This window comes from Budorcas taxicolor, chromosome 3 (genome assembly GCF_023091745.1).
Source record: "Budorcas taxicolor isolate Tak-1 chromosome 3, Takin1.1, whole genome shotgun sequence".
Classification (NCBI taxonomy): domain Eukaryota; kingdom Metazoa; phylum Chordata; class Mammalia; order Artiodactyla; family Bovidae; genus Budorcas; species Budorcas taxicolor.
Genome location: NC_068912.1, coordinates 119,713,224 through 119,773,850, shown reverse-complemented (window position 1 = coordinate 119,773,850; position 60,627 = coordinate 119,713,224). Strand labels below are relative to the sequence as shown.

The following is a 60,627-nucleotide window of genomic DNA, read 5'->3' as shown; positions in this document are numbered from 1 at the left end:
GCAGCTGATACTATCAGGAACTGACCCAGTGACGGTTCCGACTCCAGGGCAGTCCGGTCCGGGAGCAGATCGGGGACCCGCCCTCACCAGGCTGAAGCGGAGCTATGTCTGTCTCTCCTGCAGAGCCTGAAACCTATCTCAGCATCTTCGCCTCTGATAAGACCGTGATGGCAACCAACAGCAGACTTCTCCACATCCTTGAGAATCTAAGTGTTCTTTCTTGCACAGCCCAGATGTTAGGCAGCTCATGGGCAGGGGAGAGCCCAGCTGCATGGTCTGAGAACAGCAGGACAGGGGCTGTGCCACATGCAGGACATGGCATTTCTTCCCCCGTCATTACTTCCATGCCTCTGGCTCCTCTGCACACCCCGTAGGGTGATTGCTTGGAGCAGTGGCAGCCACCAACACGGTCACATCTGCTCAATGACTGGGCCCTCCTTCTGGGTGCCGCTTCCTGTCCCTGTCACAGCCCAGACCCCCCTTGTCTGCCTTGAGCAGGGCTGCCCACCACACTTTCATCGGACATGGGGACCAGCTGTGTGATGGCCACAAGGGTGGTTGAGGGGAATCCTGCCCAAAGATGGAGGAATGAAAAAGAAAGTTGGATGCTGAGCCATCATGCTTCCTTGGAAGGCAAGCAGATTATTCAGTGGGTGGAAGTCTATTTCAGAGTGGACCACACATTTTGTAGAGGTCAGATCTGCAGTATCATGGAGCTGGCTCTCTTTGGAGGGAGTGAGTTCCCTGGGAGTGGGGGTATGCAGACAGAGGTTGGGTGATCAGTGGTATCTGTGGAGGAGAGATTACCCCAAGCTCCCCTAAGCAGGGGAGGTAATCTCTTAGAAGGTAGTCTGAGAGAGTCCATACTTCCCCAAAAAAGGACAGGTTGATTACAGTATGGGCTGTGCAGTTTCCCTCTCCTGGGGGACTTGACTCCAACCGCCACATGAAAGCAGAGAGGACAGTGTGACCTGGGATGTCCTAGCGGGTTCACTGTAATATTGGTTTGGAGCCGGTGCTAAAAGTGAGGTTGGTCGCTGCTGTACACTCCGTGGCTGCCCACCCCTGTGCTACCAGCCCTGATCTGAGCACACACTCACATTCACCAAGGCCAAGGTTTTTCTTCTGTCTCTGCCTGCCCCCTGCTTATACGTACAGCAGAGCCACTGTGACCAGACTGACTGTCTTCTCCCCACCACCCCAGGCTGGCTGTCTTGCTCCTGTGTCCACTAGTTTTCCCAGCTTCCTGTTTCTGTTCTGTTTCCCAAGACCATTCATCCACCTCAGTGGCCCTAGGTCATCAAAACAGTGACCCTTAGGATGCCTAGGGAAGCACAAGAGCAGAGATCAACATCTTCATCTGGGAAGTCAAGCTCTTGGTTTTTTTTTAAAAAAATAAACTCACACATTCCTTTGGTTGTTGAGAAAACTCAGCGTGACTGTATTGCTGGCCCCAGTAAACCTGCCTGTGAGTTGAGGCTGATACATGCCTTAATGGGGGAAGCAGAAGAATCCAGTGTTGTCTACAAGCCTCTGTTTTTAAAGACTGTGTTCTGCATCTATTCCTTGTAAACCGTAGCTTATCAAGTGTGGTCTGAGGTCTGATAGCAAGAGCATTACCTAAAACTGGCCAGAAATGCAAGATCTCAGGCCACTGAATTTAAACCTATGGTGATACAAGACCCCTTAATTATTTCTACTGTCGTTAAAGTCCAGAACTTCGGCCTTGACTGGCCCTGCCCAGTCCATGGGGCTATAGGTGGTGATGTGTCCAGGTCCAGGCTCCCAGGACTCACCTGTCAGTGATGCTGACCACAATCTGTTGAGTGATGATCACACTGCTCCTGTGATGTCAGGAGGGGCATGACCCACCCAGGACCCTGTGCTCCTGGGGAGGACTCCTGACCCAGGTCTGTGCTGATGGTAGTGACGTGGTGCTGAGCACCCTCCTCCACCCTGTTCAGCTCTGGCCTCCTGTGCAGGGAAGTGAGAGTGGGGAGGGCGCAGAGGAGAGTGACAGGCAGGCCATGTGCTCCCAGTGCCTGCCGCAGGAAGTGCTTGGCCCTTGGCACCAGCGGAAGACTGGCTCAGCTCACCTGTTGCTCTGTCTTGCCCCCTCAGCTGGGTAGTATTCATGGCACTTGCGTCTTTTGGTCCCTCTGCTGGGGGAGATGCTATCCACTGGGCACAGCTGGGACTCTCATCCTCAATTGGCCAATTAGGTGAGACGGCCTGGGAATGCACTGGGACTCCCAATTCCCTGGATCCCAGAAGATGCAGTCCTGTGGCCAAACTTCCTCTGATACATCTCTGTCCAAACCAGGAAGGCCAGGAAGCCGGAAAACTCTGTGGGAGCACTGTGGTCCACTGGACAAGAAGCAAGTCATTTTAGAAGGACCAGTGGCCATCTGGGAAAGGTTTCCTCAGGACTGCAGGTGTGACCTCCTGGCCTGCAGCCCTCCCTCCTCTGCTTCATCCTTGTATGTTGGTGTGATAAAGAGCGATGGGCAGGACTCCATGTCTGCAGAAGCTGCAAAACACTTTCTCATTTATAATGTGGCCCTTCCCTCAATGCAGGTTGAGTAAGTATATCTATTAAAACAAAATATTTTAATCCTGGACAGAAACCCCAAAACAAAGTATAAAGGTGATGTATGATTAATATTAAAATATAGGAAGTGTGAAAGTAAAAAGTTGAAAACTGTAGTATCATAAATATCCTGAAAAAGCCAAGGCTGCTATATTTCAATAATTATTAGAAAAAGTGGATTTCAGGAGAAAATTTTGCTCATAAAAGGACATTTTAAAATCCGTTAAACATTTTTAATTTATTCTTAATTGAAGATAATTGCTTTACAATATTGTGTTGGTTTCTGCCATACATCAACATGAGCCTGCTATAGGTACACACATGTCCCCTTCTTCTCGAAACTCCCTCCTATCTCCCACTCCATTCCACCCCTCTGGGTTGTCATAGAGTCCTGGTTTGAGTTCCCTGAGTCACGGGGCAACTTCCCACTAGTTGTCTATTTTACACATGGTAGTGAATATGTTTCCATGCTACTATCTCCCTTTGTCCTGCCCTCTCCTTCCCCCACCCCATGTCCATAAGATTGTTCTCCTCATCTGCGTTTTCATTGCTGCACTGCAAATACATTCATCAGTGCCATCTTCATAGATTATATATATATGGACTAATATATGATCCTTGGTTTTCTCTGACTGACTGACTTCACTCTGCATAATAGGCTCTAGGTTCATCCATCTCATTATCCCTGACTCAGATGCATTCCTTTTTATGACTGAATAATTTTCCATTGTATATATGTACCATAGCTTCTTTCTCCATTCATCTGTCAATGGACATCTAGATTACATCCATGTCCTCAGTTCAGTTCAGTCGCTCAGTCGTGTCCAACTCTTTGCGACCCCATGAACCACAGCATGCCAGGCCTCCCTGTCCACCACCAACTCCCAGAGCTCACTCAGACTCACATCCATTGAGTCGGTGATGCCATCCAGCCATCTCATCCTCTGTCGTCCCTTTCTCCTCCTGCCCCCAATCCCTCCCAGTATCAGAGTCTTTTCCACTGAGTCAACTCTTCGCATGAGGTGGCCAAAGTACTGGAGCTTCAGCTTTAGCATCATTCCTTCCAAAGAAATCCCAGGGCTGATCTCCTTCAGAATGGACTGGTTGGATCTCCTTGCAGTCCGAGGGACTCTCAAGAGTCTTCTCCAACACCACAGTTCAAAAGCATCAATTCTTCGGCGCTCAGCCTTCTTCACAGTCCAACTCTCACATCCATACTTGACTACTGGAAAAACCATAGCCTTGACTAGACAGACCTTTGTTGGCAAAGTAATGTCTCTGCTTTTGAATATGCTATCTAGGTTGGTCATAACTTTTCTTCCAAGGAGTAAGCGTCTTTTAATTTCCTGGCTGCAATCACCATCTGCAGTGGTTTTGGAGCCCCCCAAAATGTCCTAGTTGTTGTAAATAATGCTGTGATGAACATTGGGGTACATGTGCCTTTTTCATTAAAAGGACATATCATAATGAAATCGGAGAAGGAAATGGCAACCTACTCCACCATTCTTGCCTGGAAAATTCCATGGACAGAGGAGCTTGTCAGGCTACAGTCCACAGAGTCACAAAGAGTTGTATGTGACTGAGTGACTAACACTGACTGACTCATAATGAAATATTCAATTTTCAATACTCAATATTCAAGTGGATGATGTGAAAATTTTAAATTTGTATGAAACTGAAAAAGATTAAGTATATAAAGAAAAATCTGACAGAATTAAAAAGAAATGCAAACATCCAAATCGTGGTTTATCATACTGTCTCAGTAACTGATAAGCAAACAGAAAAATTGTAGTCATATGTTAGATTTGATTCAATATGTTACCTAAATGAGATTATTGGATATAGATAGAACACTCTACTCAGAAATTGTAGAGTGTAAATTCCCCTGAAGCATAGAGAACATCACTATGATAAGGTGAATAGTGTCTCCCTCCAAAAAAACGTCCACCCTCCAAATCAGAAATTGATCTTATTTGAAAATAGGGTCTTTCAAAATGAATATGTTATGATGAAGTCATGCTGGATTAGGTGGACTGTAAATCCAGTGATGGATTTCCTTATAAGAGGAGGAAAGGACTCAGAGACATAAAGACACAGAGACATAAAGACAAAGGGCGTGTAAAGACTGAGCAGAGGTTAGAGCAATACAGCAATAGGGGAAGGAGTGCCAAGGATACCCGGAGTCTCCAGAACCTAGGAAAAGGCAGGGAAGAATTTTTTTAAAGAAATTTAAAAGGCAGCAGGAACTGCTGAAAATTTGATTTTGGATACCTATCCTCCTGACCCGCGAGAGAGTAGGTTCCTATCGCTCTAAGTTGCCAACTTTGTGTTAATTAGTTGCGGTGGCCCTGATGACTGACACAAGAGAGAAGTGAGGGAGTTTGCTTTTACCTGGAAAGGTCAGCAATACACTTTCACTCTCCTATCTCAGGGGTGTATCACCTCTCCAGATCTATGTCAAAATGCACTCTGCAGGGACCTTGATCACCTTTCCCAATCTTTCTATATTCTAGTTCACTTATTTCAATTGCTTTAAACATGAAAACATACCCTAATTACTTGCAGAATCTTCTTTTTAAAAATTATTTATTTATTTTTTATTTTGCTTTACAATACTGTGTTGGTTTTGCCATACATTGACATGAATCCACCATGGGTGTACATGAGTTCTCAATCCTGAACCACCCCCCCCCCCACCTCTCTTCTCATATCATCTCTCTGGGTCATCCCAGAGCACCAGTCCCAAGCATCCTGTATCCTGGATCAAACCTAGACTGGCGATTCATTTCTTACATGATAGCATACATGTTTCAGTCCCAAGTCATCCCTCCCTCTCCCTCTCCCACAGAGTCCAAAAGTCTGTTCTATACACCTGTGTCTCTTTTGCTGTCTTGCATACAGGGTTATCAGTACCATCTTTCTAAATTCCATATATATATGTTAGTATACTGTATTGGTGTTTTTCTTTCTGGCTTACTTCACTCTGTATAATCGGCTCCAGTTTCATCCACCTCATTAGAATGGATTCAAATGTATTCTTTTTAATGGCTGAGTAATACTGCATTGTGTATATGTACCACAGCTTTCTTATCCATTCATCTGATGATGGACGTCTAGGTTGCTTCCATGTCCTGGCTATTATAAACAGTGCTGCAATGAACATTGGGGTACATGTGTCTCTTTCAATTCTGGTTTCCTTGGTGTGTATGCCCAGCAGTGGGATTGCTGGGTCATAAAGCAGTTCAAATTCCAGTTTTTTAAGGAATTGCCACACTGTTCTCCATAGTGGTTGTACTAGTTTGTATTCCCACCAACAGTGTAAGAGGGTTCCCTTTTCTCCACACCCTCTCCAGCATTTATTGCTTATAGACTTTTGCATCACGGCCATTTTGACTGGTGTGAAATGGTATCTCATTGTGGTCTTGATTTGCATTTCTCTGACAATGAGTGATGTTGAGCATCTTTTCATGTGTTTGTTAGCCATCTGTATGTCTTCTTTGGAGAAATGTCTGTTTAGTTCTTTGGCCCATTTTTTGATTGGGTCGTTTATTTTTCGGGAATTGAGCTGCATGCACCGCTACTATTCAACATAGTTCTGGAAGTTTTGGTAACAGCAATCAGAGCAGAAAAACAAATAAAAGGAATCCAAACTGGAAAAGAAGAAGTAAAACTCTCACTGTGCAGATGACATGATCCTCTACATAGAAAACGGTAAAGACTCCACCAGAAAATTACTAGAGCTAATCAATGAATATAGTAAAGTTTCAGGATATAAAATCAACACACAGAAATCCCTTGCATTCCTATACACTAATAATGAGAAAGTAGGAAAAGAAATTAAGGAAACAATTCCATTCACCTTTGCAATGAAAAGAATAAAATACTTAGGAATATATCTACCTAAAGAAACTAAAGACCTATATATAGAAAACTATAAAACACTGATGAAAGAAATCAAAGAGGACACTAATAGATGGAGAAATATACCATGTTCATGGATCAGAAGAATCAATATAGTGAAAATGAGTCTACTACCCAAAGCAATCTACAGATTCAATGCAATCCCTATCAAGCTACCAGCAGTATTTTTCACAGAGCTAGAACAAATAATTTCACAATTTGTATGGAAATACAAAAATCCTCAAATAGCCAAAGCAATCTTGAGAAAGAAGAATGGAACTGGAGGAATCAACCTGCCTGACTTCAGGCTCTACTACAAAGCCACAGTCATCAAGACAGTATGGTACTGGCACAAAGACAGAAATCTAGATCAATGGAACAAAATAGAAAGCCCAGAGATAAACCTACATACCTATGGACACCTTATCTTCGACAAAGGAGGCAAGAATATACAATGGATTGAAGACAATCTCTTTAACAAGTGGTGCTGGGAAAACTGGTCAACCACTTGTAAAAGAATGAAACTAGAACACTTTCTAACACCATACACAAAAATAAACTCAAAATGGATTAAAGATCTAAACGTAAGACCAAAACTATAAACTTCCTAGAGGGGAACATAGGCAAAACACTCTCCAACATAAATCACAGCAGGATGCTCTATGATCCACCTCCCAGAATACTGGAAATAAAAGCAAAAATAAACAAATGGGATCTAATTAAAATTAAAACTTCTGCACAACAAAGGAAACTATAAGCAAAGTGAAAAGACAGCTTTCAGAATGGGAGAAAATAATAGCAAATGAAGCAACTGACAAATAACTAATCTCACAAATATACAAGCAGAATCTTCTTTAAAGAGACAATTAGGTTACTTCATTTTTATTTGTTTTTTCAATAGTGCGTATTATGCAATGGACATTTTATTCCCCTCTAAAAGTGTATATCTAGAAAAGGAGTCTTGAGTATAAAGACATATTTTTTCTCAATTTCATTAATTTTCATGTTACTTTTACATTATTGAGACTCCTTTTCTTCTATTCTTATTCATTTTGCCATCCCCTTACTCTACACAACCGAAAGGATGTCTTCCCTTTTAACGGGTCCTTGTTCCATGGGACTGAAGCAGTCTATAAGGTGTTCCATGACCATGGTGTTGTCTAATAAGGTGAGCAGAGAGGTTACCCTTGCCAATCTGTCGTGTCTCTCTAGTTCTCCAGAAATATGGTCTGTCTACCTCCGTAACATCCAAAGCAAAAGGAGGGTGACTTCTTCTTCCTATAAATCATTCTGGCATTTTGCTCTTCTTGGTGAGCAACTGCATCACATAAACTTATTTCTTACATTAACACTTATCTGACCACTTTTCTCTCAAACTGATTGTACCAATGGGCTGCAATCAGCAGTGTGGGAGTCTTTGTTTTCACCATATTCCCTCATTTTCTGGGTGTGTTAAATACATATTGCTTTGTTTTAATTTGAGTTTCCTAAATTCACAATGAATTCTAGTAACTTTCTGAATTATTTTGGCCATTTGAGTTTCCTTTCTTATTGTTATTTTTAGATATTTGACAAAACTAGTTTCAACTGTTTGCACTAAAACATATCTAGCTTTTTTTCAGGAATGTTCCCTCTTGCTTTCTCTTTGTAAAAAGTCCTCTACATATTCTTTGACAAAGAACTATACAAAAAAGATCTTAACAACCCAGATAATCACGATGGTGTGATCACTCACCTAGAGCCAGATATCCTGGAATGTGAAGTCAAGTGGGCCTTAAGAAGTTTCACTATGAACAAAGCTAGTGGAAGTGGTGATGGAATTCCAGTTGAGCTATTTCAAATCCTAAAATATGATGCTGTGAAAGTGCTGCACTCAATATGCCAGCAAATTTGGAAAACTCAGCAGTGGCCACAGGACTGGAAAAGGTCAGTTTTCATTCCAATCCCAAAGAAAGCCAATGCCAAAGAATGCTCAAACTACCACACAATTGCACTCATCTCACACACTAGTAAAGGAATGCTCAAAATTGTCCAAGCCAGGTTTCAGCAATATGTGAACTGTGAACTTTCAGATATTCAAGCTGGTTTTAGAAAAGGCAGAGGAACCAGAGATCAAATTGCCAACATCTGCTGGATCATGGAAAAAGCAAGAGAGTTCCAGAAAAACATCTATTTCTGCTTTATTGACTATGCCAAAGCCTTTGACTATGTGGATCACAATCAACTGTGGAAAATTCTGAAAGAGATGGGAATACCAGACCACCTGATCTGCCTCTTGAGAAATCTGTATGCAGGTCAGGAAGCAACAGTGAGAACTGGACATGGAACAACAGACTGGTTCCAAATAGGAAAAGGATCACGTCAAGGCTGTATATTGTCACCCTGCTTATTTAACTTCTATGCAGAGTACATCACAAGAAACGCTGGGCTGGAAGAAGCACAAGCTGGAATCAAGATTGCTGGGAGAAATATTAATCACCTCAGATATGCAGATGACACTACCCTTATGGCAGAAAGTGAAGAGGAACTAAAGAGTTTCTTGATGAAAGTGGAAGAGAAGAGTGAAAAAGTTGGCTTAAAGCTCAACATTCGGTAAACTGTGATCATGGCATCTGGTCCCATCACTTCATGGGAAATAGATGGTGAAACAGTAGAAACAGTGTCAGACTTTAGTTTTTGAGCTCTAAAATCACTGCAGATGGTGACTGCAGCCATGAAATTAAAAGACACTTTCTCCTTGGAAGGAAAGTTATGACTAACCTAGACAGCATATTAAAAAGCAGAGATATTACTTTGCCGACAAAGGTCCATCTAGTCAAGACTATGGTTTTTCCAGTAGTCATGTATGGATGTGAGAGTTGGACTATAAAGAAAGCTGAGCACCGAAGAACTGATGCTTTTAAATTGTGGTGTTGGAGAAGACTCTTGAGAGTCCCTTGAACTGCAAGGAGATCCAACCAGCCCATCCTAAAAGAGATCAGTCCTGAGTGTTCATTGGAAGGACTGATGTTGAAGCTGAAGCTCCAGTACTTTGGCCACCTGATGCGAAGAGTTGACTCATTGGAAAAGACCCTGATGCTGGGAGGGATTGGGGGCAGGAGGAGAAGGGGATGACAGCGGATGAGGTGGTTTGATGGCATCACTGACTCAACGGACATGAGTTTGTGTAAGTTCCAGGGAGGGCAGGGAGGCCTGGAGTGCTGTGGTCCACGGGGTTGCAAAGAGTTGGACAGACTGAGTGACTGAACTGAACTGATCCTATTTTAGAATCAATTTGTTCTGTGGTATATATTCTACCAAGAATTAATGGCATTGATTTTATAGTCAAGATAGTATTTAACTTTGGAGGACAAGAAATGGGATTTAGAAAAATTTCTTTGTCTGTGTTTGGGTGATGGAAAGTTCCAAAAGTGGATTTTATTTTAGTATTCTATATATTATATGACATTTGTGTTATAACTGTAAGTATTCATAAGTATAAATATAAGTATATCATAAAGTAAGTATAATGTTAGTATAAATATAAATGTTCGTGTCTTCCATTCTGAGACTAGGAAGGCGGATGCTGTGGCCAGAGGTCTGGATCATCATCTCTGGTGACAATGTCACCCATGGCCTTGGTGTGGTGGGGCAGGAACCCTGGAAACATCTGACACAAGAGGAACCACCGCATTCTCATCAGACCACTGACCTGGCTCCTCCACGAGAGACAGTTTTCAGATCTGAGCCACTGATGCCAAACCTATTCTCACTGAAATCAGTCTCTCCAGGTGGAAATTTGTCTGTGTACTTTGATTATTTCTTGAACAATGCTCTTTGATGATGGTAGTGAAGGTGAGTTGACAAGAGGCCAAGTGGAGGCAATGGGCCCCTTCAGTCGATGCTTATCACTGCTTGATGGGAGGTGGCAAAGCCCTGCATCTGCGTGGGCTCAGGATGAATGGTAAAGAGTATGGGGAAGGTATTAGGTTTTTTTTTTTTTTCTGTGTGAACTTTGAATCAAGGTGATACAACAAGATATTTATTCTGTTGCCTATCAAATAACTGTTTTGATGACAACAAACATTAATGTGCATGATACATAAAAATATGGGGGGAGGAAAGAGAAAATAGTATTACTGACTACTATGTAAGTAAATACTATGAAAACTTGTGAGGTTTTGGAAATCAAAGACTGTAACTCAGTACATTAAGAGGGTGTTGGGGGAAAATCCCAAGATCAGCTAATTAATGCAGGTGAATGTTTTAAAAATTCAATTCCCTTTAATTGTATATTAAAAAAGAAATAGAAAATGAAAGAAAAAGTTCAAATAAATGAAATCCACGTGTGAACTCCCACAGCTAACATCAAACTCACTAGTAAAAGCTTTTCTTCTAAGATTAGGAACAAAATAAGAATGCCTGTTGCCACCTCTATTTAACATAGTATTGGAGGTCCTGACTAGAGCAGGTAGGCATGAAAAAGATATAAAAGAGATCCAAGTTGATAAAGAATTTTAAAATATCTATATTTACAGATGACATGATATTATATAGACAAAACCTTAAATATCCATGAAAAATCTGTTAGAAATACAAAACTTAGCAGTGTCAATATATAAAATCAATACATTAAAATGAGAAGCACTAATATATGCTATTAATGAACTACATAAAAAGGAATTAATAAAACCAATCCATTTACAAAAATATCAAAAAGAATAAAATACTAAGGACTAAACTTAGCCAAGGGGACAAAAGACTTAGGGATATAAAACTAGAAATCACAGCTGAAAGAAATTAAAGGTATTCAACATAAATGAAAGATATCCCAAGTGCTTGAGTTGGAAGATGACAATATTACCCAATGTGTTCTGTGATTCAATGAAACCCTTATCAAAATCACAATGTTATTTTTTTCTAGAAAATGAAAATACATTTTAAATTCATATAGAGTCTCAGGGAGGCTATATGACCAAAGGGAAGGAACAGAAAGTTGCTCAGTTGTGCCTGACTCTTTGTGATCCCATGGACTGTAGCCCACCAGGCTTCTCAGTCCATGGGATTTTCCAGGCAAGAGTACTGGAGTGGGTTGCCATTTCCTTCTCCAGGGGATCTTCCCCGACCCAGGGATCAAACCCGGGTCTCTCACATTGTAGGCAGACGCTTTACCCACTGAGCCACCAGGGAAGCCCCAAACCAACTTGAAAATAAATTTGGGGGTCTCAAACTTCTTTATTTCTTAACATAAAAGCTACAGTAATCAAAACAGTATGGTATTGGCACAAAGACAGACTGGTTGAACAATGGGGCAGGATAGAGAGCTCAGAAATAAACCTTCATGGTTTTAGTCAAATGACCTTCAACAAATGTCCCATGGAGAAAACACAGCCTCTTCATCAAATGTCATTGGAAAACTAGCTGTGTATGTACACAAGTATAAAGTTGGTCCCTTACCTTGCATCATGAACAAAAACTACCTTAAAATGGAATAAAAACCTAAATGGATGACCTGAGTCTCTTAAATCCGTGGGAAAAAACATAAGAGAAAAGCTTAATAATCTTAGATTTAGGCATGGTTTCCTGGATATGACGCTAACAGCATATGAGACAAAAGAGAAGATAGACTTGTGGGATGACGTCAGACTTAACAATGTGTGTATTAAAGACTTGAATATTAATAACAGTGTGGAAAGGCAACCTGTGGGGTGGGGAACATGTTTGCAAATGTCCAATAAGAGGATAATATTTGGAATACATGAAAATTACTCCAGTTAAGCCAATAACCTTATTTAAAATTTTCATATTACTTGAAGGCATTTCTCTAAAGATGATCTACAAATTGCCAACAAACATAGAAAAAGATGCTCAAATCACTAATCATTAGTGAAATTAAAACAATGAAGAGATAATACTTTACAATCATTAAATGGCTGACATGAAAGAGAAAAGAACATGTCTTGGCTGTTATGTGGAGAAGTTGCAATGATTTGCACTGTGGATGGGAACAAAAATGGTGCATCTGCTATGAAGAGTAATACAGAGTTTCTCCCCAAACTGAAAAAGAATGACTATATGATGCAATCAAACATCTGAATAGATACTTAAAAAAAAAAGAAAGAAAGAAAAGAGGTAGTCTCTCTAAGAGATATTTCCATGCCCATTTACATAGCAACACTCTTCTGCATGGAAAAGTGGAGGCAACCCAAGTGTTCCTTGGTGGATGAAGAGGTAAACAAAATATGCACATGCGATGGAATACTATTCAGCCTTGAAAAGGATGGAAATACAGTCAGATGCTGCAAAATGGCTAAATCTTGAGGACACTATGCTAAGTGAAACAACCAAACCCCAAAAGACAAATGCTGTAGGTTTTACTCATCTCATGCATCTGAAAAAGTCACATTTGTGGAGACAGAAAGTAGAATGGTAGCTGCCAGTGGGGAAACAGGGAGTTATTGTTTAGGGGCATGGAGTTTCAGGATTGCAAGATCGGAGATCTGAGACACAAAAAGTTCAGAGATCTGATCCACAACAAGATGAATATGCTAAACACTACTGAACTGCACTCTCAAAATTAGTTACAACAAAAAATGCTATTTTTCTACCTTTTTTATAAAAAGGTAGAAACTTATAAAAGTCAGTATAGAATCAATGTCAAAACTACAGTATGGTCTTGAAATGTAATGGGTTTATTTTCCACTTAAAGACAATAAAAATTCTAGAGCAGCATCACGCATATTTTCGGGTTCAATGACTAGTTAACACTGAACTCAAATTGTAATCAGGCAGTAGGTTAGGTGTGAACTAAGAACCGACTGTGTACCAGCAGCTTGCAAAGCATTAACAGGATAAAAGCCCAAATAAACCACTTCTAACACTGTACAGTGATCTTCAGTGTAAAGACCAACCACGGGTAAAGCCAACCTGTAGGGTTCTACTCAATCTAAAATCAGACAAGCTTTCCTGATTTAGTCAAATTTAGAATTAAGGATCTTCTAAGATCCACAGATCCCTTTTTGTTAGTACCATTAAACTGACATAAGGATGAGAAATCTAGAGTCGCATACAACACATTGTGCTTTTTCTTTCATTTACAAATTTAAATGAAGTATTCCATGGAAGGACAAAAATAAAATAGATGAGAGAGAGATAAAGAAGGAAGGAAGAAAGATGAGGAAAAGAGGAGGTGAGTAGAATAAAAGAGATGAAGAAAGAGAGTCAGTTCAGTTCAGTCGCTCAGTCCTGTCCGACTCTTTGCGACCCCATGAATCGCAGCACGCCAGGCCTCCCTGTCCATCACCAACTCCCGGAGTTCACTCAGACTCACGTCCATCGAGTCCGTGATGCCATCCAGCCACCTCATTCTCGGTCGTTCCATTCTCCTCCTGCCCCCAATCCCTCCCAGCATCAGAGTCTTTTCCAATGAGTCAACCCTTTGCATGAGGTGGCCAAAGTACTGGAGTTTCAGCTTTAGCATCATTCCTTCCAAAGAAATCCCAGGGTTGATCTCTTTCAGAATGGACTGGTTGGATCTCCTTGCAGTCCAAGGGATTCTCAAGAGTCTTTTCCAACACCACAGTTCAAACGCATCAATTCTTCGGTGCTCAGCCTTCTTCACAGTCCAACTCTCACATCCATACCTGACTACTGGAAAAACCATAGCCTTGACTAGACGGACCTTAGTCGGCAAAGTAATGTCTCTGCTTTTGAATATGCTATCTAGGTTGCTCATAACTTTTCTTCCAAGGAGTAAGTGTCTTTTAATTTTCTGGCTGTAGTCACCATCTGCAGTGATTTTGGAGCCCCCCAAAATAAAGTCTGACACTGTTTCCACTGTTTCCCCATCTATTTCCCATGAAGTGATGGGACTGGTTGCCATGATCTTCGTTTTCTGAATGTTGAGCTTTAAGCCAACTTTTTCACTCTCCTCTTTCACTTTCATGAAGAGGCTTTTTAGCTCCTCTTCACTTTCTGCCATAAGGGTGGTGTCATCTGCATATCTGACGTCATTGATATTTCTCCCGGCAATCTTGATTCCAGCTTGTGTTTCTTCCAGTCCAGCGTTTCTCATGATGTACTCTGCATAGAAGTTAAATAAGCAGGGTGACAATATACAGCCTTGACATACTCCTTTTCCTATTTGGAACCAGACTGTTGTTCCATGTCCAGTTCTAACTGTTGCTTCCTGACCTGCATACAGATTTCTCAAGAGGTAGGTCAGGTGGTCTGGTATTCCCATCTCTTTCAGAATTTTCCACAGTTGATTGTGATCCACACAGTCAAAGGCTTTGGCATAGTCAATAAAGCAGAAATAGATGTTTTCCTGGAACTCTCTTGCTTTTTCCATGATCCAGCGGATGTTGGTAGTTTGATCTCTGGTTCCTCTGCCTTTTCTAAAACGAGCTTGAACATCAGGAAGTTCACAGTTCATGTATTTCTGAAGCCTGGCGTGGAGAATTTTGAGCATTCCTTTACTAGCGTGTGAGATGAGTGCAATTGTGTGGTAGTTTGAGCATTCTTTGGCATTGCCTTTCTTTGGGATTGGAATGAAAACTGACCTTTTCCAGTCCTGTGGCCACTGCTGAGTTTTCCAAATTTGCTGGCATATTGAGTGCAGCACTTTCACAGCATCCTCTTTCAGGATTTGAAACAGCTCAACTGGGAATTCCATTACCTCCACTAGCTTTGTTCGTAGTGATGCTTTCTAAGGCCCACTTGACTTCACATTCCAGGATGTCTGGCTCTAGATGAGTGATCACACCATCGTGATTATCCGGGCCGTAAAGGTCTTTTTTTGTACAGTTATTCTGTGTATTCTTGCCACGTCTTGTTAATATCTTCTGCTTCTGTTAGGTCCATACCACTTCTGTCCTTTATCGAGCCCATCTTTGCATGGAATGTTCCCTTAGTATCTCTAATTTTCTTGAAGAGATCTCTAGTCTTTCCCATTCTGTTCTTTTCCTCTATTTCTTTGCATTGATCAGTGAAGAAGGCTTTCTTATCTCTTCTTGCTATTCTTTGGAACTCTGCATTCAGATGCTTATATCTTTCCTTTTCTCCTATGCTTTTTGCCTCTCTTCTTTTCACAGCTATTCCCAGACAGCCATTTTGCTTTTTTGCATTTCTTTTCCATGGGGATGGTCTTGATTCCTGTCTCCTGTACAATGTCACGAACCTCATTCCATAATTCATCAGGCACTCTATCTATCAGATCTAGGCCCTTAAAGCTATTTCTCACTTCCACTGTATAATCATAAAGGATTTGATTTAGGTCATACCTGAATGGTCGAGCGGTTTTCCCTACTTTCTTCAATTTAAGTCTGAATTTGGTAATAAGGAGTTCATGATCTGAGCCACAGTCAGCTCTTGGTCTTCTTTTTGTTGACTGTATAGAGCTTCTCCATCTTTGGCTGCAAAGAATATAATCAATCTGATTTCGGTGTTGACCATCTGGTGATGTCCATGTATAGAGTTTTCTCTTGTGTTGTTGGAAGAGGGTGTTTGCTATGACCAGTGCATTTTCTTGGCAAAACTCTAGTAGTCTTTGCCCTGCTTCATTCCACATTCCAAGGCCAAATTTGCCTGTTACTTCAGGTGTTTCTTGACTTCCTACTATTGCATTCCAGTCCCCTATAATGAAAAGGACATCTTTTTTGGGTGTTAGTTCTAAAAGGTCTTGTAGGTCTTCATAGAACCGTTCAACTTCAGCTTCTTCAGCGTTACTGGTTGTGGCATAGTCTTGGATTACTGTGATATTGGATGATTTGCCTTGGAAATGAACAGAGATCATTCTGTCGTTTTTGAGATTGCATCCAAGTACTGCATTTCAGACTCTTTTGTTGACCATGATGGCTACTCCATTTCTTCTAAGGGATTCCTGCCCGCAGTAGTAGATATAATGGTCATCTGAGTGAAATTCACCCATTCCAGTCCATTTTAGTTCGCTGATTCCTAGAATGTCGACGTTCACCCTTGCCATCTCTTGTTTGACCACTTCCAATTTGCCTTGATTCATGGACCTGACATTCCAGGTTCCTATGTAATATTGCTCTTTATAGCATCGGAGCTTGCTTCCATCACCAGTCACATCCACAGCTGGGTATTGTTTTTTCTTTGGCTCCATCCCTTCATTCTTTCTGGAGTTATTTCTCCACTGATCTCTAGTAGCATATTGGGCACCTACTGACCTGGGGAGTTCCTCTTTCAGTATCCTATCATTTTGCCTTTTCATACTGTTCTAGGGGTTCTCAATCAAGAATACTAAAGTGGCTTGCCATTCCCTTCTCCAGTGAACCACACTGTCAGAAGTCTCCACCATGACCGGCCTGTCTTGGATTGCCCTGCGGGCATGGCTTAGTTTCATTGAGTTAGACAACGCTGTGGTCCTAGTGGGATTAAATTGACTAGTTTTCTGCGAGTATGGTTTCAGTGTGTCTGCCCTCTGATGCCCTCTTGCAACACCTCCCATGTTACTTGGGTTTCTCTTACCTTGGGTCTGGGGTATCTCTTCACGGCTGCTCTAGCAAAGCACAGCCGCTGCTCCTTACCTTGGATGAGGGGTATCTCCTCACTGCCTCCCTTCCTGACCTTCAACGTGGGATTGCTCCTCCCGGCTGCTGTCCCTGGCCTCGGGTGTGGGATGGCTCCTCCCAGCCGCCGCCCCTGGCCTAGGACACAGGGTAGCTCAATAACATGAGATGATAAGGAGGCATGTCATTTCAAAATGGAAAATTTAGGCACTCTTCAGAGTGAAGGCATTATGTGAGAGGAATACAGTAATCTATGGAAGACTTACAATTAATTTTGAAGCCCGAAGATGAGACAATGGGATCAAGAATCCAGAGAGACCTTGGATCATCTACCCATTCAGCAATAGTGACCCACAGTCAGATGACTTGGGTGTTCTGGCCCCTCGCCCACAGCTCTGAGCAGGAGGGCAGGGAGATGTAGAACTGTAATCAGAGGCAGGGCACGTCCCGCTGACCATATAGGGTGCAGACCATACCGTGTCCAGGAGACCTCCTTCTGGTAGTGACCATGGGAGTGGGTGACTTAGGGAGATATGACAAGGAGGCCATTGGGCTCTGAGTCCAGGCTGTGTGTTGAGTCCAGGGAGCAGTGAAGATGGAGTTCTGAATAGGCAAGTCAGGACTGAGGGTCCAGGCTACCCTGGGGAGAGTGGGACAGAGGGCAGGGAGCACCTTCCCTCTCTAACTCCTGCCTCTGCAATAGATACCAGGACCTTCCTCGTTACTCAGAGATACCTGTGCTAACAAAGCACCATTTTCTGTGGTCTTAACTAGCCAGGACACTGTCACCTGCCAGGCTGGGTTGTGGAGGTTCAGTAGAACTATGGATGTCGGGCATCCCTGGGGCTCCTGAGGGGAGAAACCCAGGACAGGGAGCACTAGGAGCACCTAAAGCAGGAGCGCAGGTGCTCCCTACTGTCTTGTTGGGTGGTAGAATCAGTGCACAGAAGGGGGAGGTGAGGAACAGCCTGCTTCAGGATTGAGGGGAATTATGGTCTTCCTAATGCCCTGTAACTAACCCACATGTTATCGCTTAGGAAGGGGCAAGGCTGAGCCTACAAATGCCGCCCTTCTAGGTGGACGAGGGGAGAATGCAGAGCACATATTTACATGGATTCAGTGAAGTGACGTGAAGGAGAAGGCATCAGAGTTTGTGTAGTTTCATGTCTTCAGTGAAGGATGTTGAATTCGGACACATATGCTATTTCAGAGACTCTCTGCTCACCACTCTGCCCACTCTGTCACCCAGACTTTGAGATTGGAGTCTTACCTTTGAAGTATACTAATTTTCTGTTGGCAAGTAAATGCCTTATTCATTTTGCATCTCACACTTGCAGTACTTTTTTGTCCAGGATATGCTTCCAAGAAGGATTAGATAAAATATAGGATGAAAGAATAAATTAAATGAGTGAGGGATTAATTACTCAAACTAAACCCAGTGCCTCCCCCAAAGCTCTGTTATCCTGCCCTCAGGAAAACCAGTCTCTCCAGTCACCCTCCGTCACGTGGCTGTGTGTCTCGGCCCCAGTCTCCGCAGGGCATCCTTCACGTCCTTGTTTCTCAGGCTGTAGATGAGGGGGTTGAGCATCGGGATGACCAGGGTGTAGAAGACGGAGACCACCTTGCCCTGCTCCATGGACGCCACAGCTCCCGGCTGGGCATACATGACAAAAACGGTCCCATAAAAGAGGGACACGGCTGTCATGTGGGAGCCGCAGGTAGAGAAGAGCTTGTGCCTCCCTCCTCCTGAGCGCATCCTCAGGATGGTCACTGTGATGTAGCCATAGGAGACGAGGACCACGAGGGTGGTGCCCACGATGATGAGCCCACAAAGGCCAAACATGACCAGCTCACTGATGGTAGTGTCAGCACAGGCAAGCTTGAGCAGAGGCGGCACATCACAGAGGAAGTGGTCGATGTGGTTGGAGCTGCAGAACGGGAGGCTGAATGTGAAGCTGGCCTGCAGGATGGAGTTGAGGCAGCCCCCGCAGTAGGAGCCCAGCACCAGGCAGGCACAGACCGAGGGGTGCATGGAGATGGGGTAGTGCAGGGGGCTGCAGATGGCCACGAAGCAGTCATAGGCCATCACGTCCAGGAGGAATGCCTCAGTGGTGATCATGGTGGAGAAGAAGAAGAACTGGGTGGCACAGCCTGCGAAGGTGATGAGCTTGGTTGATGACATTAAGTCAAACAGGACCTTGGGGTAAATGACAGATGAGTAGCCCAAGTCCAGGAAGGAGAGGTTCTTGAGGAAGAAGTACATTGGGGAGTGCAGACGGGCATCCAGGGTGATGACCACGATCATGGTGTGGTTCCCCAGGATGGCCACCACATACAGCACCAGGAACAGAGCAAACAGCAGTGCCTGGGTCTGTGGGCCACCCCCGAACCTGTCCAGCACAAACTTCTGCAGAGGCACCACTGAGAGGGTTCTGTTCCCATAGGGTGACATGGCTCTCAGCTAGGCAACAAGCAGCAGACAGCAGAAAGCAGGTGGGAGGCAATGAGAAGGGGCAGGTCAAGGCCACAAGGTTGTATTCTTTTGGAGAACAGGATCCCCTCAGTGACCCATTACTCCCTGACCAAGGGACAACTAGCTACCCACTCTTCTAGATAAGCTCCAACTGACCTGAAACATAAACATTTCCTCTAATTCATCAATTCCTAAGTATGCTTGGATGATAAAAAAGGCCAGGCACCAAAGAACTGATACTTCTGAATTGTGGCTCTTGAGAGTCCTTTGGGCTGCAAGGAGATCAAACCAGTCAATCCTAAAGGAAATCAACCCTAAATATTCATTGGAAGGACTGATGCTGAAGCTCCAATACTTTGGCCACCTGATGCAAAGAGCCAAGTCTTTGGAAAAGACCCTGATGCTGGCAAAGGTTGAAGGCAGGAGGAGAAGGGGGCAACAGAGCATGAGATGGTTGGATGGTATCACCAACTCAATGGATAGGAGTTTGAGCAAACCCCAGGAGACAGTGGAGGACAGGGAAGCCTGGCGCGCTGCAGCCCATGGAGTTGCAAGGAGTCGGACATGACTTAGTGAATGAACAACAACGAAGTATGATTGGAGCGCTCACTCTGGAGGACGCCCAGTGTCTGGTATGAGATGGCGAGAAAGTCAATTCCTAGGCAGGTTAATAAGAAGTCTGGGGTCCCTGAGGAGGAGAGAGGGGTCTGGGGCTCTCAAAGAGGAGATAGGGGTCTGGAATTCTCAAGGAGGAGGAAAGGACAAATGTTTTTTTCCCTACATTCCTTAGTAAGGGTTATATAACAACAGTGTATCCTGCTTGAGAAACTTGAGGACAGTTTCTCCTTCCTGAAAACTTTCTGGCTGATCCTGTTATCTTAAAAATGCAAATTATGGGAGCGGGTCTAGTAAGATCCTTACAACCTTGAGACATTCTTTGGATTTATTGTAAAACCAAAATGAAAGTACATAGCTCCCTTGCTTAGACTAGCGAGGGGGGCACTCTCCATCCCCCTTCTGATGTCTATGTCAGGACCTTTCTCTGGCCCTTTGCTTACTTTAATAAAACTCTGCTATGCAAAATCTCTTGAGTGATAAAGCCTGGTCCCTGGTCCTGAAGCTAAATCTTCTTTGGAGACATGAATCCGACATCGTTCACTGTAAGCTATCATTCTGGGGGCTCGTCCAGGATCTTCAGGACAATGTAAGAACTCTCAGAGCTCTAGACTCCCTGCTTTCTCAGTATGCACGTTTTCTGCTTTACTTTACTAACTCTTCCGTGTGCTTTTGTGAATGAATGACATGCCCTGCATGAAGCAAGTGAGGAGCCCTGCTCTGTGGTTTCACAGTGCTGTGTAATGACTGATGGAAGCCCCAGAAAGGGGAACCTTGTCGGGGGTTTATATCGACCTGCCAATGCCAAGAGACACCCAACATCCCTTCGAGGAGGGTGGCCAGAGATGGGCAAAGCGTGTGGACCAAACTTTCCTTTCTCAGTCACCTTTTCCTGGTCTCTTTGGCCATTTTGTAATTGCATGGGGAATTAAATCTACTAACATAATCTGTCAGATCATAAACTTTCAAGGGACTTGTGATCCCCGCTGTTATTGTGTACTTGTACACCTCCCGTATGGAAGTGCTTAGCCTTGCTAGAAAGTTACTAGGAGCCTGTATGGAGCGAGGGGGAATGCTAGCTCCAGCAGCATGTTCGGGAACGAGGCAGAACTCTAGCTCCAGGAATATCTCTCAGGCTAGCAGTCACTCCCTTGGCTGCCTGTCTCAGGGGCCAGAGTCCTAAAAGTGAGTCTCTCATGGCTGGCCTCCCCCTATGTGGGTAGAAGTGCTGCTGGTGACCGTGAGGTTTCTGAGGACACAAATCAGGAATTGCAGGATCCGGTCAGACTGGAGGCGCAGCGGGCTTCTTCCGTTGCTGCGCTGTTAGTGGACTGGGGAGGCTCTCTCGTGGCTTTGTCTCAACTCATTAGGTATTCTTTTTGTGGAATCTGTGGAAATGAACTGGAAGGATTGGTCCTAGTAGCTCGAGGACAAAATTCACTTTTTCCTCACTGGCCGACCCTCCACCACCTCTTTTACTATCGTGAAGACTAGCGTGGTGACACTCAGGAGGGACATCTTGATCGTTGTTCATCCCTTGGTGACTCACCGCTTCTACTGCAGTCAGGATTGTATTCAGAAATGTGAATGGGCTCATGGACACTGATGCTTCCCATAGCAATCCTAGCTTGGGCAACATTCCAGGACAGCTACCCTGTTACATTCTGGGTGGCAGCAGAGAAAAGGACAAGTCAAACAAGGATCTTGGTGGTAAGGAATTAGAAATCAATCTGGGATGCCATCAGGCCTTCCCCTGGTGCATCTCCACCCCTCCTCAGTGGAAGAACTGGGAGGGATGAGTAAGGCACCTGTGTTGGTGAGGGACAGCCGAAGTCTGACCAGGGAAAAAAAAGCTTCAGTGGAAAGTCTGTCTACACCCCCATTTAGAGCAGGGAGGGATGCCTCCGATGGAAAGAAGCCATGGCTGTGGATGCTGCTTTTTTCTCTCTTACAGATGGGAGCTAGCAGTTCCAAAACCACTTCTTTAAAATGTATTAAAAAACAAATCTGGGACAAGTTTGATCCCTACAACTTAAAAAGACACACCTGATCTCCTTCTGTGATATTGAATGGCCACAGTATCCTTTGGAAGACAGGGAACACTGGCCGGTTAAAGGGTCTCTGTTATGATACTGTTTTACAACTAGACCAGTTCTGTAGAAAACAAGAGAAGATGGGCAGAAGTACCATATGTGTGGCTCTTTATCTCTGCGAGATATTCCAGACTTGGGTCCTAAGGGTGCATATTTGGGTGTGAAACTTTCAGTTCCCCCAAGTCCTCTTACTTTGCCCCTGTATCTGGGGTTCCCAACTGAACAGGCTGAGAATCAGGACACCCTTCCAGGAGGGGTTGCCTCAGTCTAGGTAGAAATTCACACAGTTCCAATTGTGGTCATGACTATTTAGAGGATCCAAAAAGTACATAGAAGTCTTTATGGGACTAACTTTACTTTATGAGCTTACTTAGAGATATATAATACATGTCTTGGGACAGATGCTGACTCCTGATTTGAGAGCTCAAGTTCTGAGGGAAGCTACTACTTTTGGAGATGAATGGCTTGAATGTGAGATAAGGGGGAAGAGGGAACATGAAATAGCCCTCCTCCCTACTGGGAGCCAAGCAGTTCCCACGACAGAGCCAGGCTGGGACTATAACATGGCTAACTGGGATCAGAATCACTTTGCCACATATATTCTTGAGGGACTCAAGTGAACACACACTAAGACTTTATGCTAAGTTGGCTGACATAGAACAGGATGAGCAGGAAACTCCTGGAAAGTTCCTAGATAATTATGGGAGGCTCTCTGCAAGTTCACTCACGTTGATCCTGAAGCTGCAGAGGAGGAATGATCTTAAAAGACAGATTTCTCACTCAGTTGGTTCCAGATATCTGCTGTAAGTTACACAAACAGGCGTTCAGACCAAATCAGTCTTTAGAAAAACTGTTGCAGCTGGCTCAGACAGTATATTACAGGAGAGAAATGAGGAAAAACGACAATAGACAAGAACCAAAGACAAGACCCAGGCTCTAGTGATGGCTGTGAGAACTGCTATGAGTCAACCTGAAGAGAAAAATGCCCAGAGGGACCCAGGTGGAAAGGGGCGGGCTTGTTATCACTGTGGAGAGGAGGGGCATCTCAAGTGGGATTGCGCTCAGGCATCTAAGCCGCCCCTGCCTCCATGTCTGGTCCGCAAAGGACCACGCTGGAGGAGAAGCTGCCCTCTGAGGCATAGGCCCCAGGGGTCAGACTCTCAGGACAATCAGGACTGAAGGGGCCCAGGGTCCCCACACAACCCCCCATCCTAATAACCCTTGAGGAACCCTGGGTATTAATAACTGTGGAGGGCCAATCAGTCAGTTTTCTTTTGGACACTGAGGCAAATTTCTCTGTCCTCACTGAAGCCCCTGGCCTGCCTCCCTTCCAATTCACTACCATAGTGGGACTATCTGGACAAGCCAAATGTTATTATTTCAGTCATCCTTTAAGCTGCAACTTGGACTCTGTACTGTTTTCTCCTGAGCTTCCATTTGTGCTGGAGTCTCCCTCACCCTTTCTGGGGAGGGATACACTGAGCAAGGTCCAGGCCTCTGTTTTCATAAATATGGAGCCTGCTCCTTTTCTCCCATAATTGAACAAAGTGTAAATCCTAAAGTGTGGGCTGATGGAAAAACTGTGTCAAGCACAAAATGCTGTTCCTGTCTTTATCAAGCTCAAAGACCCTCACCTATTTTCACATCAAAAGCAGTACCCACTAAAAGTTAAGGAAGTGTTAAAAATTCACTGAGAATTTAAAGGAGCGGGGGCTATTAATTCCCTGTAACAGTCCATGCAACACTCCTATTTTGGGTATAAAAAATCAAATGATAAGTGGAGAGTAGTTTTATGAATAATAAGATTTATGAATAATAAATGAGGCTGTGGCTCCTTTTACTTATGTGCCAAAAACAAATGGATTTTCCTGCTTACAGGTCTGGGTAGACACTTTTACTGGATGGATTGAGGCCTTTCCCTGCTGTAGTGAACAGGCTAAGGAAGTTATAAAAATTTTAATCCCTGAAATTATTCCCAGGTTTGGGCTGCTGCAGAGCCTCCAGAGTGACAATGGCTCCACCTTTAAAGCTGCTGTAACTCAGCAGGTGTCAAAAGCTTTAGGAATAGAATATTACTTATATATTACTGGAGACCCCAATCCTCAGGAAAGGTTGAAAAAATTAATGACATTATTAAGAGACATCTGCACAAATTAACTCAAGAGACACAGGAAAATTGGCTTAAAATTCTACCCATAGCTTTAATGAGGGCTCAAACTGTCCCCCAAAGGGAGGGACTGTTCCCTTTTGAATGTATTTATGGAAGACCCTTCTTATGCACAGACATTGTTATAGACCCTGAAGCCTTAGAATTAACTATGTGACTCAGCTTTCAGCTTTTCAACCTCCTCACCAATTGATGGCTTCCCATGGTGGGTTTCTCCACTTCAAGGGAAGGACTTTCTTCAACTCTGTGAATACCTTCACCACCACCAACAATCGTATGTGATGCCTCTTCTTGATCTGATGACATCTAACAATCCTAAGATGGACTGGTATAACTTAACTAAGGACATAATGTGACTTTTAATATTAGAATTACAATTTTATGTTTTAACTTGGTTTAATGACTGTTTTGCCTTACATCTGTAACTGTAAAATGGGGTTTGTTTCCAACCGTCTGAAAGCTTGTAAGTTACAGATGGCTGTCCAGGCTCCTACAAGTGCTACGGCCTCCCCCAACTATTACTTGGGGCCCCTGGTCAAAGACCCCCCTATGAGGGTTGGCAGACTATGTTGCCTCAGCAGTTTAGGGACTACGCCCCTCAACAGCAGGAAGTGGTTATGGAATGAAAACGATGCCCCTTTCCCTTGGCAACATAATTCTCCTAAAAGAAAGGGGGGGAATGAGAGAGTCAATTCTTAGGCAGGTTGATAAGAAGTCCAGGGTCCCTGAGGAGGAGAGAAGGGTCTGGGTTCTCAAAGAGGAGACAGGGGTCTGGAATTCTCAAGGAGGAGGGAAGGCCAAACTTAATTTTTTCTTCTATATTCCTTAGTAAGGATTATATAACAGCAATGTATCCTGCTTGAGGACAATTTTTCCTTCCTGAAAACCTGGCTAATTCTGTTATCTTAAAATATAAATTATAGGAGTGTGTCTAGTAAGATCTTTACAACCTTAACACATTCTTTTGATTTATTGTAATAACTAATTAAAAAAATATATAACTCCCTTTCTTAGACTAGTGAGGGGAGCACTCTCCACCCCCCTTCTGATATCTATGTCAGAAACTTTCTCTGGCCCTTTTCTTACTTTAATAAAACTCTGCTACACAAAGCTCCCGAGTGATCAAGGCTGGTCCCTGGTCCCAAATTTAAATCTTCTTCTTCAGAGATCATGAATCTGACATTGTTCACCATAGCCTGTCAATGGCCCCAGGGGTCCTGCTGAGCTGAGAGTCTCCAGCGTAAGGATGGCTCCCATCTCCTTGTCCTTGTTTTGCAGGACACGCTCTCCCTTCCCATGGGGATGGTCCTGAACTGTGCCATTCCCGCACTGGCTCAGATACCTAATCCTGCGCCTTCCACCCCCATTTTACTCATTTTTAATTTCAGAAATCATTAAGCACCTGATGCTATCTGAACTGACCCAGTGACGGTTCTGACTCCAGGGCAGTCCGGGAGCAGATCGGGGCCCAGCCCTCACCAGGCTGAAGTGGAGCTATGCCTGCCTCCCCTGCAGAGCCTGAGAGACAGGCCCTATGCCTCCCAGCGTTTCTGTCTCCAAGACTGTGATGGCAAACATCAACAGAGCTCTCCACATCCTTGGGAATCAAAGCGTTCTTTCTTAAAATGCCCAGAAGTTGGACAATTCACGGAGAGGAGACAGCCCAGCTCCATGGTCTGAAAACAGCAGGACAGAGGCTGGGACACATTCAGGACATGAGCAAATCCTCCCTGTCCTTACTCTCAGGCCCCTGGCGCCTTGGCACATCCTCTGAAGTGATTTCTTGGAGCCATAGGAGCCAGCAACATGGTCACATCTGCCTCGGTGTTTGGATCCTCCTGCTGAGTGCTGCTTCCTGTTCCTGTCACAGCCCAAACCTCCTTGTCTGCACTGGATGGGGCTGACCACCACAGTCACATGGAACATGGAGACAAGCTGTATGACAGCCAGAGAAAGTGCTTAGAGGAAATCTAGCCTAAATAGGAAGGAGTGTGGAAGGCAGGGGACACAGAGCTACGGGCCCCTAAGAAGTCGAGGGGATTAGTGGGAGGCTGAGGTCAATCAGCTTTAGGGCAGTTTCATATTTTCTAGACGTGAGATCTTTGCCATCGTGAAACTGGCTGATTTTGGTGGGAGTGAGCTCCCGGGGAGTCAGGGTGTGCAGTTGGAGCCTGGGTGGTTAGGGGCTCCTTGAAGGAGTGATGACCCTCCCAGCCTGCAGTTCTCTTAGGAGGAGGTCTGAGAGAGTTCATTCTTTCCAACAATAGAAGCGTGGGTGGCCATGTAGGTTGTCCAGCTTTCCTCTTCTGGCAGACTTGACTCCAACCCTCACACGAGAGCAGAGGGGACAGTCTGGCCTGGGGCGGGCTGGGTTCACTGTGATATGTGTTTGGAGCTGCTGCTAAGAGTGGAGTTGGTGGTCTGCCCTATGCCCCATGGCCAACCACGCTGGCCTCCCACCCCTGGCCTGTGCAAGCAGTCACATTCATCATGACCAAGCTTTCCTGTCCATCTCTGCTTACCCCCTAGTCATATGCACAATAGATTCACTGTGACCAGAGTGACTATCTTTTTCCCACCACCCCAGGCTGGCTGTCTGCTTCTCTGCTCCTGGGGTTCCCAGCTCCCTGTTTCTGTTCTGTTTCCCAGGGCTATTTGTCCACCTCAGGAGGCTTGGGTCATCAAAACAGTGATCGTTAGGGTGCCTGGGGGAGCACACGAGGAACAATTTGCATTTTCATCTGGGAAGCCAATCTCTCAGTTTGCTTTATAAAAACATACTCACACATTCCTTTGGCTGTTGAGGTGACCCAGAGTTGCTGCAGTGCTGGCTTCACTGAATCTGGGAATTGAGCCTGAGAAATGCCTTAGGGGGTGAAGCGGAATAATCCAGTGTTGTCACAAGCCTCTGTTTGTAATGACTAAGTCCTGAGTCCTTTCCTTGTATATCTAGTTATCATGTGTGTCTGAGGCCCTACAGCAGCAGCAGCATCTAAGACCTGGTCAGAAATGCAAGGTCTCAGGCACTGAATTTAAGATCATATTTATTCAAGACCCCCTGATTATTTCTACTCTCATTAAAGTTAAAACCCACATTTATATAACTCCCCATGATTATTCCCACTCTCATTAAAGTTCAGACCTGTGGCCCTGACTGATCTTGCCCAGTGCAGTGAGATGTAGGGGACTGTGTTGTTCAGAGTCCAGGCTCCCAGGACTAACCTGTCAGTGATGCTGACCACGCCCTGCTGAGTGATGACCACAGTGCTCCTGTGATGTCAGGAGGAGCATGGCTCACCCACGACCCTGTGCTCCCGGGGAGGACTCCTGACCCAGGTCTGTGCTGACGATAATGACGTGGTGTTGAGGATCCTGCTCCCTCGTTTACCTCTGGCTTCCTGTGCAGGGAAGTCAGAGCGAGGAGAGGGCAGCAGAGAGCACCTGGGGTACTGGTCAGAGGCAGGCCATGTGCTCCAAGTGACTGCTGCAGGAAACTCCTGGGTCTTGGTGTAAGCAGGAGATGAGACTGGCTCAATTCTACCTGTTACCCCTAGCTGGGTAGTATTCATGGCACTTGCATCTTTGGATGACTCTACTTGAAGATACTCTCCACCTGGCACAGCTGGGATTCAAGGTCTCAAGTGGCAAATTAGCATTTACTTGAGCTCTGAGTGTGCTGGGACTCCCAACTCCTTGAGTCCCTGAAAGATGCAATCCTGTGGCTAACCTTTCTTTGGTACATCTCAGCCCCAAACAGGAGGAGCAGGAAGCCTGAAATTCCTCTGGGAGCACTGGGGTCCACCGGGTGAGAAGCAACTCAGAGGGACCCAGTGGCCCTTCTTGGAAAGGTCTCAGGCTGCAGGTATGACCTCCTGGCCCCCACACACCATTCTCCTTTGCTTCATCCTGGTGTGTTGGTGTGACAAAGAGTGATGTGCAGGGCTCTGTGTCTGCAGAAGCAGCACAACCCTCTCTAAGTCATAATATGGCCCTTCCCTCATTGCAGGTCAAGTAAATGTATCTGTTAAGATATTTTAATCCTGCACTGAAAATCAAAGCCAATTTATAAACATGATATATGATTATTAGAAAATTATAGGAAGTATGAGAGTAAAATCCTGGAGAAAGTTGTGTTATGAATATGCTAAGGAAAACGAGGCTCTTAAGGTTCAAAAATTATTAAACAAAGTAGATTTCAGGGGAAAAGTTTGCTTATAAAGGGACATTTCAAAATAAAAATGTTCAATCCACGTGGATTATCGGAAAATTTAAAATTGTATACCACTAAAGAGACTTCCCTGGTGGCTCAGATGGTAAAAGCATCTGCCTACAATGCAAGAGACCTGGGTTCGATTCCTGGGTTGGGAAGATCCCCTGGAGCAGGAAATGGCAACCCACTCTAGTATTCTTGCCTGGAAAATTCCATGGGCCCTGGAGCCTGGTAGGCTACAGTCCATGGGGTCGCAGAGTCAACATGACTGAGTGACTTCTCTTCACTTCACCACTAATGAAGATTTCAAATATATGAATCAAAAACTGACAGAATTAGAAATGCAAACATCAAAATCGTGATTGAAATTTATCATATTCTCTCAGTAATTGATGAAACAAATCAAAATATTGTTGTCATGTATTAGATTGATTCAAAATATGAAACATGATATCAAACTGTGGAAAATTCTTAGAGAGATGGGAATTCTTAAAGAGACGCCTCCAAAGAAACCTGTATCCAGGTCAAGAAGCAATAGTATGGAACAACAGAGTGGTTCCAAATTGGGAAAACAGTACGTCAAAGCTGTGTATTGTCACCCTGCTTATTTAACTTCTATGCAGAATATATCATGGGAAATTCCAGACTGGATGAATCACAAGCTGGAATCAAGATTGCTGGGAAAACCGGGATAACCTCAGATATGCAGCTGACACCACCCTTATGGCAGAAATTGTAGAGGAATTAAAGAGCCTCTTGATGAAGGTAAAAAGGAGAGTGAAAAAGCTGGCTTAAAGCGCAACAGTCAAAAAACAGACTATGGCATCCAGTCCCATCACTTCATGGCAAATAGATGGGGAAACAATGAAAACAGTGACATTTTATTCTCTTGGGCTCCAAAATCACTGCAGGTGGTGACTGCAGCCTTGAAATTGACAGATGTTTGCTCCTTGGAAGAAAAGCTATGACAAACCTAGACAACATATTAAAAAGCAGAGACATCACTTTGCTGACAAAGGACCATATAGTCAGAGCTATGGCTTTTCCAATAGTCATGTACAGATGTGAGAGTTGGACCATAAAGATAGCTAAGCACCAAAGAAATGATGCTTTTGAACAGTGGTGTTGGAAAAGACCCTTGAGAGTCCCTTGAACTGTTGAAATAGCTGAAAGAAATTAAAGGCAACCTAAAAAATGAAAGATATCTCATGTGCTTGAGTTGGAAGAGAACAAAATTATACAATGTGATCTAAGCTTCAATGTCACACTTTCAAAATCACAGTTATGTTTTGCAGAAAATGAAAAGTACATTTTAAAATTCGTATGGAGTCTCAAGAAAGACAAATAGTCGATCGCATGTACACCTGTGGTGGATTCATGTCAATGTATGGCAAAACCAATACAGTATTGTAAAGTAAAATAAAGTAAAAATTAAAAAAAAATATTGAAAGCAAAGTTGGAAGTCCCAGACTTTTTGAAGAAATTTCTGTATTTTTAATTGAAGGATAATTGCTTTACAATATTGTGTTGGTTTCTGCCATACATTAACATGAATGCCATAATTATACACATGTCCCCTCCCTCTTGAACCTCCCTCTCACCTCCCACCCCACCCTGCCCCTCTAGCTTGTTACAGAGCCCGGTTTGAGTTCTGAGTCATACAGCCAATTCCCACTAGCTAACTGTTTTATACATGGTGATGTATGTGTTTCCACGACACTTCTCTATTCGTCCCACCCCCTCTCTCCTTCTCCTGCCCATGCCCATAAGTCTGTTCTCTATGTCTGCGCCTCCATCACTGCCCTGCAACTAGGTTCATCAGTACCATCTTTTTAGAGTCCACATATATGCATTAATGTACAATATTTGTTTTTCTCTTTCTGACTTACTTCACCCTGTATAATACACTCTAGGTTCATCCACCTCATTAGAACTGACTCAAATGTGTTCCTTTTCATGGCTGAGTAATATTCCATTGTGTGTATATACCACAGCTTCTTTATCCATTCATCTGTTGATGGACATCTAGGTCATTTCCATGGCTTAGCTATTGCAAATAGTGGTTCATTGAACATTTGGGTACATGCATCTTTTTCAATTTTGGTTTCTTCAGGGTATATGCCTAGTAGTTGGATTACTGGACATATGGCAGTTTTGTTTCTAGTTCTTTTTAATTTTCTAAAAAAAATATTTACTTTTAATTGATTGATGATTGCTTTACTATATTGGCTTGATTTTGGCCACACATTAACATGAATCAGCCATAGGTGGGAAGTTGAAGAGGGGGGGACATGTGTACACCTAGTCCTAGATTTTAAAGCAATCTCCATATCGACTTCTGTGGTCACTGTGTCAATTTGCATTCCCACCAACAGTGCAACAGTCTTCCTGTTTCTCCACAGCCTTTCCAGCATTTATTGCTTGTGGATTTTTTGGATAATGGCCATTCTGACTGGTGTGAAGTGATAGCTCATTAGAAAGAAAGATTTTTAAAGATCCTGTCTTTTATACACAACCCCACAGTCTCACTCTAAAGAAGATAAAGCTAATAACTTTCCTTACAAGAACTCATGACTAATGTCACTTGGCTATGAAAATCTGCTATTTCCGATTCATTATGAGCACTGAGACAAGATTCAAATTTTCCCAGAGAAAGAAGCATGATGCACGTTGTGACAGTCTATTCAGCAATAGTGAGCACTGCATCCCAAACTGTCTCATCCCAGGAATTAAATGAGGCCAGCCACATTCACCAGTATTTGTCCCACTGTAGTCCTGTAGAAAGTCTCAAAGTCAGAAAGAATCCTCTTGTCTTCCTCAGTAGCAAAGTTTATAGCCACACTTTCCCTCCCAAGTAGACCCCATCTACCACTTCTGTGAACATCACTTTCATGATTAGTAGGTAGATCATAGTTTATAATCAGTGACCCTTGTTGTATATCAGTCGCACAAGCCAACAGGTCAGTAAGAGATCAGAACACCACTTGATCCTGATCGGAGTTCCCTCATGATTACAACTCTTTCCTTCTGATTTATGTCACCACGCACAGAAGAAACTCTGAAGTCCCTGCCATGCATTTTCTCACAGTCAGTCTACCTTGTGCCTTGTGTTGAGAAAAATAATGGCCTGTGTAATCGTCAGTGTCTCATACAAGTCACAAAGTATGTCCAACTTTCATTTCTCTCTCTCAACATTAATATAAAATTGTTTGATTCTTTCAAGGGTCAATTATTCCTTTTTCACCAGAATTTGAATTGGGTTTCTCATGAATTTTAGTCACTTCCAACACAGCTATTGGCCCTGTGGCAGAAAGCAACATCGCATGAAACAGTTCAGTTCAGTTGCTCAGTCGTATCCTACTCTGCGACCCCATGAACCACAGCACGCCAGGCCTCCCTGTCCATCACCAACTCCTGGAGTTTACCCAGACTCACATCCATCGAATCGGTGATGCCATCCAGCCATCTCATCCTCTGTCGTCCCCTTCTCCTCCTGCCCTCAATCCCTCCCAGCATCACAGCCTTTTCCAATGAGTCAACTCTTCTCATGAGGTGGCCAAAGTACTGGAATTTCAGCTTTAGCATCAGTCCTTCCAGTGAACACCCAGGACTGATCTCCTTTAGGATGGACTGGTTGGATCTCCTTGTAGTCCAAGGGACTCTCAAGAGTCTTCTCCAACACCACAGTTCAAAAGCATCAATTCTTTGGCGCTCAGCTTTCTTCACAGTCCAACTCTCACATCCATACATGACCACTGGAAAAACCATAGCCCTGACTAGATGGACCTTTGTTGGCAAAGTAATGTCTCTGCTTTTTAATATGCTACCTAGGTTGGTCATAACTTTCCTTCCAAGGAATAAGAGTCTTTTAATTTCATGGCTGCAATCACCATCTGCAGTGATTTTGGAGCCTCCAAAATAAAGTCTGTCACTGTTTCCACTGTTTCCTCATCTATTTGCCATGAGTGGATTTTGCCCCATGATGGGACCAGATGCCATGATCTTCGTTTTCTGAATGTTGAGCTTTAAGCCAACTTTTTCACTCTCCTCTTTCACTTTCATCAAGAGGCTCTTTAGCTCCTCTTCACTTTCTGCCATAAGGGTGGTGTCATCTGCATATCTGAGGTTATTGATATTTCTCCCAGCAATCTTGATTCCAGCTTGTGCTTCTTCCAGCCCAGTGTTTCTCATGATATACTCTGCATAGAAGTTAAATAAGCAAGGTGACAATATACAGCCTTGACATAGTCCTTTTCCTATTTAGAACCAGTCTGTTGTTCCATGTCCAGTTCTAACTGTTACTTCCTGACCTGCATATAGGTTTCTCAAGAGGTAGATCAGGTGGTCTGGTATTCCCATTTCTTTCAGAATTTTCCAGTTTATTGTGATCTGCACAGTTAAAGGCTTTGGCATAGTCAGTAAAGCAAAAATAGATGTTTTCCTGGAACTCTCTTGCTTTTTCCATGATCCAGCGGATGTTGTCAATTTGATCTCTGGTTCCTCTGCCTTTTCTAAAACCAGCTTGAACATCTGGAAGTTCACAGTTCACTTTTGTATTTAATTTTTGGAAAATCTCATAGATTTAATCCTTAAACCCTCAGCTCAGCATTTTATCTGCTTCACCCAAAGCAAGCATTTTGACCCATTTTGGAAAAAGATAATTGTTTAACACATCAGAAACTCTCCCAGGTGTACCAAAAACAATATGTGGTGCTTCAGCCTGCAGTTTTGCATTTTATTTGGAACATTGGTTACATCAACGCAGACATGACAAGTTGCTCCTACATAGTCTCTAAGTGCCAGAATTACTTTTTGTACCTGTCAAGTCAGTTCTCCGGCAGGGGCCAATATTGTGCTTGGGTCTCCTGGAACTCAGTCTCCATCCATTGAGCAAATGTGGCTGTCTTGCCAGTACCTGACTGAGCTTGATAATCACATCATACTCCTTAATACATGGAATAATAGCTCTCTGTTGAATAACTGATGATTTCTCAAAACCATAAGCATAGGTGCCCCAAAGAAGAGATCCCTTTAAGTTCATATTATCAATGTTATCAACAGCCTCATTCCAGTTGCTCTTGATGACACCAGTGGGCCCACTCCGTCTGGGTCGTGATCACCAGGTTCTCTGCTGTTATGATCTATGGAACTGCCAGACAGGATCTGAAGAGCCATCAGCACCCAGCTGAAAAGCTCTCTGCCTTCTTAATTTGGAAACATGTTACAAATCTATAGCAATCAGAACAGTATAGCATTGGCACAAAGGCAGACTTGTAGAACAATGGAGCAGAATACAGCGCTCAGAAGTGAAGCTTCATCAATTTAGTCAAATGGTCAACAAATGTGCCAAGATGACTCACAGGAAAAAGACAGCCCCTTCAACAAATGGCATTGAAAAACTGGCTGCTTATGTGAAAAAGCATAATGTGGGCCCTTGCCAGGGGCCAGTGTGAGGAACTCCGCCCATGGCAAAGGTCATGAGGAAGGAGGCTTGACATGCGCAAAGGCGTGATCAAGCCTCGGGAAACCCCCTGTTCCCGAGCATCTAACCCCAAAACCAGAGTCTGTTTTATGCTCTCATCTACACCTCTGACTTTACGGGGGGCTCTCCCCCATAACCGTTTCTCTCAGAGAAGGAGTAAACGTGCAGCTCCAAGGCAATAAAAATCCTTGGGCTTGACAAGAGTGTTTCAGCTTACGGACTCCTCTGAAGGTTATCTAGCCCACCTGTATAGGTTCATCCGGCCACATGTGATTGTTTACAGCCTCCCAACCTGAGAGGCATGAGATGTTTTAGATTTACTAAAGGCAAATTCTTTTGGGGAGTTAGAAATTATTAGTATAATGGGTTGGTTAGGAATTATATTGGTGAAGGGTTCTTCATTTGTTGTGTCAATAATTGCTGCTAATTCCCTGCTCTGGGTGGGACAAGGATGTCTCAGGTCAAACCTCTCTGCTGACAGACTAGCTTGTGTGGCAGGATTATCCATACTCCTGCCACATGATTGTTTACTACCTCTTAACCATAAACAGCACAGAGAGTTTTGGAGTATTTTGAGAGTCTTAATTAGCATAGGGCTTTTTCTTCTTGTCGAGTCAATGATTGCCACCAGGCCTCCATATCCTTAGGCACCTGGGAATATATTAATCAATATATTTGGAATATAGAAAAGGAAATATAGTAGTTTTTGATGTTAGCAATACTAGACTCTTTGAGTTAATGGATTTTCTCTTTTGTAATAGATCACTGTACTTTGTTATAAATCACTGTGTCCTTGCTATGTAAAAATGTAACTTTATTACTCTCTTAAGACTAAATAGATCTTAAGGGGAGCATTGGTGAAAGGATTTTTATTTGTTGGGCTGATGTTTGCTGCTAAATCTCCATGTTCCCTGCCCTTATAATGAATATAACACATAGGAGAAATAAGTATTAACCTTTAAGATTAATCATGTTAACCTTGGGTTAAATAAATTCCTTTCTTGATTGTAACTCACTACACCCTCACCCTGTAGGAATGTAACTTTATTTGGAGGGTGGTGCCTGGTTTAAGAAAAAACACCCTTGGAAGAAATAAGTTTTTTGGTTATCAGAAAGAAAGGATCATAAAATGTCAGCAGGTCTCATGGCCAGAAGATGATGTAAAATCCCTAAGACCTTTTTATGTGAGGCACCTGATTTTGATAGAGGTCTGGACTGCTGACCCCCACGTGACTCTGTATTCATCCCTATGTGTAACAAAAGGTATATAAGCCAACCTAAAAATAAAGAAAATGGATCAGTTTCTGGAAAGACTAATTCCCCCATGTCGCTTCTTTCTTGCTCCCGTTTTTCTGGCTGAATTCCCATCTGGAGCATGGATGCTATTCCACGTAATCCAAGTTATTCAGCTTCTTTTTCTCCACTATCTCATACTACACTATCCGTTTCTAATCTCTCTGTATATCTGTAATTAAATATGTATTTTTCCAAAGACGCCAACACCGTCCCCCACCTTCGAATGACCCTGGATCCACCGGGGCTGGACCCCGGCAGGCCCTTACCTTGATTCATGAACAAAAACTAACTTAATATGGATTAAAAACCTAAATGTATGACCTAAGTCTCTTAAACTCCTGGAAGAGAACATCTGAGAGAAACTCAGTAACCTTAAATTTGACAATGATTTGTTGGATATGACACCAAAAGCATATGGAGAAAAGGGAAAATAGACACATGTGATGACATCAAACTAACAATGTGTGCATTAAAGACTTAGATAGCAGAATGGAAAGGCAACCTGTGATCTGGAAGAAAATGTTTGAAATGTTATGTCTGATAGGATAATATTCAGAATATGTAAGGAATTACTACAATTAGATGAATCAATAACCTAATTTAAAATTTTCATGTTACTTAAAGATATTTCTCTAGAGATAACCTACAAGTTGCCAACAAACATATAAGAAAATGCTCAAAATCAATAATCATTAGGGAAATATTAAAAAAACAAAGAGATTATACCTTACAATTATTATAATGGCTGACATGAAAGAGAAAGGAAAAGAACATACACTGACTATTATGTGGAGACATTGCAACAATTTTGCACTTTTTGTAGGCATAAAAATGGTACAGCCACTATGAAAAGTAGTATAAGGTTCTCCTAAAATTAAAAAAGAATTCCAATATTATGCAATCAAATATCTGGGTATATAGTAAAAAATAGGATAAAGAACAAAACAGCAGTCTTTCTAAGAGATATTTGCATGCCAAAAGGTGGAGGCAACCCAAGTGTCCCTTGGTGGGTGAAGAGATAAACAAAAAGTTGCATACACATGTGATGGGACACCATTCAGCCTTAAAGAGGATAGAAATCCTGTCACATGCTGCAACATGGGTGAATCTTAAGGAGACTATGCGAAGTGTAACAACCAGATGCCAAAAGACCAATGCTTTACGTTTTACTTATCTGGGGCATCTGAAGAAGTCACATTCGTAGAGACAGAAAGAAGAATGGTGGCCGCCAGTGGCGGAGGTGAGGAGGAAGCCGGGAGTTATTATTTAGGGGGATGGAGTTCCAGGTTTGCAAAATGAAAAGTTCTGGAGCTCTGATACACACAAGGTGAATATGCCAGACACTCCTGAACTCTACATTTGGGAAGATCCCCTGGAGGAGGAAACGGCAGCCCTTTCCAGAATTCTTGCATGGGAAATTCCATGCACACAGGAGCCTGGCGAGCTACAGTCCATGGGGTTGCAAAGGTGTCAGACAGACTTAGCGACTAAACAACAGGACTGAACTACACTCAAAATGCAACAAAAGTCTTTTTTTTTTTTTGCTTTTAAAAGGTAGAAACTTCTAAAGTTCACCAAAATATCAGCATCAAAACTACAATGTGGTCTTGAAATGTAATGTGTTTATTGTCCACTTAAGCACAATAAAGAAATGAGCTGTATCATGTATATTTTGAAATTCAGTGGCTAACACTGAATTCAACTTATACTCTGGTGTTAGATGTGAACTGAGAATCTAGTGTGTGCCAGTAGCTTGCAAAGCATAGTATGGGATGAACAACCAAGTAAACCACTTCTAACATTGTATAGAGATATCCACTGCAATCTGAAATATAGTTTTATAGAGAGGTAAAGCCAACCTGTAGGGTTTTAAAAATAATTCTCTTCCAGACTATAGAACAGTTTCCATTCCATCTAATACTGGACTCAATTTTCCTGATTTATTTGAAAGTGAGAATTAATGTTCTACTGAGAACCATAGATTCCTTACTGCTCGTAGCATTAAAATTTACATAATGATGAGAACTCTACACTTGCATACAAAAGATTGGGATTTTTCTTTTCCTTTAGAAATGTAGAGTAAGATATTCCTTGGAATGAGAAAAATAACATGAGGGGGAGAAGGAGAAAGGAAGGAAGGAAGGAAGGGGAGGAAATGAGGAGGCGGAGAAAAAAGAGAAAGAAAGGAATGCAGGGAAAGAGAACAGTGCCGCAGCATGACACTATGAGAAGGCATGCTATTTTGGGAAAACTACTCAAAGAACAAAGGTCATCAGATGAATACAGTAATCTACAGCAGACTTAGAACTGGTTTTGGAGCCCAAAGATGAGACAATGCTATCAGAGTCCAGCAGAGACATTGGAGCAGTTCCTATTGAGGAACGGTGAGCAGAAATCTGATGACTTGGGTTTTGGCTGCTTGCCAGAGTCTCCTGAGCAGAGACAGCAGGGAGGTGGAGAGCTGTGATCAGAGAGGAGGGCTCGTCCCTACTGAACTTACAGGGAACAGACCAGCCCTGTGTCCACAGGACCACCTCCTAGGAGTGACCATGGGACTGGATGACTACCACAGGGAGACATGATAGGGATCTGAGTGCAGACTGTGTGTTGGGTCCATGGAGCAAGGGGCTGGAGCTCTGAATGGGGAGCTCAAGACAGACGATCCAGCTCCCCCAGGGAGTGTGGGACAGAGGGCCAGGGAGCTATGCTTCTGCCAAGAAACTACCCCTTCTTTCTCCACCCCCTGCTCTCTGCAGCAGCACCAGGACCTCCATCCTTATTCAGAGATGTCTGTGCTGACAAGGCCCCATTTCTTAGGGTCACAAGTAGTCAGGACAGTGTCACCTGTCAGGTTGGATGGTGAACTTTGGGTGTCAGGTATCCACGTTGGCTCCTTGGGGCTCCCAGCTGCTGTCTGAGGGGAGAAACCCAGGACAGGGAGCACTAGGAGCGTCTGAAGCAGGAGCGCAGGTGCTCCCTGCTGCCTTGTTGGGTGGTGGCATCAGTGAACAGAATGGGGAGGGGAGGAACAGCCCCGCTCAGGATTGAGGGAAAGCATGGTCTTCCTAACTCCCCTAATGGGCTGTGGGGATGCCCAGGCTATCACCAAGGAAGGGGCTGGGCTGAGTGTCCTAGAACCTCCTTACTAGATGGTCCAAAGGAGATTACTGAGCACATATTTACATGGATTTAACAATGAAATGAAGGTAATAACATCAGAGTTTGTCTAGTTTCATACCTTCACTGGACAACAAGGAGATCCAACCAGTCCATCCTAAAGGAAATCAACTCTGAATAGTCATTGGAAAGAATGATGCTGAAGCTGAAGCTCCAATATTTTGGCCACCTGATGCAAAGAGCTGACTCATTGGAAAAGACCATAATGCTGGGAAAGATTGAGGGCAGGAGGAGAAGGGTGTGACAGAGGATAAGATGGCTGGATGGCATCACCAACTTAATGGAGATGAGTCTGAGCAAGCTCAAGGATATAGCAAAGGGAAAGGAAGTCTGGCATGCTACGTTCATGGGGCCACAAGAAATTGGACACAACTTAGCTACTGAACAACAACAATAATATCTTCACTGGAGGGTGCTGAATTTGGAAATATATTCTCAGTCAAAGTCTCTCTGCTCAACACTCTGCCCACTGTATTACCCAAACTTCAAGATTCGAGTCATACCCTTTAAGGATATTAATTTTATGTTGGCAAAGAAAATGCCTTATTCATTTTCCATCTCTTGCAGTTTGAGGTCCATGATGTTCTTCCAAGAAGGACTAAATAAAATGTTGGAGGAAAGAATGAATTGAAAGAATGAATTACAAGAATGAGCAATAAATTCTTCAAATTAAACCCAGTGCCTCCCCTCAAGTCCTGTTGTCCAGCCCTCAGGACACTGTCTCTCTGTCCACACTCCGTCACGTGGCTGTGTGTCTCTGCCCCAGTCTCCCCAGGGCATCCTTCACGTCCTTATTTCTCAGGCTGTAGATGAGGGGGTTGAGCATCGGGATGACCAGGGTGTAGAAGACAGAGACCACCTTGCCCTGCTCCATGGACGCCACAGCTCCCGGCTGGGCATACATGACAAAAAGGGTCCCATAAAAGAGGGACACGGCTGTCATGTGGGAGCCGCAGGTGGAGAAGAGCTTGTGCCTCCCTCCTCCTGAGCGCATCCTCAGGATGGTCACTGTGATGTAGCCATAGGAGGTGAGGACCACGAGGGTGGTGCCCACGATGATGAGGCCACAGAGGCCAAACATAACCAGCTCATTGACGGTAGTGTCGGCACAGGCAAGCTTGAGCAGAGGCGGGACATCACAGAAGAAGTGGTCGATGTGGTTGGAGCTGCAGAACGGGAGGCTGAATGTGAAGCTGGCCTGCAGGATGGAGTTGAGGCAGCCCCCGCAATAGCAGCCTAGCACCAGGCAGGCACAGACCGAGGGGCACATGGAGATGGGGTAGCGCAGGGGGCTGCAGATGGCCACGAAGCGGTCATAGGCCATCACGGCCAAGAGGAATGCCTCAGTGGCGCCCATTAGAGAGAAAAAGAAAAACTGAATGATACATCCCTCAAACGTAATGACCTTGGAGGAAGATACAGTGTTGGCCAGGGCCTTGGGGTAGATGACAGACAAGTAACACAGGTCCACAAAGGAGAGGTTCTTGAGGAAGAAGTACATCGGGGAGTGCAGACGGGCATCCAGGGTGATGACCACGATCATGGTGAGGTTCCCCAGGACGGCCACCATGTACAGGGCCAGGAAAAGAGCAAACAGCAGGGCCTGGGTCTGCAGACCACCCACAAATCCATCCAGCACAAACTCCAGCAGAGGCATCACTGAGAGGTTTCTGTTTCCTTGGGGTGGCATGGCCCTGAGCTGGTGACACAGAGCAGAGAGTTAGGAGCTGGTGGGAGGCAGAGAGAGGGGCACGGTCACAAAGTCATCCTCTCTTGGAGAACAGGCACCCTTCAGTGCCCAACTGCAGGGCAACTAGATACCACTCTTCTTCCTGATAAATACTAGCTGATCTGAAGCATAGCCATTTCCTCCGATTTACTAATAACTAAGTGTGCTTGGAGCACTCACCCTGTGGGAGACGGGGCATTTGCTATGAGAAAAGACTCAAGGGGTCCTGCCAAGCAGAGAGTCTACTGTGTAATAGTGGCTTATATCTCCCTGTCCTTGCTTTCAAGGACATGCTCTCCCTCCCCACAGGGATGCTCAGGTGTCTAAGCCTGCACCTCCCACCCCTTATTTACTCATTCTTTAATTTCAGAAATTGTTAAGCGCTTCATGCCATCAGGACATGACCCAGTGATAGCTCTATCCTGAGACAGGCTAGGAGCAGGTAAGGGACCAACCCTCACCAGGCTTGTGTGGAGCTACGCCTTTCTCTCCTGCAGGACCAGAGACCTAACTTAGCATCTTTGTCTCTGAGATAGGATCTTGATGGCAACCTCAGCTGAGCTCTCTGCATCCTTGAGAATCTGAGGGTTCTTTCTTGTAATGTCCAGATGTCAGCCAATTCCTGGAGAGGAGAAAGTCCACCTCCATGGTCTGAAAAGCAGCAGGTCAGGGGCTGTGACACATTCAGCATGTGGCGTGTCCTCGTTCATCCTGACTTCCATGCCCCTGGCTCCTCTGCACACCCTGTGGGGTGATTGCTTGGAGCCGTGGGAGCCACTCACACGGTCACGTCTGTCTCAGTGACTGGGTCCTCTAGCTGGGCGCTGCTTCCTGTGCCTGTCACAACCCAGACCAGGGCTGAACTCCACACTCACATGGGACATGGGCACCAGCTGTGTGATGGATGAGGGGTGGTCAGGGGAGATGCAGCCTAACAAGGGAGGAGTGAAGAAGGAAGGTGCACACCACAGTGCCTCCCAGGACTAAGAGGAGCATCAGTGGGAGAGCAGAGCCGATTTTAGAGCAGTTTCATTCTTTAGAGGTGTGAGCTGCAGGATCACAAGGCTGGCCGCCTTCAGAGGGAGTGCCCTCCCTGGGAGTCGGGGTATACAGGCAGCAGCTATGTGGTCAGTGGGGCCTGTGGAGAAGCAACGACCACCACACTCTCACTCAGCCTGCAGTTCTCTTAGAAGTTGGTCTGAGAGAGTTCCATGCTCTCCAACAATAGAGCATGCAGGAGAAAGAATGGGTTGCCCATCTTTCCTCTCCTGGCTGGCCTGACTCCAACCCTCACAGGGCAGCAGAGCATCAGAGTTTGCTAGGGATGCCCCGGCATTGTGACATGGGTTAGGAGCTGGTGGTCTGAGTGCAGTTGGTGGGATGCCCTACACACGTCGGCTGCCCACTCCTTGGCTGTCCTCCCATCCCTGTCCTGTGCACACATTCACATTAGTCTCAGCTAAGTTTTGCTGGACTCGAATAAATGAATTAAACTCAGTTGACCATTATATCTACTGCTGTGGGCAGGAATCCCTTAGAAGAAATGGGGTAGCCCTCCTAGTCAATGAAAGAGCCTGAGATGCAGTACTCGGGTACAATCTCAAAAACGACAACAATCTGTCTTCATTTCCAAGGCAAACCATTGAATATAACAGTTATCCAAGTCTATGCCCCAACCAGTAATGCTAAAGAAGCTGAAGTTGAATGGTTCTATGAAGACCTACAAGACCTTCTAGAACTAACACCCCAAACGATGTCCTTTTCATTATAGGGACCTGGAATGCAAAAGTAGGAAGTCAAGAAATACCTGGAGTAACACGCAAATTTGCCCTTGGAGTACAAAATGAAGCAGGGTAAAGCCTAACAGAGCTTTGCCAAGAGAACATACTGGTCATAGCAATACCCTCTTCCAACAACATAAGAGAAGACTCCACACATGGACATCACCAGATGGTCAGTACTGAAATCAGATTGATTATATTCTTTGCAGCTGAAGATGAAGAAGCTCCAAACAGTCAGCAAAAACAAGACTGGTAGCTGAGTGTGGCTGAGATCATTCACTTCTTATTGCCAAATTCAGACTAAATTTGAAGAAAGTAGGGAAAACCATTAGACCATTCAGTTAAGACTTAAATCAAATCCCTTACAATTATACAGTAGAAGTGACAAATAGATTCAAGGGATCAGATCTGATAGACAGAGTGCCTGAAGAACTATGGAAGGAGGTTTGTGACATTGTACAGGAGGCAGTGATGAAGACCATCCCCAAGAAAAAGAAATGCAGAAAGGCAAAATAGCTGAGAAAAGAAGAGAAGTTAAAGGCAAAGGAGAAAAGGAAAGATATGCCCATCTGAATGCAGAGTTCCAGAATAGCAAGGAGAGATAAGAAAGCCTTCCTCAGTGATCAATGCAGAGAAATAGAGGAAAACAACAGAATGGGAAAGACTAGAGATCTCTTCAACAAAATTAGAGATACCACGGGAATATTTTATGCAAATATGGCCACAATAAAGAACAGAAATGGTATGGCTCTAACAGAGGCAGAAGCTATTAAGAAGAGGTGGCAAGAATACACAGAAGAACTATACAAAAAAGATCTTCATGACCCAGATAACCACAATGGTGTGATCACTGACCTAGAGACAGACATCCTGGGATGCAAAGTCAAGTGGGCTTTAGAAGCACCACTATGAACAAAGCTAGTGAAGGTGATGGAATTCCAGTTGAGCTATTTCAAATCCTGGAAGATGATGCTGTGAAAGTGCTGCACTCAATATGCCAGCAAATTTGGAAAACTCAGCAGTGGCTACAGGACTGGAAAAGGTCAATTTTCACTCCAATCCCAAAGAAAGGCAATGCCAAAAAATGTTCAAAGTACCACACAATTGCACTCATCTCACATGGTAGCAAAGCAATGCTCAAAATTCTCCAAGCCAGGCTTCAAAAGTATGTGAACCATGAACTTGCATGCTTAAGCTGGATTTAGAAAAGGCAGAGGAACCAGAGATCAAATTGCCAACTTCTGCTGGATCATCGAAAAAGCAAAAGAGTTGCATCTATTTCTGCTTTATTGACTATGCCAAAGCCTTTGACTGTGTGGATCACAACAAACTGTGTAAAATTCTTCAAGAGACGGGAATACCAAACGATGTGACCTGCTTCCTGAGAAATCTGTATGGAAGTCAAGAAACAACAGTTAGAACCAGACATGGAAGAACAGACTGGTTCCAAACAGGAAAAGGAGTACGTCAAGGCTGTATATTGTCACCCTGCTTATTTAACATCTATGCAGAGTACATCATGAGAAACGCTGAGCTGGAAGAAGCACAGCTGGAATCAAGATTGTCAGGAGAAATATCAATAACCTCAGATATGCAGATGACACCACCCTTATGGCAGAAACTGAAGAGGATCTAAAAAGCCTCTTGATGAAAGTGAAAGAGAAGAGTGAAAAGTTGACTTAAAACTCAACATTCATAAAACTAACGTCAGGGCTTCTGATCCCATCACTTCATGGCAAACAGATGAAGAAACAGTGGAAACACTGGCAAACCTTTTTTTTTGGCGGGGGTGGGGGGAGGTGCTCCAAAATCACTGCAGATGGTGATTGCAGCCATGAAATTAAAAGGTGCTGTCTCCGTGGAAGAAAAGCTATGACCAACCTAGACAGCATATTTGAAAGCAGAGACATTACTTTGCCAACAGAGGTCTATCTAGTCAAGGCTATGGTTTTTCCTGTAGTGAGGTGTGGATGTGAGTGTTGGACTATAAGAAAAGGTGAGCACTGAAGAATTGATGCTTTTAAACTGTGGTGTTGAAGACTCTTGAGAGTCCCTTGGACTGCAAGGAGATCCAAGCCCTCAATCCTAAAGGAAATCAGTTCTGAATATTCATTGGAAGGACTGATGTTGAAGCTGAAACTCCAACACTTTGGGCACTTGATGCGAAGAACTGACTCATTTGAAAAGACCCTGCTGCTGGGAAAGATTGAAGGCAGGAGGAGAAGGGGATGACAGAGGGTGAGATGGTTGGATGGCATCACTGCTTGGGTGGATATGAGTTTGAGTGAGCTCGGGAGTTGGTAATAGAACAGGGAGGCCAGAAGTGCTGCAGTCCATGGGTCGAAAGGAATCAGACACGACTGAGTGGCTGAACTGAACTGAAGCTTTTCTGTCCATCTCTGTGCACCTGCTCTTCATACACACAGCAGAGCCACTGTGACCAGAGTGACCACCTTTCCTCCGCCGTCCCCGGCCTGCATTCTTGCTTTTATGTCCCCTGTGGTTCCCAACTTCATGTTGTATTCTGTTTCCCAGGACAATTTGTCCACTTCAGGGGCCTTGGGTCCTGAGAACAGTGACCCCTAAGATGCCTAGTGAAGCACATGAGAAGCAATTTGCATTTTCTTCTGGGAAGCCAAGATGGTTTTTGAAAATAAACTCACACATTCCATTGGCTACTGAGATACTGCAGTGGGGCTGTGGTCGCTTCAGTAAACCTGTGATTAAACTTGATATGTACTTTCCCCTGTGAAGCAGAAGAATCTAGTGTTGTCTGCAAGCCTCTGGGTCCTGTATCCTTTTCCTTGTAAATTTAGTTAGGCAAATGCAGTCTGAGGCCCTATAACAATATCATTACCTAGAGCTGGTCAGAAATGCAAGGTCTCAAGCCACTGGATTTAAGCCCATGTTTATTTGAGATGTCCTGATTATTTCTACTTTTGTTAATGTTCAGACCTGCTGCCCTGACTGACCCTGCCCAGTGCAGTTGGGAAGTGGGCAGTGATATGTCCAGGATCCAGGTCCCCAGGACTCACCTGTCAGTGATGCTGACCACGTTCTGCTGAGTGATGACCGCGGTGCTCCTGTGATGTCAGGAGGGGCATGGCTCACCCAGGACCCCGTGCTCCCAGGGAGGACGGGACTCCTGACCCAGGTCTGTGCTGATGATAATGATGTGGCACTGAGGGCCCCCTCCCTTGTCCACGTCTGGCCTCCTGTGCAGGGAAGTGAGGGTGGGGAGGGTGCAGCAGAGAGCACCTAGGTCACAGTGAGAGGGAGGTCAGGTGCTCCAAGGGCCTTCTGCAGGAAACTCTTAGGTCTTGGTAAAAGCAGAAGGTGGGATGGACTCAGCTCACCTGCTGCTCTGTGTCTGTCCCTCAGCCAGTTGGTACTCATGGCACCTGCATCTTTGGGTCCCTCTGCTGGGAAGATGCTCTCCACATGGCACAGCTGGGATTTGTGGCCTCAAATGGCCAATTAGGTGAGACTTGGCCTCTGAGTGCACTGGGGCTCCCTACCCCCAGGTCCCAGAGAGATGTAGTCCTGTGGCCAAACTTCCTCTGATACATCTCAGCCCAGAACAGGATGGTTAGCAGTGACTCCCTGAAATCATTCTGAACTACTGGGGTCCACTGAGCAAGAAGCAAGACAATTCAGAGGAACCCAGTGGTCTTCCTTGGAAAGGCCTCCCTAGGGCTACAGCTATGACCTTCTGGCCCACAGCCCTTCCTTCCTGTTTCATCCTGGTGTGTTGGCATGACAAAGAGTGATGTGCAGGACTCTGTGCCTGGTGAATAAGCACAGCCCTTTCTCGGTCATAAGGTGGCTCTTCTACCAATGAAGATTTAGTAAACATATGTTAAAACAAAATATTTTCACCTTGGGCAGACATCCAAAATCAAATTATAAATGTTGAATATGGTTAGTAGAAAAACATAGAAAGTTTTATAGTAAAAAGTTGGAGAAAGTTGTGTTATGAATATCCTTAGGAAAATGAGGCTCTTCTGGCTCAGCAATTATTAGACAAAGTAGACTTCAGGGGGAAAGTTTGCATATTATAAAGGGATGTTCAGAATGAAAAGGTCCAAGCTGGATGATGTGAAAAATTTGTTTGTATACAAATTATGAAAATTTAAAATATATGAAGTAAAAACAATTAAAAGAGATGTAAACATCCAAATCATGATTGTGTCATCACACTTTTCTCAGTCGTTGACGGGATAAACCGAAGCATTGTTGCCGTGTGTTACATTGTTTCAAAGTGTTAGCACTGCGGACCTGCTTGGCTTCGACGCAGCGCTGCACTCAGCAGCTGCGGAATATACACTCCCCTGAAGCAGACACAGCATCAGTGTAGTGATGTGAGAAATGTCTGCCCCCAAAAGTGAGTACCCAGAAACTCAGAACGTGACCTTACTTGGAAATAAAGTCTTTCCAAGTGAATTAGTTAGAAAGATGTCATGCTGGATTAGGTGGGTCCTAAATTCATCTGGTCCCATGGGAAATTCATCTGGATACTTCATGGGAAATAGATGGGAAAAAGTGTCGGACTATTTTTTTCGGCTCCAAAATCACTGCAGATGGTGATTGCAGCCATGAAATTAAAAGACGCTTAATCCTTGGAAGGAAAGTTATGACCAACCTGGATAGTATATTGAAAAGCAGAGATATTACTTTGCCAACAAAGGTCCATCTAGTCAAGGCTATGGTTTTTCCAGTGGTCATGTATGGATGTGAGAGTTGGACTGTGAAGAAAGCTGACCGCCAAATAATTGATGCTTTTGAACTGTGGTGTTGCAGAAGAGTCTTGAGGGTCCCTTGGACTGCATGGAGATGCAGCTAGTCCATTCTCAAGGAGATCAGCCCTGGGATTTCTTTGGAAAGACTGATGCTAAAGCTGAAACTCCAATACTTTGGCCAACTCATGTGAAGAGTTGACTCATTGGAAAAGATTCTGATGCTGGGAGGGATTGGGGGCAGGAGGAGAAGGGGATGACAGAGGATGAGATGGCAGGATGGCATCACCGACTCGATGCACATGAGTCTGAGTGAACTCCGGGAGTTGGTGATGGACAGGGAGGCCTGGCGTGCTGCGATTCATGGAGTCGCAAAGAGTCGGACACAACTGAGCAATTGAACTGAACTGAAATTCTATAACTGGTGTCCATCAAAGAACAGGAAAAGGGCATGTAAAGATGGGACAGAAGTTGGAGTGATGCAGGAACAGGGGAAGGAACATCAACATCACCAGGAGCCCCCAGGAAGAGGCAAGGAAGAATATTTGTCTAAAGCTTTCAAGGGCAGCAGCCCCTGCTGACGACTTGATTTTGGCCATCTGTCCTTCAAGCTTATGAGAAGGTAAAGTCCTGTGGCTCTAAGTTGCCTGCTTTCTGTTGGCCAGTCACGATGACTCTGGTGACTCTCACGGGAGGGCAGCGAGGGTCTGCTCGCACCTGGCAAGGTCAGCAAATCCTTCACTCTCCCACTCTCCCACTCGCCCAGGGGCGTGTCACCTCTCTGCTCTGTGTCAAAGTGTACTCTGCATGGATCTTTACCATCATTCCAATCCTTCCATGTTCTCCATCACTTATTTCATTTGCTTTAAACATGAAAACATAACTGAATTAGTTGTAGAATCTTCTTTAGAGAGACATTTATATTACTTGCTTTTAATTTGGTTTTTCAATAATGAATATTATGCAATGGACATTTTCCCATCTCTAAAGTGTATAAAGACATACTTTTTCTAAACCTCATTAATTTCAACATTAATCTTACACAATGGAGCCTCCTTTTCTTCCATCATTATTCCATTTTGCCATCCAGTTACTCTTTTGTAGAGATAAAAGCCTTCCCTTTCAAGATGTCCTGGTTTCAAGGGACTGTTTGGTCTATAAGGTGCACCATTACCAAGGTGTTGTCTAACATGGTGGGCACAGAGGATTGTCCACGCCAATCTCTCTTTTCTGTTCTAGTTCTTCAAAAATCTAAATGGACTACATGCATAACATCTATGGGAACAGGAGGTTGATTTTTTCTTTTTCTTTTTTTTTTTTTTGCTGTAAATCATTCTGGCCTTTCACTGCTCTTGGTGAGCAATCACATCACATAAATTGATGTTTATACTTATCTGGGAAATTTTCCTCTCAAAAAGAGTGTACCAATGGAATGCTATCAGCAATGCATGAGTCTTAGTTTTCATATATCCTCATTTTTCTGCGTGTGTTAAATCTGTGCTGTTCTGTTTTAATTTGTATTTCCTAGTTGCCAATGTGTTCTGGTAACTTTTTCAAAGGATTTCTGGCCACTTGGGTTTTCTTTCTTATTTTCTTTTAGATATTTGCTGAAGCTTCAGTTTCGATTGTTGCCCTAAGTGGAATGACTTAGGCCATCTCTCTCTGGCTCCTTATTTCCCAGTCCTCTACATATTCTTTGACATGGTGCACCATCATTTACATTCAGCTTTTTCCCTTGAGTTTATAGCGTTGATTTTAGGGTCAGAGATAGTTAACTCTGGAGTACAAGAAATGGAATTTAGGAAAGTTTCTTTGTCTTGATCTGTGTAGTGGTGAGGTTCGGGAGTGGATTTCACTGTATAATTTTTTATATAATGATAAATATAAAGTATTAGCATAAATAGAAAGATCTATGTATTCCATTCTGAGACTAGGAAGGTGATACCGTGCCTGGAGGTCTGGGTTATTATCTCTAATGACAATGTCACCCATACCCTTGGCGTGATGGAGCAGGAACCATGGAAACATCTGACCCAAATGGAGCCACCAGATTCACATCAGAACACTGACCTGGCTCCTCGATGAGACATACTGTTTGTCAGACCTGAGCCACTGAAGCAAAACCTGTGCCAGCGACGTCCATCACACCATGTGGAATCTTGCCCACATACTCTAATTATTTCTCAAGCAATTCTCTTTTGTGATGATGGTGACGGTGGGCTGGAAAGAGGCCAAGTGGGGGCAGGAGTCAATGCTTCTTGGAAGTTAGTGCCTTTCAGTCAGTGCTCATCACTGCTTAACAGGAGATGGCAAGGCCCCGCATCTGGGCAGGGTCAAGGGAAATGGTTGGATATATGTGGAAGTCACTAGGGGCTTTCTTCTGTCTGTAATTTGGGTCACGGTGATACAACAAGACAGTGTTTATGTTCATTTCTACAAAAAAACTCTTAATAACAACACATTTTTGTGTCTGCAATACAGAAATATATGAGGGGAGAGAGAGAACAGTATTATTGCGTAAACATAAATAAATATTATAAATGCATGTGATGTTTCAGAATTCAAAGAATATAATTCAGTACATTAAGAGAACGATGGCAGGAAAAATCCAGGATCGTCTCAATTAATACAGGTAAAATTTGATAAAAATCAACACCTTTCCATCATGTATATGAATGTAAGCCATGATATATATATATGTATATACATATGTATATATGTATATATATATATACACACACACATATATATTCTTATATATGAACCATGTGGTTTATATATGAATATAAACATTGATATATATATATATGTGCTGTGCTTGTTCACTCAATCATGTCTGACTCTTTGAGAACCCATGGCTTGTAACCTGCCAGACTGTTCTGTCCATGGGATTCCCCAGGCAAGAACACTGGAGTGGGTTTCCAAGCCCTCCTCCAGGGGATCTTCCTAACCCAAAGATTGAACCCAAGCCCTCCTCCAGGGGATCTTCCTAACCCAAAGATTGAACCCAGCTTTTCTGCATTGCTGGTGGATTTTTTACCATCCGACCCACCAGGAAAGCCCATGATATATATATATATATATATATATATATATATATATATATATATACACATATATATATGATATATATAAGACTTTCCTATAAGGTTAGGAACAAAGTAAGGATGTCTGTTCTCCCCACTTCTATTTACTGGAGATCTTGGCTACAGCAATTAATCATGAAAAAAATATAAAAGAGATTCAAATTGATAAAGAATTTAAAATATCTCTGTTTACATATGATTTTATAATATATATCAGTCAGTCAGTCAGTCAGTTTAGTCACTCAACGTGTCCGACTCTGCGATCCCATGAATCGCAGCATGCCAGGCCTCCTTGTCCATCACCAACTCCCGGAGTTCACCCAAACTAATGTCCATCAAGTCGGTGATGCCATCTAGCCATCTCATCCTCCGTCGTCCCCTTCTCCTCCTGCCCCCAATCTCTCCCAGCATCAGGATCTTTTCCAATGAGTCAACTCTTCGCATGAGGTGGCCAAAGTATTCGAGTTTCACCTTTAGCATCAGTCCTTCCAATGAACACTCAGGCCTGATCTCCTTTAGAATGGACTGGTTGGACCCCCTTGCAGTTCAATGGACTCTCAAGAATCTTCTCTAACACCACAATTCAAACGCATAAATTCTTTAGTGCTCAGCTTTCTTCACAGTCCAACTCTCACATCCATACATGACCACTGGAAAAACCATAGCCCTGACTAGATGGACCTTTGTTGGCAAAGTAATATCTCTGCTTTTCAATATGTTATCTAAGTTGGTCATAACTTTCCTCCAAGGAGTAAGCATCTTTTAATCATGGCTGCAATCACCATCTGCAGTGATTTTGGAGCCCCCCAAAATAAAGTCTGACACTATTTCCACTGTTTCCCCATCTATTTCCCATGAAGTGATGGGACTGGATGCCATGATCTTTGTTTTCTGAATGTTGAGCTTTAAGCCAACTTTTTCACTCTCCTCTTTCACTTTAATCAAGAAGCTTTTTAGTTCGTCTTCATTTTCTGCCATAAGGGTAGTGTCATCTGCATATCTGAGGTTATGTTTTTAAATTATGTAAATGTTTTTATTTTTATTTATTTATTTAAAATTTTACTTTATTTTACTTTACAATACTTTACTGGTTTTGCCATACATCAACATGAATCCACCACAGGTGTACATGAGTTCCCAATCTTGAACCCCCCTCCCACCTCCTTTCTTATATCATCTCTCTGGGTCATCCCAGTGCACCAGCCCCAAGCATCCTGTATCCTACATCGAACCTAGACTGGCAATTCTTTTCTTACATGATATTATACATGTTTCAATGCCATTCTCCCAAATCATCCCACCCTCTCCCTCTCCCACAGGGTCCAAAAGTCTGTTCTATACATCTGTGTCTCTTTTGCTGTCTCGCATACAGGGTTATCATCACCATCTTTCTAAATTCCATATATATGTGTTAATATACTATATTGGTGTTTTTCTTTCTGGCTTACTTCACTCTGTATAATTGGCTCCAGTTTCATCCACCTCATTAGAACGGATTCAAATGTATTCTTTTTAATGGCTGAGTAATACTCCATTGTGTATATGTACCACAGCTTTCTTATCCATTCAGCTGCTGATGGACATCTAGGTTGCTTTCATGTCCTGGCTATTATAAACAGTGTTCTGATGAACATTGGGGTACACATGTCTCAATTCTCGTTTCCTCGGTGTGTATGCCCAGCAGTGGTATTGCTGGGTCATAAGGCAGTTCTATTTCCAGTTTTTTAAGGAATCTTCACACTGTTCTCCAGTGTGGCTGTACTAGTTTGCATTCCCACCAACAGTGTAAGAGGGTTCCCTTTTATCCACACCCTCTCCAGCATTTATTGCTTGTAGACTTTTGGATCATAGCCATTCTGACTGGTGTGAAGTGGTACCTCATTGTGGACACCTTTCTCTGATAAGTGGTACCTCATTGTGGACACCTTTCTCTGATAAGTGGTATCTCATTGTGGACACATTTCTCTGATAATGAGTGATGTTGAGCATCTTTTCATGTGTTTGTTAGCCATCTGTATGTCTTCTTTGAAGAAATGTCTATTTAGTTCTTTGGCCCATTTTTTGATTGGGTTGTTTACTTTTCTGGAATTGAGCTGCAGGAGTTGTTTGTATATTTTTGAGATTAGTTGTTTGTCAGTTGCTTCATTTGCTATTATTTTCTTCCATTCTGAAGGCTGTCTTTTCACCTTGCTTATAGTTTCCTTTGGTGTGCAGAAGCTTTTAATTTTAATTAGATCCCATTTGTTTATTTTTGCTGTTACTTCCAGTATTCTGGGAGGTGGGTCATAGAGGATCCTGTTGTGATTTATGTCGGAGAGTGTTTTGCCCATGTTCTCCTCTAGGAGTTTTATAGTTTCTGGTCTTACCTTTAGATCTTTAATCCACTTTGAGTTTATTTTTGTGTTTGGCCACCTCATGCGAAGAGTTGACTCATTGGAAAAGAGTCTAATGCTGGGAGGGATTGGGGGCAAGAGGAGAAGGGGACGACAGAGGATGAGATGGCTGGATGGCATCACTGACTCAATGAACGTGAGTCTGAGTGAACTCTGGGAGTTGGTGATTGACAGGGAGGCCTGGCGTGCTGTGATTCATGGGGTCACAAAGGGTCGGACACGACTGAGCGACTGAACTGAACTGAACTGATGGTGTTAGAAAGTGTTCTAGTTTCATTCTTTTACAAGTGGTTGACCAGTTTTCCCAGCACCGCGTTTTAAAGAGATTGTCTTTAATCCATTGTATATTCTTGCCTCCTTTGTCAAAGAGAAGGTGTCCATAGGTGTGTGGATTTATCTCTGGGCTTCCTATTTTGTTCCATTTATCTATATTTCTGTCTTTGTGCCAGTACCATACTGTCTTGATGACTATGGCTTTGTAGCAGAGCCTGAAGTCAGGCAGGTTGATTCCTCCAGTTCCATTCTTCTTTCTCAAGATTGCTTTGGCTATTCGAGGTTTTTTGTTTTTCCATACAAATTGTGAAGTTATTTGTTCTAGCTCTTGAAAAATACCGCTGGTGGCTTGATAGGGATTGCATTGAATCTGTAGGTTGCTTTGGGTAGTATACTCATTTTCACTATATAGATTCTTCTGATCCATGAACATGGTATATTTCTCCATCTATTAGTGTCCTCCTTGATTTCTTCCACCAGTGTTTTATAGTTTTGTATATATAGGTCTTTAGTTTCTTTAGGTAGATATATTCCTAAGTATTTTATTCTCTTCGTTGCAAAGGTGAACAGAATTGTTTCCTTAATATCTTTTTCTACTTTCTCATTGTTAGTGTATAGGAATGCAAGGGATTTCTGTGTGTTGATTTTATATCCTGCAACTTTACTACATTCATTGATTAGCTCTAGTAATTTTCTGGTGGAATCTTTGGGGTTTTCTATGCAGAGGATCATGTCATCTGCAAACAGTGAGAGTTTTACTTCTTCTTTTCCAGTTTGGATTCCTTTTATTTGTTTTTCTGCTCTGATTGCTGTTGCCAAAATTTCCAGAACTTTGTTGAATAGTAGCAGTGAAAGTGGGCACCCTTGTCTTGTTCCTGACTTTAGGGGAAATGGTTTCAATTTTTCACCATTGAGGATAATGTTTGCTGTGGGTTTGTCATATATCACTTTTATTATATTGAGGTATGTTTCTTCTATACCTGCTTTCTGGAGAGTTTTTATCATAAATAGATGTTGAATTTTGTCAATGGCTTTCTCTGCATTATTGAGATAATCATATGGCTTTCATTTTTCAATTTGTTTATGTGGTGAATTACATTGTTTGATTTGCAGATATTGAAGAATCCTGGCATCCCTGTGATAAAGCCCATTTGGTCATGGTGTATGATCTTTTTAATGTGTTGTTGGATTCTGATTGCTAGAATTTTGTTAAGGATTTTTGCATCTATGCTCATCAGTGATATTGCCATGTAGTTTTCTTTTTTTATGTCAGGTTTTGGTATTAGGGTGATGGTGGCCTCATAGAATGAGTTTGGAAGTTTACCTTCCTCTGCAATTTTCTGGAAGAGTTTGAGTAGGATAGGTGCTAGCTCTTCTCTAAATTTTTGGTAGAATTCAGCTGTGAAGCCGTCTGGACCTGGGCTTTTATTTGCTGGAAGATTTCTGATTACAGTTTCAATTTCCGTGCTTGTGATGGTTCTGTTAAGATTTTCTATTTCTTCCTGGTTCAGTTTTGGAAAGTTGTACTTTTCTAAGAATTTGTCCATTTCTCCCACGTTGTCCATTTTATTGGCATATGATTGCTGATAGTAGTCTCTTATGATCCTTTGTATTTCTGTGTTGTCTGTTATGATCTCTTCATTTTCATTTCTAATTTTGTTGATTTGATTTTTCTCCCTGTGTTTCTTGATGAGTCTGGCTAAAGATTTGTCAATTTTATTTATCCTTTCAAAGAACCAGCTTTTGGCTTTGTTGATTTTTGCTATGGTCTCTTTTGTTTCTTTTGCATTTATTTCTGCCCTAATTTTTTAAGATTTCTTTCCTTCTACTAACCCTGGGGTTATTCATTTCTTCCTTTTCTGGTTGTTTTAGGTGTAGAGTTAGGTTATTTATTTGACTTTTTTCTTGTTTCTTGAGGTATGCCTGTATTGCTATGAACCTTCCCCTTAGCACTGCTTTTATAGTGTCCCACAGGTTTTGGGTTGTTGTGTTTTCATTTTCATTCGTTTCTATGCACATTTTGATTTCTTTTTTGATTTCTTCTGTGATTTGTTGGTTATTCAGAAGCGTGTTGTTCAGCCTCCATATGTTGTAATTTTTAATAGTTTTTCTCCTGTAATTGAGATCTAATCTTACTGCATTGTGGTCAGAAAAGATGCTTGGAATGATTTCAATTTTTTTGAATTTACCAAGGCTAGATTTATGGCCCAGGACGTGGTCTATCCTGGAGAAGGTTCCATGAGCACTTGAGAAAAAGGTGAAAATCATTGTTTTGGGGTGAAATGTCCTATAGATATCAATTAGGTCTAAATGGTCTATTGTATCATTTAAAGTTTGTGTTTCTTTGTTAATTTTCTGTTTAGTTGATCTATCCATAGGTGTGAGTGGGGTATTAAAGTCTCCCACTATTATTGTGTTATTGTTAATTTCCCCTTTCATGCTTGTTAGCATTTGTCTTACATATTGCAGTGCTCCTACGTTGGGTGCATATATATTTATAATTGTTATGTCTTCTTCTTGGATTGATCCTTTGATCATTATGTGGTGTCCTTCTTTGTCTTTTTTCACAGCCTTTGTTTTAAAGTCTATTTTATCTGATGTGAGTATTGCTATTCCTGCTTTCTTTTGGTCTCTATTTGCATGGGATATCTTTTTCCAGCCCTTCACTTTCAGTCTGTATGCATCCCTTGTTTCGAGGTGGGTCTCTTGTAGACAACATATATAGGGGTCTTGTTTTGTATCCATTCAGCCAGTCTTTGTCTTTTGGTTGGGCATTCAACCCATTTACATTTAAAGTAATTATTGATAAGTATGATTCCATTGCCATTTACTTTATTGTTTTGGGTTCGGGTTTATACATCCTTTTTGTCTAGAGAATATCCTTTCGCATTTGTTGGAGAGCTGGTTTGGTGGTGCTGAATTCTCTCAGCTTTTGCTTGTCTGTGAAGCTTTTGATTTCTCCTTCATATTTGAATGAGATCCTGGCTGGGTACAGTAATCTGGGCTGTAGGTTATTTTCTTTCATCACTTTAAGTATGTCTTGCCATTCCCTCCTGGCCTGAAGAGTTTCTATTGAAAGATCAGCTGTTATCCTTATGGGAATCCCCTTGTATGTTATTTATTGTTTTTCCCTTGCTGCTTTTAATAGTTGTTCTTTGTGTTTGATCTTTGTTAATTTGATTAATATGTGTCTTGGAGTGGTTTGCCTTGGGTTTATCCTGTTTGAGACTCTCTGGGTTTCTTGGACTTGGGTGATTATTTCCTTCCCCATTTTAGGGAGCTGTCAACTATTATCTCCTCAAGTATTTTCTCATGGTCTTTCTTTTTGTCTTCCTCTTCTGGGACTCCTATAATTCGAATGTTGGAGCATTTCATATTGTCCTGGAGGTCTCTGAGATTGTCCTCATTTCTTTTCATTCATTTTTCTTTTTTCCTCTCTGATTCATTTATTTCTACCATTCTATCTATTTCACTAATCCTATCTCCTGCCTCCGTTATTCTACTATTTGTTGTCTCCAGAGTGTTTCTGATCTCATTTATTGCATTATTCATTATATATTGACTCTTTTTTATTTCTTCTAGGTCCTTGTTAAACCTTTCTTGCATCTTCTCAATCCTTGTCTCCAGGCTATTTACCTGTGATTCCATTTTGATTTCAAGATTTTGGATCATTTTCACTATCATTATTCGGAATTCTTTCTCAGGTAGATTCCCTATCTCTTCCTCTTTTGTTTGGTTTGGTGGGCATTTCTCCTGTTCCTTTACCTGCTGGGTATTCCTCTGTCTCTTCATTTGGTTATATTGCTGCGTTTGGGGTGGCCTTTCTGTATTCTGGCAATTTGTGGAGTTCTCTTTATTGTGGAGTTCCTCGTTGTGGGTGGGGTTGTATCAGTGGCTTGTCAAGGTTTCTTTGTTAAGGAAGCTTGTGTTGGTGTCCTGGTGGGTGGAGCTGGATTTCTTCTCTCTGGAGTGCAATGAAGTGTCCAGTAATGAGTTATGAGATGTCAATAGTTTTGGAGTAACTTTGAGCTGCCTGTATATTGAAGCACAGGGCTGTGTTCATGTGTTGCTGGAGAATTTGCGTGGTATGTCTTGCTCTGGAACTTGTTGGCCTTTGGGTGGTGCTTGGTTTCAGTGTAGGTATGGAGGTGTTTGATAGGCTCCTATTGATTAATGTTCCGTGGAGTCAAGAGTTCTCTGATGTTCTCAGAATTTGGACTTAAGCCTCCTACTTCTGGTTTTCAGTTTTATTTTTACAGTAGTCTCAAGATTTCTCCTTCTATACCACACCATTGATAAAACATCTAGGTTAAAGATGAAAAGTTTCTCCACATTGAGGGACACCCAGAGAGGTTCACAGAGTTACATGGAGAAGAGAAGAGGGAGGGGGGAGTGAGAGGTGACCCAAATGAGATGAGGTGGAATCAAAAGAAGAGTGAGCAAGCTAGCGAGCAATCACTTCCTTGTGTGTGCTCCACAGTCTGGACTGCTCAGAGATGTTCATGGAGTTATACAGAGAAAAGGAGAGGGAGGAAGGCGACAGAGGTGGCCAGGAGGATAAAAGAGGGGAATGAAAAGGAGAGAGACAGATTCAGCCAGTAACCAGTTCCCTAAGTGTTCTCCACCATCTGGAACACACAGAGATTCACAGAGTTGGGTAGAGAAGAGAAGGGGGAAGAAGGAGACAGAGGCGATCTGGTGGAGAAAAAGGAGAGCCCAAAGGCGGAGAGAGCAGTCAAGCCAGTAATCTCGCTCTCAAGTAAAAATGGGTACTGAAGATTGAGTTTTTGAAGGTATAAAATTGATAACAAATACCAAAAAGCAAAGATTAAAAATCTAGAGTTGAGGTTGGATTTTCAAAAATACAGTATTAAAGAAAAGAAGATGAAGAAGAAAAAAAAAACCCACAAGAATTATTAAAAAGAAATAAATATATATATGAAGTTTGCTTTAAAAATAGGGTCTTTTTTTTGAAAAGTAATAGTAGGTTATAAAAATTAAAATTAAAGGAGAAATAGAGGACTTAAAATTTTAAAAATGTTTAAAAAAGGAAGATGAAGAAAAGAAGAAAAAACAAACAAAAAAAGAATGATCATAAAAATAGTAAAGATATATCTAGGACTTTCTCTGGTGTTGTTCTGGGCAGTGTGGGGTCAGTTCATTTTCGGGTGGTCCCTTGGTCTGGCTTATATTTCTCAAGATCTGTAGCCCCTTACCAGTCACTTCCAAGGAGATTCCCTCTGTTTTAGCTTCTTCTGTTTGCTGGTCTCTTCAGTGTCTGATTTCTGCCCTGACACAATGGGGGCGGTGGTGGACACTTTTTTTAAGCTCATTTGTTCAGTCGCGCTGTGGGGAGGGAGGGACGCTGCAAACAAATAACACTGACACGTGCTCACAGTGTCTCAAGCACGCTGGGCCTGCTGCCACTCGCAGCGCACACAGATCAGGCTCTAGGTTGCTCCACCGGGAACCGTCCAAGGCCGGCCCTGGGCTGCATGCACCTCCCAGGTCTAAGCCACCAGGTTCAGCCGCTCGGGTAGTCCTCAGAGGCACAGACTTGGTTGGGCCTGCAGTTTGTGTCCTTCCCAGGTCCGAGTAGCTCAGGTGTTTGGCAAGCGTGGTCGCTGCAACTTACCGCCTCTCCTGTCCCTGCAGCTCAGTTTTCTGGGTGTACAACTGGCACACCTTCTCAGGTGGATGATGACTGTCCAGAACCCCAAGAAGTCTTAGTTAGCAAAGAAGCCTGCTTGCAGTTTGGTAGTTAATGTCTCTCTGGGGCTGCAATTGCCCCCTTCCGGCCCTTCTGGCTCTGTCTGCCTGTGACCGGAGGGGGATGTTCTGCAGCCTGCTAATTCTGTTCCATCCTTTGTTCTGTGAGCGGTCCTGGCGGTGTCTTATGTTAGAGCTTTTCGCGTGGTAGCTGTCCCACAGTGGTTTGCTAGCCCAAGTTAGTTTGCCCTGGTTACACTCGGGACATTCGGGCCCGATCCTTAAAATGCAATGCAGCCCTCGCCTCCCTGCCCAGCCCCCGCTTGCTAGTGGTGGATGCAGGCGTCTGCGCTGCTTCTCTGCTGGGGGAGTTACTGTTGGGCTCGTAATCTGTGGGGTTTAATTATTTATTTATTTTTCCTCCCTGCTATGTCACCCTCTGTGCTTTCAAGGCTCGCCACAGACTCGGCAGTGAGAGTGTTTCCAAACTTCTCTTTTTAAGACTCCCTCTCCGGGACAGAGCTCCCTCCCTACCTCTTTTGTCTCTTTTTTTGTCTTTTATATTTTTTCCTACCTGTTTTCAAAGACAATGAGCTGCTTTTCTGGCTGCCTGATGTCCTCTGCTGGCATTCAGAAGTTGTATTGTGGAATTTACTCAGCATTGAAATGTTCTTTTGATGAATTTGTGGGGGAGAAAGTGGTCTCCCTGTCCTATTCCTCCACCATCTTAGGACTGCCCCATATCTGAGGTTATTGATATGTCTCCCAGCAATCTTGATTCCAGCTTATATATACAAAACTCAAAAAATTCATTAAAAATCTATTGTAAATAACAAATTTAGCAAACTGTCAATATACAAAATTAACACATTAAAATCAGCAGCATTACTATGCAAGGTCAATGAACTATGTGAAAGGAATTAATACAGTGAACTTATTTACAGAAAAAAAAACTACTAAGGACTCAACTAAAGAGATAAATGTAAAACTAGAAACCATAGTTGAAAGAAATTACAAGTAGTTAAAAAAATGAGAGATATCCTATGTGGATGAGTTAGAAGCTGGCAATATCATCTACTGTGATCTAAGATTCAATGTAATCCTTATCAAAATCACAACTTTATTTTTTGCAGAAAATAAAAAGCATATTTAAAATTTCATATGGATTCTCAAGAAAGACCAGATAACTAAAACAATCTTGAAGACAAAGTTGGACGTCTCAGACTTCTAAATCTGAAAACATATTACAAATCTACAGTAATCAAAACAGTGTGGTACTGGCACAAAGACACAGACTTGCAGAACAGTGGTGCAGAACAGAGAGCCCAGAAGTGAGCCTTTGTGGATATAATCATGTGATTGAAAACAAGGGTGCCAAGACATCTCACTGGGGAAAAGACAGCCCTTTCAACAAATGGCTTTGGGAAACTGGCTGTTCAGTCACTTAACCTTGCATCATGAACAAAATCTAACTTAAAATGGGTTAAAATCCTAAATGTATGACCTAAATCTCTTAAACTCCTAAGTAAAGCTTGCTGCTGCTGCTGCTAAGTCGCTGCAGTCGTGTCCAACTCTATGTGACCCCATAGACGGCAGCCCACCAGGCTCCCCCATCCCTGGGATTCTCCAGGCAAGAACACTGGAGTGGGTTGCCATTTCCTTCTCCAATGCATGAAAGTGAAAAGTGAAAGTGAAATCGCTCAGTCGTGTCCAACTCCTAGCGACCCCATGGACTGCAGCCTACCAGGCTCCTCCATCCATGGGATTTGCCAGGCAAGAGTACTGGAGTGGGGTGCCATTGCCTTCTCTGAAGTAAAGCTTAATGACCTTAAATTTTGCAATGGTTTCTTGGATATGACACCAAAAGCATTTGAAACAAAAGTAAAAATAGATACATGGGATGCCATCAAAATTAAAAATGTGTGCATTAAAGACTTAAATAAAAGTGTGGAAAGGCAACCTGTGGGATGGGAAAAATATTTGCAAATGTTATGTCTGATAAGAGTTTAATATTCAGAATATATAAGGAATTATTACAATTAAACAAACCGATAACCTACTTTTAAATTTTCATATTATTTAGTTTGGTGAAAAAGTCATTGTGGTTTTGGCTTGTGAATTTTAAATCACATAACTGGGCTCAAACACACCTTTATTAATCAAAATAGCCACCTTTACAGTCAACACATTTTTGCCCTTGTGAAATAAGTTAACTTTTTTCAATAGCATAAAAACCCATGCTTTAGGATTCAACAAGATCTTGGAAAAAAGCATTTTCTGCCTCCTGCTGGTTGTGGAAGCATTTTCCTTGCAAAAAATGGTTGAAACAATTGAAGAATCAGTAAATTGGTGAGAGGTCAGGTGAACATGGCAAATGAAGCAAAACTTCATAGCCCAGTTGGTTCA

At 43.1% G+C, this 60,627-nt stretch overlaps 2 protein-coding genes and 1 pseudogene across 2 annotated transcripts; all 3 read right to left on the bottom strand.

Moving 5' to 3' along the window:
• Positions 1-18,502: 18,502 nt before the first annotated feature.
• Positions 18,503-19,453, bottom strand: LOC128044925 (olfactory receptor 12-like). Its single transcript, XM_052637345.1, has one exon. It carries the CDS (start codon positions 19,451-19,453, stop codon positions 18,503-18,505), a length of 951 nt encoding a protein of 316 aa, XP_052493305.1.
• Positions 19,454-31,288: 11,835 nt separating this feature from the next.
• On the bottom strand, positions 31,289-33,566 carry LOC128045337 (eukaryotic initiation factor 4A-II-like; annotated as a pseudogene).
• Positions 33,567-39,253: 5,687 nt separating this feature from the next.
• Positions 39,254-40,204, bottom strand: LOC128044927 (olfactory receptor 12-like). The gene has a single exon (XM_052637347.1). It carries the CDS (start codon positions 40,202-40,204, stop codon positions 39,254-39,256), a length of 951 nt encoding a protein of 316 aa, XP_052493307.1.
• Between the last annotated feature and the right edge of the window lie 20,423 nt (positions 40,205-60,627).

Bases quoted from the DNA above. Each gene is read 5' to 3' on its own strand.
- LOC128044925 (XM_052637345.1), bottom strand. From the start codon at position 19,453: ATGTCACCCTATGGGAACAGAACCCTCTCAGTGGTGCCTCTGCAGAAG.
- LOC128044927 (XM_052637347.1), bottom strand. From the start codon at position 40,204: ATGCCACCCCAAGGAAACAGAAACCTCTCAGTGATGCCTCTGCTGGAG.